Source organism: Cricetulus griseus, chromosome 5 (assembly GCF_003668045.3).
Source record: "Cricetulus griseus strain 17A/GY chromosome 5, alternate assembly CriGri-PICRH-1.0, whole genome shotgun sequence".
NCBI classification, from domain to species: domain Eukaryota; kingdom Metazoa; phylum Chordata; class Mammalia; order Rodentia; family Cricetidae; genus Cricetulus; species Cricetulus griseus.
In genome coordinates this window covers 176,338,637-176,410,725 of record NC_048598.1, presented here as the reverse complement: position 1 = coordinate 176,410,725, position 72,089 = coordinate 176,338,637, and the positions used below count along the sequence as shown (strand labels likewise).

Sequence of the window (72,089 nt, the reverse complement as noted above, 5' to 3'; positions counted from 1 at the left end):
CAGGTCATTCTGATCACATGACTTTCAATTTTCTTCTATGTTGGAGATTGATTCTGCTCTGTCACATTTAAAGATATTAACCATGAGTGTGAACACTTGAGTATTTACTTCATATGGTGTTTTTAATCCTATCACCATTTGATTTATTTTCTCACACAGAAGAGTCCATCTCTGGGAGGCAGTAAGCATGGACAGCAGAATTCTTATATACACTCAGCCTCACACATTTGACACCAGGAAATCCCCGGCTGTGCATTGCATGGTGGGTAATGCAGCCTAAGGGGTGTGGATCCCCTTATCACACTGTGTCACTTCCTAGGCATCTCAGCAACCACTATATTTTAGCAGGACAGGATGAGTTCTAACCTACAGATGTTATTTTGAGTAGAGTGTGTGAACAATCAAAAGTGGAATCAGATTTCTCTGTGAAAACTAATTCCATGTGAGATCAGCTGTGTTCCAAAAAGTTGTTTTCATCAACACATATTCCTAAACACAGAGAGATGGCTCAGCCTCTAAAGACTTCATCCATATTCAAAGTGACAAGAAATATCACTGTACACCCAGTCTTGAGACTCACAATTGAGACACAAACAAATGTGACTTTATATAAACACAGCATTTCAGCATCAGAGAGAAAAGACCCCCTGTCTTCTCTGTGCTTAGGGAGTGGGAAGCAAAGGCAGAGGAAAACAGGTGTTTTTCTTTCCTTGCTCTGAGTTCCTGGGCTTCCTTAGGGCTCATCTCCCCCTGCTGGCCCAGAGCTCCTCTGCAGGGACGTTTTTGTCTGGGCTCATGCTGAAGTCCCCTCACTGTGTGACTCCTGCACAGTAATATGTGGCTGTGTCCTCAGTGGTCACAGAGTTCAGCTGCAGGAATTACTGGTTCTTGGCTGTGTCTCTGGTGATGGAGATGCGGCTCTTGAGGGATGGGTTGTAGTTGGTGTGGCCAGTACTGCTTATGTAACCTATCCACTCCAGCTTCTTCCCTGGGAACTGCCTGATCCAGTGCCAGCCAAAACTACTGGTGGTGATGGAGTAACCAGTGACAGAACAATTGAGGGACAGCGACTGTGAGGGCTTCACCAGGCCAGGACCTGACTCCTGAAGCTGCACCTTGGACAGGAATCCTTCGGACAGGAAGAGTCAATTCTGTCAATCACATGTTGTCACATCCCCTCATGGACACATGTATGAAATGTCACACTCACCAGGAAGGGCTGTCACCAGGTACAGAAGACCCAACAGTCTCATCTTTTAGTCTACACCCCCTTTTCTCAGAGGTCACCCACCTGTGAGAGAGATGTGAGCTCCCACAGTTCAGGAGGGGATTTAACTTAGATCTATAAGATCCATTTGCATGTGGGGAGTCAGCCTAGTCTTTATAAATGAGAAGGGTGGATACCACTCCATTTCCTTTTAACAATATGGCCATCATTGCCTCTGACTTCTGACACTGTGCGTTTGGGATAGAGAGCATGGGGACTACAGGGATCACAGGAAACACATCTTTTCATGACCCCACCTCCAAGCCATAGCCCAAACCCTCACCAAATTCTTCTGCTCCTGTATTTTTTGCTTCTTCTCAACTGACTTATTTCTTAAAACTTTCTATATTTTTCTTTTTAATTTATTGATTTTTTTCAAGACAGAGTTTCTCTTTGGCTTTGGAAGCTGTCTTGGAACCAACTCTTGGTCTGAAACTCACAGAGATTGATCTGCGTTGCCTGCCAAATGCAGAGATTAAAAACCAGGCACCACTAAAACCCATCTTTATCAATTTATATTTTAACATTCAATACCAGTTGCCCACCCTCCTCTCCACCTGTTCCCCCCACTTCCTCCTCACCTTGTATGTTCTCCTTGAACATGGTAAAGCCTCTCCTTGGAATTCTAAAAGTCAATCCCATCATCTTCTTGAGTCAGGAAAACTGTACTCCCTCCCTACCACCATGCACCCCTTGTCTTGGATGAACAACCTATCTCTCCATAAATAGTTGGCACCACTAAGTCAGATTGTGCTATAGAGTTAGAATCTTGGACCCATTGTCAATGGCCTCATATATTACCTCCTTCCCACCATCATCACCTACATTAAGGGGGTCTAGTTCAGTCTTATGCAGGTTCCCCATTTCTCAGAACAGAGTGAGTTACCTCTCACTAGCTCGGATCATCTGATTCTGTGGGGTTTCCCCATCATGGTCTTGACTACTTTGTTCATGTAATCTCTCCCCCCTCACTTTGATTGTACTCCAGGGGCTTGGCCCATTTGTTAGTTATGGATCTCTACATCTGCCTCCATGTGTTTCAAGAATTAAGTTCTAGCTTTTCTGGGGTTGTAGATTGTAGGCTGGGTATCTTTTACTTTATGCCTGGTATCCACTTATGAGTGACTAATACTATATTTGTGTTTCTAGGTATGGGTTACCTCATTCAGGCAAGTTTTTGCCAGTTCTGTCTAATTTCCTGCAAATTTTAGGATGCCATCATTTCTTAGCACTGAATTATACTCCATTGTGTAAATGCAACACATTTTTAATCCATTCTTTGGTTGAGTGGCATCTAGGTTGTTTCCAATTTCTGGCTTTTAAGAATAATATTACTATGAAAATAGTTGCTGTTCCTGTGTTTTACTGTCTGAGGTCAGTACTAACCTTCTTTTCACAATTGGGTTCCTATGTTCCTGGTTTTTTATTAGGAAGCCCACAAAGTTCAACTTTTCTTTCCTTTTGCACCATGAGATGGGTTTCCATCTTTCCCAGAAAGGTAGAACACTGTCATATTGTTTTATCATAGGGTCCACAACGAATTCTTGTTCCACCCAGACTCTGGAATGTAGAGCAAACACACGATGATAGAAGTGGCTGCATCCCACACTCCCTCCTCCCTCCTCAACTCCCAAGTCCTCCCCATCCGTATTCAACACTGTGTTGTCTTTTGAAAACAAATAGCCTTGTAGTAAATAAAATAAAATAAAATAAAATAAAATAAAATAAAATAAAATAAAGCGAGATCAAAGAAAAACTAACATGTTATAACAGGACAAAATAAAACGAATAAATGAAGGAAAAGAGCCAAAGAAAAGGCACAAGAATCAGTTATAGACGCAGAGACCTCCTGATTTGTATACTCAGGAATCCCCTAAAAATTCAAAGCTGTATTATATAGGCAAAGGAATGTAAGGCATAAATAAATAAATGTATAAAGTGGCAATAAAGCCATTTGATATCATGAGACAGGGAACCTCCCAAAGGCATTTGAATGGATTCCTGATGACATCATCTCATGGACCTACAGCCTATGCTTAGGATATTTGTTTTCCTTGTTATGCTCCCTTAGAAAAATCTTATTGTTCATTTGAACGATGTGATCATTGGAGACAGCTTTTGGATTACATGTACACTTCTCCTTTCTGCTCTAGAACCCCATCTGCTGTTGACACACACAGGTCCTACTTTTCCAATACAGACTTTTTTCTGAGACAAATTGTCGTCATGGTGAGTGAGAGAATCTTTGAACTGGGTCATTTCTGTTATTGCAGCATTTGCAGGAGAGCGAAATTGATTCCAGGAACTAAGTGATCTAGTAACCTGCTAGAGAAGGTTTCGAACTGCCTTGCTTAAAATTCAGTTCTCACTGACCGTAATCCAGCTACCCTGGCTCGGTAAGTAAGCACTGGTGATTACTAGGTTTGTATCAAAGGGACTCATAATGTTGTTGAAGAATTATTAGCGCAAATGAAAGCAGAAACATGGCAAGTCACATTCATTAAATACTGTTCATGTATGTATGTTTTTTCTTCAGAGAAATGTTGAGAAGTTAATCCACAGAATCCTGGTGTCCAGAGTGTGTTTAAACTGCAGGTTCACTGTGGTCATCATATGTCACTGGCAGCCATGTAGGCTGACCTCATCCTGGTTTTAGGGAATAGACAATGGATCCCTTGGTTTTCGCCTTCACTCTGTAATGTTCAGTGAGTTATGTTTGTCTTGATGTCAGTAATCCCATATTCTATAGTCTGATTTTTCACCAATAATTCTTGACACAAAGCTGAGGTCAGTATAAAAGAATCCAGAGGACGCTCAGGCCTGGAGAAGTAGGTTTTCTTTTCCTTTTCCAGATTCCTGTGATTATTAACTCTGAACCAACATCTACCCTCACTTTTCCCATTGATCTTCTCTAACTCACAGGTAAACACTCCGGCTCTCCTACCTTCAGCTGCATCAGAGTCCACAGTGGTGAGCACGCAGGCAACACGAACAAGAAAACATCAGGAAAAAGCAGAAAACTGAGATAAGGAACTTTTTTGCCAATGGAAGGGAGATAAAAGAGATATATAAAGGACATCACTTGGCTTGTGCACAATGGTCACTCAGGCTTCTCCACAAGATGAAGTACAAACATCTTCAAATGAATCATTACATGGGACATAGGGTTTAAATTAATCTTGACAAGGATGCAAATTTCCAAGTTACATTGTGTGAAAATGTGAATTATCTGTGCCTTTTAAAGCATTAACACATTGGTAGCTGGGGACAGTAGACAGCTGGTTTCTCCATCTAGGTGAGCTAATAACATTTATTCATGGAAGATCAGGATTCTACTCCCCATGAGGGGAAATAAATAGAAAGGTTTTCAGATGATTTAAATTCCCTGTGATTTCCATCTAAACCTATCATCACCAAATCTTTAAATTACAGACCATTGTGAGAAAACATGGAAAGTTTTATTTTCTGTTTATTTCATCTAATAGCAAGAAGAAAATGGATGCCATTGCTGCTCCATGGTCTCATAATGATAAACCCATTAGAAAATAAGCAAATTGTAATTATCATAGAATAAGATGTACCAGAGATCCATAGGATATTTTTTTGAGCAGAAAGGGAAAACCACATATTCTGAAGTGTAGGTGACATATGCTTATTTGTGGGGACAATCATATAGCATGAGGGCATCCAGTTGTTCTGAGTAGCCTCAGCACTTCTTAAGAGTTAGGCTTTCCTTGAACTCTGATGCAGGGAGGTTTGTGTCTGAGTTCACACTGATGCTCTTCCCATGTCTCTGGCACAGTAAGGCACACCAGATGGTTCAGATGCCAGAAAACTTGGCTATCAGAAGCATTGTTTCTGACACTGATGCTGGGGTTGAAGTCCTGATTACAAACTCTGTCTCCAGTAGGCCATACATGGTTCCAGATTATTCTATGACACACGTATAAAATGTTAAATATCAGTGCACACAATGGAGAATTTAATACGATGTTGTAATCACAATGCAAGTTTTGCATTTTCAATGAAAATCCAAAATTTGCTTGGGAGTAACAATCATGACACCACTCTTTGTACCTCACCCATGAACACTTGACCTCAGGAAATCCCTGCCTCACCTTACATCCTATATTAACAGCTGCAGTTATGTGTGGATTCCATACTGTCTGTGGCACATTCATTAGGCATAGAGCAACTACTTTCTGTCAAGGATCTAGGAAGTGCTACTGCATGAGGTTATATCTGAGGATGGAGGGAATCGGGAATCGAGAGAAGATTTAACTTTTTAACGGGTCAACTACTGCAATGCCAAGGTCAACTGACTTTCAAAAAGAGACATATATATTCAAAATATATTCCTAAGACCAGAGGAATGGCTCAACTGCTGAATGCTACAACCACAACAAAAATGAAAACAAATATTAATATTCTGTCTTGAAAGACACAGATAGAAGCAAATAAATATGACTTAACAAAAACACAGTATTTCAGAATCAGAGAGAGAAAGACCCCCTGTCTTCTCTGTGTTTAGGAAGGTGAAAGCAAAGTCATAGGAAACCAGGTGTTTTTCTTTCCAGCTCTAAAGTTTTGGAGTTCCTGGACTTGGTTAGTGCGCAGTGACCCTGCTGGCCCAGAGCTCCTCTGCAGGGAGGTTTTTGTCTGGGCTCATGCTGAAGTCCCCTCACTGTGTCTCTTGCACAGTAATATGTGGCTGTGTCCTCAGTGGACACAGAGTTCAGCTGCAGGAAGAACTGATTCTTGGATGTTTCTCTGGTGATAGAGATTCCATTCTTGTGGGATGGGTTGTAGTTGGTGCTACCACCATAATAATTTATGTACCCCATCCACTCCAGCTTCTTCCCTGGGAGCTGCGTGATCCAGTGCCAGACATAACAACTGGTGGTGATGGAGAAACCAATGACAGAGCAAGTAATGGACAGCTTTTGTGAGGGCTTCACCAGGCCATGTCCTGATTCCTGAAGCTGGATCTGGGACAGGACACCTGCAGACAGGAAGAGTCAATTCTGTCAATCACATGTTGTCACATCCCCTCATAGACACATGTATGAAATGGTCACACTCACCAGGAAGCGCTGTCACCAGATACAGAAAACCCAACAGTCTCATCTTCTAGGCTACACACCCTTTTCTCAGAAGTCAGCCTCTTTGAGAGAGATGTGAGCTCCCACAGCCCAGGAGGGGATTTAACTTAGAGTTAGAAGATGCATTTGCATTTTGGGGGTTTATCTTTTCCTTATAAAAGAAGATGGTGGATACCACTCCATTTCCTCATTACAACACAGCCAGCACTGTGTCTGACTTCCTACAGTGTGAGTCTGGAATAAGGGAGCATGGGGACTACAGGGATCACAGGAAACACATATTGGCATGAGCCCATCTCCACTGCCTAGGCCAAGCCCCAAGCAAATTCTTCTGCTCCTGTATGCTTAGCTTTTTTTCCATTCATCTATTTCTTAACATATTATAATTATTTTTCTTTAATTAATTAATTATGAATTATTTTTTGTATTCCAATCCCAGTTCCCACTTCCTCCTCTCCTCTTGTTCTTCCCCCTCCCCCCACCTCCCATCTGCTCCTTGGAGACCATAAGGCCTCCCCTAGGAGTCTACTAATTATTCAAAATTGTTAATTCATTTTTTCTTTTTATACATGAACTCTTTAAAGATACATGATTATCTTTCCAGATATTATACCATAATTTCATCAAAATTTAAAATTAAAAATCACTGTTTGATAATTGAAGGGGAACTAATATAAAGATCAATGAATAATGAAGCATACATTAAATTATTGTAATGAAACTGGACTCAGGACAGCACAGGGGAAATTTTAACATGCACAAGGACTCAAGGTTCATCCTCATTATATAATACATATATATGTGCATATAATAAAAATTAATATTACATAAACATAATAATAAAAGGCTGTTCCTCGAGAAACACTAAACCCAACACAAACTGCTTTTACTTATATGCCACATGTTTGTGTTTGGGGTGTGTTAGTTAAAATCTTTGGCATTTGTACCATTATTTTTCTTCAAAGGGAATATAGGTTCCTTTTCTTTGGTTGCCACAGGAAGGAGAGGAATCTGCAACCTGGCTTTTAGTGCCATGGTTTTAATGTATTCCCATCTCTCCAATTCACCTGAGGACGCAGGAATTTCTTGGTGGTAACATTATCAGTCTCGAGGAGGACCCTTGGAATAGCCCCCCTGTATTAGGAAGGGGCATTGGGAAGTAGTTGTTTAAGATATTAATTAATTCAGCTATTACAGAAACAATGTTATGGCTAAGAGTTCTTATGGAGTATGACATTTTTGATTTTGTGCCATTTGCAGGAAAGTGACTAATATAACTGTGTAAGTTTGCTTTGCATGTCAGTATAAATGTGTGAATTATAACTACACATATTAAAACAAAACTGTATGCTACAGAATCAACTGACTCCTGTTTGCTTTGCTCTAATTTCAATATCAAGAAACAGATGCACCCTCTGTTACAGTAGAGAAGCAGCAAGAACCAGTCATTTGCATGACTTCTGTTCTACCTGCACCACAGACTCTGAATATAATGATATTGACAATGAAATCTGCACAGGCTGATGGAATTTCCTCAGGCACAACTTTCTTATCAGCTTCTGCTACCATTTACTTCTTAGGGACTTGTAGATCAACAATGCCACCTGCTGGTTTGGAGAATCTACTACTGTAAGTTTGACTATGGGCTCACACACAGTGACCAAACTATGGCTCTCTCTCCTGTGTTTATTGACTTGGTTATGTTGAGTAGATATGCAAAGGATGAATGGTTGCCATGAGGTTTGGCCTGAGCGGGGGAGCATGGACATGGAAACTCCTAGCAACCCAAAGGCGATAAAGACCAAACACGGGCATCTTGTCATCTTTAGAGAGCTCTCAGTTCCATGCTGCAAAAGTGGACTCTGTTCTTTAGTCAGCATCTTCCTGGCTGTTTCTAACCATGCTTCCTTAGCCAGGAGGCCATTATTCTCTCCTGCCATCCACCCCTGTGCTTGGTTGCTCCTAACTCTCTGTCCTCACTTGTTACTTCCACACCTAGCCCTCTGTCCAGGTGCAGGCCTATTCAAATGTTTAGTCCTGTAGAGATGCAAACTAGGGGACATTCTCCACTGAGGCCAGGTCATTCAATAGCAGATTAGCTCAAAACTGCAATACAAACTGTAGGCCAGATCTGAACCTGAGGTTTGTACCTTGGGATATTTCTTAATAATATTTCTTGGCCCCCGACAGTACAGAACTAAATAGACAATTCTCAATAGAGGAATCTAAAAGGGCTGAAAGACACTTAAGAAAGTGTTCAACATCCTTAGCCATCAGGGAAATGAAAATCAAAACAACTCGGAGATACCATCTTACTCCTGTCAGAATGGCTAAAATCAAATACACCAATGACAGTTTATGCTGGAGAGGATGTGGAGAAAGAGCAACATTCCTCCACTGCTGGTGGGAGTGCCAATAGTTACAGCCACTTTGAAAATCAGTATGGTATTTCCTCAGGAAAATGAGAATGAGTCTACCACAAGATCCAGCAATTTGACTCTTAGATGTATACCCCAAAGAAGCACATTCCTACAACAAGGACATCTGTTCAACCATGTTCATCACAGCATTATTTGTAATAGCCAGAACATGAAAATATTTTTGTTTTCCCAGAATATTTATTTGGAATTTCTGAGCCAATTCACAATTTAGTTTTTTAAGAGCTATACCAACAAAGTCCCAGTCTCATATAATCCAGAGATAGTTTTACCATAATGCATAATCACAATTTTCACTTTTATTGTTTTATTAATAAAGAAACATGTCAATAGAGGTGGTCACTGGAGAAGATTTTGTCAAGGTATGGTAAACTATTGGGCAACCTAAATCGGCATCACTTCATGAACAGTTGTGATTTTGAGAATTTGGTAAGACTGTGTCAACTGACAGACACTCAGATTCTTGTTTCTGAGCTAGTCTCCAGGCTGGTCGTCTGTGTCATCTCAGCTTCCTGCTCCTCCAGGTTTTCTGACACACTCAGGATGTGGTTGCAACACTGTGTGTCTTGCACAGTAATAGACTGCAGAGTCCTCAGATGTCAGGCTGCTGAGCTCCATGTAGGCTGTGCTGGAGGATGTGTCTGCAGTCAGCGTGGCCTTGCCCTGGAACTTCTGATTATACTTCGTATCACCATTTCCAGGATAAATCCATCCAATCCACTCCAGACCCTGTCCAGGCTTTTGCTTCACCCAGTGCATATAGTAGCTGGTGAAGGTGTAGCCTGAAGCCTTGCAGGACATCTTCACTGAGGATCCAGGCCTCCTCAACTCAGCCACAGACTGCTGCAGCTGGACCTGGGAGTGGACACCTGTGGGGAGAAAGGCAGAGTGGATGTCACTGTCACCTGACTGCATGGCCCCTCCTCAAGTCTGGAACTTTGAGCCCTTACCTGTAGCTGCTGTCACCAAGAAGAGGATGATCCAGCTCCATCCCATGGTGAGGACCTGTGTGCTCAGTGACTGTGGAGAGGACACTGGTCATATGCTGGTCATGGTGTGGACTTCCCTTATTTACCACCATGGACTCACATGATTTGCATATTCATAGGCAGTTTTTTTTTAAAGATAGGCAACTAGTTTAGTTGGAGAAGACAGGGGAGGGGACAACTAGCTCAAACAGCAAGATGCTGATTTCCAAATCCTCAACATGTCTCAGGAATTAGCCATTCCTGAGACCTGTGCAGACCCTGTGGAAACATGAAGGCCTAATCTCTCAATTTACAAATAGAATCCCAACCTGAGATACTCATCCTCTTGCAAAAAATGTTTCTCAGGTGGGGGTAATAATTGTGTCTGAAAATTTCAAAAATTCTGAAATCAGGAGAACTTGTAATCTTCTTTCATATACAAAAAAAATAATATTTGCTTTTCCAGGAGGTTGCAGCTGTGAATTTAGTGTGTGTGTGTGTGTGTGTGTGTGTGTGTGTGTGTGTGTGTGTGTGTGTTTCCTTTTCTTTTTGTCTGTATGTTTGCTTCTACAGAGATAAAAATCATTGTATACTTGAGAGATATGGAGGTGAGGATGATCAGAAAGGAATAGAGCAGTAAATCTATTATCTGAAACAATTATATGAAAAAATTAACTATCAAAAAATCAATAAATCTTACACCAAGTAAGAAAATATCAAATTATGCCATATTTAGCAAAACATATTTTACTGTGTCTGAAAATTCAAGACTTCACACATCAACTGCAATAGATGTTGTTCAGAAAACAGACTTTTAAAAAGATTCCTCAGAGACAATGGTGTCACCTCCTCTCTTCATCTCATTTTTGTCCTGATGATTTTTGGCTCCATTGTGACCTCTGTTGGTCCTGAGCGCCCCTGCATGTTGGTATGTCTTGGCTTAGACTCAAGTTTCACTGTGTAGCTTGAGCACCAACACATCCATGCAACCTCAGTACACACCGAGCTCAGCTGCAGAGAAAAATTGCTCTTGTTTTCCTGGAGATCCTGAAAACATGTCCCTGAGATTAATTTTCAGCTGGGCCTTTATTGACACTAATATTCCTCACAATGCCATGGTCTTTCCTGCAGGCAGATGAATCCAGATCCAGCACTACCCACTGGTTCAACAGAGTCACTCCAAAGAATTACAGCATGTTAAATCACTGTTCCTAGGAAAAGTAAACATCTTATTCATGCTAGACATGATGAGGAATGCCTTTCTGTTTTCTATGAATATATGTTTCTCTTATTGGTCAATGAATAAAGCTGTTTCAGCCAATGGACTGGCATGAATTAACCAGTGAGAAATCCAAAATGGGATAAAGAAACATGTAGAGAGACACTGTAACCATACCTCCTAAGTGCTAGCAACAGGTTTGCCTGCCTATGCCCGTCAGGGTGTGGTCAAGGTGATATCTGGGTAGCATGGTAAAGACATGCCCATTTAGGCATCTAGAGTGGACTAAAGAAAAACTGGGAACAGGAAAGAAACTCCCCATGATGTGTTTTAGTTAAATGATAAAAACACAGGAAAGGATTTTGAAAGTTATAAGAAAGGCTAATTTTTAAAAATGCTGGACAGTTGTGGAGCATTCTTTTAATCCCAGAACTTGGGAGGCAGAGGCAGGAGGATCTCTTTGAGTTTGAGACCAGCCTGGTTGACACAGCAAGTGCCAGAACAGGCTCCAAAGTTATACAGAGAAAACCTGTCTCAAAAAGGAAAACCAAAAAGTCAAATCTCTTGTAAAGGCAGGTCAGTCAGACCACACATGATGTGTTGTTCCCTGAGTCTATCAGATATGCACAAATAACTTCTAGGTCTTAGCCTAAAGAATTGCAGTCAAGTATGCACTATGCAGTCCAAAAATTAAATATATAAATTTAATCCAAAAAGGCTTTATATAAATGTAGATACTAAGCACCTTGGCAATGAGAGCCCAAAATTAGAAAAAAATTACTATAACTTGGAGCAGAATAATTCATCCCTTCACTGAACTGCTTTATAGTTTTCAAAATTAGAGGCCTCAGATTAGCTCAAGTTGAGAGTTTATTTAGTGCATTTGCAATCGGTGCTTTGGTAGTGACGGCTCTTCCTGTTGATCTCAGTGATAGGTGAGGTGAAAAGCACTAGAGAGTGGTGAATTTTTACATTAGATGCAACCATCACTTAATCCTTCAGACACGGCCAACACGGTCAAGCACCTGGATTGTTAACAGTGACGCTATTTTGTGATTTTTCTAAGTAGAACATGTTTCATGTTGATGATGTGAGTAATGGGATTCCACACAGAGTGCACAAAGTAGAGCAACATCCAGACATTCCTTTAGGTGACATATAAAGTCTGCTACCAGAGCCAGGATCTAGTCTCATGAGCTGCAATGGCATCCAGCCATTAATTGTTGAGTCTGGAAAGGAAGGAAAGAAATTCAATCCCTTAACAGGAATCAGCATTAACCTCAGGAATCTACATAGGAAGCTGAAATTCTACAAAACCAACATTGGAGTTTGTTCTTAACTGGCAATGAAACGTTCTGGGAGTAAATGTGAACATAGAAAAGTTGTGATACTTAAACCTGGGACATCACACCAGACTTGAGGACTCTCCTCCTTTAAACACCAGAAAGGTCAGTGATGAAGCTGATCCTAGCTGAGTTCCAGAGAGCTGGGATAAGATGGAGGCAGCCTGTGCATCATGATATCACATGAAACACTGTCAGGACTCACGTGTGAGGGACAGTGGAGAGGTGTAGGTATGAGGATGTCTCATCTTCTCCACTTTAGGGACACTGACTGTGAAGAGGGGACAGTCTTGATTTAATGGACTTTCTTCTAAACTCTTTTCCCAAGTCACAAAAATCAGATATATATATATATATATATATATATATATATCACTTGGTATCACTAATTGGACTAAAAACCTTTCCTTTCAGAAAAAGTATGGGGAGAAATATGAGAGATGAAATCCTAAATGCAGTGAGGGACAGATTGTGTGATTATCCCCAGTTTCTCCCTCTCTCATTACCTGAGCTGAGGGCTGCACAGGGCAGTGTATCACACCTTGGGACCAGGTCTCCCATAGCAGAGCTACAAGGACTCAGCACTGTGACTGGAGCATCAAGGCCTGAGATCCCAGGTCACAGTCAAATATTCCAGCTGAGAAAACCCCTCCCTCAGGGAACAGAAGTTACAGAGAGAATTACAGATGCTGCTGCTGATGGCTGTGATGACGATGACTGGGTGTCTGACATCTCATGTGTGAAAATGTGTGGCCTTATTACATGTATGTCCAATGGGTGTTGACCTTCCTATAAGGTTCCAATGTTAGGACTAAAATACATGTGCAATATTACTGAACAAAGAATTTCTACTCTACTAAATTTGTCTTGTCATAGTAGCTACATCAGGAGAATTACATGGTCTTGGCAGTTACTTGAGGTCAGGACAGGAACTCTTAGGGTCCCCGAGGACCCTCTCACTCTCTAGATGTTTCTCTCACCTACTATATTTTCTTTCCTGGTAAAAGTTGGGTCTATCGTGCCCCTGCTGGTCCTGAGCATCCTCAGATTGAGGTTGTTTCTGAGCAAAAAGGAACCTGCTCACTGTGTCTGCTGCAGTGTAAGGCAGGGCTGTGTTCAGTGGTATCAGAGCTCAGCTGCAGGGAGAACTGGTCCTTAAATACATCACAGACACACTGAGGGACTTCTCAGTGACAGCTGAAAGCTTTCTACAGACCTTTGTCCTCTTTTCTCTCAAGTCATGCAGGCTCTTCCTGAAGGGGAACAGCAAGGAGACCCAGGTGTTTTGTGTTGTGACTCATTGAATTTAACCAGGACCCTGGAAGTAAGTGCGAGAGTAAGACTATTTAATGGAGCCTCGTGGTTTCCTTTTCTTCCTACTTGAGGCAGGGTCTCAAATGGTTACGAATGCCATGGAACCAACTGTGTCCTGAGACTACCCTTGACCTGCTAATCTTCCTTGTCTACACATCCTGGGTGCTCAGATTGTGAGCTTCATCCCAATAAGACAGATGATCATTGGAAACAGCATTTTCTTTATTTTACCTTGTAATTTATTCTGACTTTGTGACAGATGATTATAGGAAATAACATTTTCTTTATTTTACCTTGCTATTCATTTTGAGTTTGTGAGTGTCTGTTTTCTTCCATGTATTTAACCATATGTTTCTAATTGCAAGAAACAACCACAATTTCCACATGATCACAATATTTTCTTCAAATTATTTATCCAATACTGGTAGAAGTATTGGCTCCCATTATTACCAACAGAGGTTCATTTTGGGTGTTTGTTTTCAACTTAAAACTGTTCACTCTCTGAGTCCTGGAGGCAGATTGACCAGGAAACTTCTCAATATAGTGAGAATGGATTCATAACAAAAGGCAACCAGATCAGGATCTGAGAATCCACTGTAGAATTTCACAGGAAGGGCACTGCCCAGTCCACACAGCAGCCATCCCTTAGCTCCAGAGGAGGAGCTGAGCTCTGAGTTAGTGCACAGAGGTCAGAACTAGAGTTATGTAATTTAAAACGGAAGCAGAAGGCATCGTGTTGAATGCAGTAATGAAAATAATTTAAATAAAAATTCAATGTTATCACTTCTTAGCCTTATAGATACAGCCCTGCAGAGGAGGAGAAGGGTTTGGATAACACAAGGTGCTTACTGTGACAGAGCCTGACTCCCCTTCCACTTGGTTCCCTCTGAATTACTAACACTGTTCCAGGTGAGGATCTGCCCTGACGTCAGTATGAGGGAAAGTCCACCTGAGGTTCCTGAGCTTCCACATAGGGTGATCCTGGTGACCACAGAGAATCACTCTTTCCTCATAGAGTCTTCCTGCATACTGTTTAGGGAGGAATAGGTGATATATTTCTTTTAAGAATGTTCATTAAAGCAGAAGTCATCATTTTTAGAGGCATGATCAATTCCTAGCATCTATAATTATAAAAGTTCCCATAGAAAAATCATCTGTTTTAGAGGGCAGCCAGATAAAAGAGGAAAAAATCAATCATTTCTGAACCTGGACATTGTGTAATCTGTGCGCCCCCTGCTGGTTGTGGAAAGGGAGGTTTTGTGGCCGGGTGGTCAGTTCTCAGGTTGTTCATTTGCAGGTAGACCATGCTTCGGGAATCATCTCTGGAGATGGTGAATCTTCCTTTCACTGAATCCGGGTAATAGGTTGCATAATTATTAGGTTTATTTCTTATGCGAGCAACCCACTCCAGCCCCTTCCCTGGAGCCTGGCGGACCCAGTGCATGGCAGCATTACTGAAGGTGAATCCAGAGGCCACACAGGGGAGTTCCAGTGACCCTGAAGGCTTCACCAATCCTCCACCAGACTCAACCAGCTGCACCTCACAGTGGACACCTGCAAACAGAGAGAATCCTGATGAAGAAACTGTCACAAAGTCTACTGTCTCTCTCACTCATGTCTCCTCACACACACAGTATCCCGTGTTATCTACCTTTTAAAAGAGCAACAAAGAAAACCCAGTGCAGCCCCAACCCCATGTTGATTGTCATGTTTTCAGTGCTGCTCACTGAATAGGAAGACAGGGCTTGAATCCTCTGCCTGACCTGTGGGGTGAGGGCTGGGCTGCTTTTCATGAGCAGAGGGAGGCCGTATTTGCATATCTTCCTGATATATATTATTCTCTGGTGTGTGAGAGCCTTAGAGGCAGCAGGTAATGATGCAAATATATGAGAGAAAATGAAGCAACAGTGTAAGTTTGATTTCACTAAAATGTTATCCATATGGTATTTGTAATAAACTTCATCAGCGTTAATTTATTTTTATTGTACTTTCTGTATAGTATCTGGTAGGAAAGGCAGTAAGTGTGCAGTGCCACAAGAAGGAGAGGAATCTTTTACCTGGTCTCTAGTGACATGATTGTCTGTCCTAACATCTCTCCAAATCCTCTGAGAATGTAGGACTTCCTTGGTGGCTGAGGGATCAGTCCAGGCTCAAGCGGACCCTTGGAATAGCCACCCCTTAATAGAAAGGATAGGTGGGTCCCAAATGCCCAATGGAGTAATTAACTCTACTGTTACAGAAACTGTGCATCTTAGGGCTAAGAGGGTTGGTGGATTATGGCATTGTCGTTTTTTGTGGCATTTCCAGGAACAGGAACCTAATTAAAGCAACTAAATGTACTGAACTGGTGATCTGAACTGGTGATCTGAAGTCATTTATGATTTGGCCCTTAAATGATCAAAACTTTTCTCTTTTGGATTTCATATATTTAACAGGGTTATATGTAGGTAAATGAAAGGAGGAAACTCTGGGTCGATGCAGTAACCTCCCTTGCTGTCCCTTGTTGGCACCTACTCCTTGAAGCCCTGAGTTTCTGAGAAGCCAGAATCACCTGCTGACCTGAATATCCTTTGCATCAGGTTGATCTTGTCTGGATTTGCTCCTGCACCAGAGTCTAACTGATGTGGAGGTCTCACCAGGGTGTACAGTGTGGATATAAACTTCTGCTGCTTGGCTCCCCTTGAGCTCTATGCGCCTGTGCACAGTAGGTGTTGTCATATAAGTGACTTTCTTCGCATAAGAACAGCTGGACAATTCTCTAGTAATAATTGTCAACAGTGGCTGCTCAGCAGAGCTCTCTTCTCCTTCTTTGCACTCTCATTTGTAAGCATGTGAAACACTGGACAGTTTATCTCTCTGACAGCATGACAGAGACTGGGGTTACTGTTTCAATACACGGATTCATTATTGCTTGTCAAAAATTTCCTGCATTTACATGTGAATGTGTTATAAAAAGTGAAGGGTTTGTTTTTTATTTTTGTTTTTTTTGTTTTAATGAGACAGAGTTTCTCTGTGTAGCTTTGGAGACTATCCTGGCACTCTCTCTGTAGAACAGGCTGGCCTCAATCTCGCAGAGATCTGCCTGTCTCTGCCTCCTGAGTGCTGTGATTAAAGGCATGAACACCAAGGCCTGGCCAACTGTATCCTTATGATATCCTTATGAAAAGTTTCAACCTCCTTAATCATAAAAGATTCCAAGCATGTTAGTGAATCTGTAAATTGCTCTAAATGCTCATCTACATGTTTTTCTAGGTCTTTAATATGATCATCCTTAGGCAGCATCTGGATGGCATGGAAACTGCCTTCTAGGTATTGGAGTCTAGATTCGAGGTCATGATTTGCTGATTTTGAGTCCTCAGCAATCGTCCATATGGACCTATGTAATCTGTCAGCCCTGTACTGTAAATTATCTTCCAAACATTCAAATCTAGACTCAAATTTGTGATCTGCTACCTTGGATGCTTCAATAATTGATTGAATGGCATTGTCCAATTCTTCAACCCTATCCTGGGTGTTTTGCACATTTGCATCTAGTTTCTGGACAACATTGCCTATCTTAGTTTCTAGCTGGCTACAGATATTCTTTAGCTCACCACGGTCTTCTGACAGCTGAGCCTCTAATGCCTCAGACATGGAGGATCTCTCTGTGTTTATCTTATCATAAATATGCTGCATCTCATCTTGTGTAACAGACATCTCTGTCTTTAGTATATTGGACACAGAGCCAACTTATCCTCCAATTTATCTTACACTTGCTGCACTACTGTAGTCTGACCTAATCTGTTCTCCAAAACATCATTGTGTAAAGCTGCTATTTCCTGTAAGCAGGTGGCTAGGTTATCCTTATCCTTGTTCCTGAGTCCTCTGGCTAGTAATATTATTTGTACCAGTAAGCTAACTGCCATTACGGTAAATAGGCCGGTAATTGGCATATTAGCATCCTCCTCAAACATTGAATTCACGTAATAAGCAAAAATATTACCAATTTTAGCAAATGATAAATATTCCTCCATAATTTTACCTGATTTTTACTCCAGACGCAGTAACTATCTTTGACCAGCAGGTAGCACAGGCGTTCAGCTACTCGGCGTGGTGTTTGGCAGCTGTGTGTCAGGCATGATGGTGTTAGCCATGGAGAGAGGTCACAAAAGTGGCTGCACTTATCTTAGAGAGTATACGGCCTTGTGGCCACAACCACTGAAAGAGATGCACTTTACTGCAGCAGTGGCCAGGGGAAGCCGATTCTGAAAGCCGAGGCCTACTCGAAACTAGGCAGCTAGAAACTGTCTCCAAGCTGGGTGGATGAGCTGCTCCAAGCTGAGCAGCTCAGCTGCAGTAGGGAGAGACGGCACTTTCCCGGCCTAGTCTGCCATCAGGGGGAGAGGGTGGGGGGTGCACCGGCAGGCTGTCCCAAATGGGGCCAAGGTCCCAGTCCTGACTCCAGATAAAGTGGGAAATTACCAATATGGAGCCAATAGAACTATAAGGGTATTTAGTAGGGAAAAGCCTTACGTAAAGAGCGACCTAGCCAGCCAGTGTGGCTGCAGTCTGTAGGCAAGCCGAAAAGGAAACTGAAAGTGCCCATTCACTGAACACCTCCTACTCTACTTCACCCTGACCACGCCCTCTCAGGCATGGTCAGGCAGACCTGTAGCCAGCCCCTAAGAAGGTGTGGCTACAGGTTCCCCTACAAACTTGATCCAAACTCATATACTCACTTGGCAGGTGCCTTCCCAGGACATCAGAGTCCCCTGCCCATTCAATTCAGAGGCCTGAAGCAGAAGATTCCCGGACCTTCTGGTCAACCTCTACTTTGTAGTTGAGGAAGACAGGGGGATACCTTATCAAATCACTGCTATTTCAAACATTATTTTAAACTCAATATAGGCTTGCTTAATCTTTAACATAGAATTGGCCTAAGGGATTCATGCCTGCCACAATTCATTCCTCACACTGTTGCATACACATTGACCTTATGACATTCATATTTGTGATAGGGAGGGAAGGTCTGCTAGAAAAACATGCAAAATAAATGTTCTGAGATTTAAAATATCACACCGAACCCTTGAGATTATCAAGTACCCAGCATTTATTCAAAGCCCAATGCTCTATAGAATAAACGAAACCAAGCACAAACTGTGAGAGGTGATGCTGTGACTGTAGTTCCTTGTTCTGTAAAGACTGGAGATGGTAGGGTAAGACCCTGTGACTGGGAGGGAAGCACATACAGAGTCCATAGAACACTGTATGTTCTCAGAACCTATCTCAATTGTCATGCACTTACACTGAATCACTATAAGAGTTCTGTGAAAAGTGATTTTAAACACCTTTAACCAACTTATACCTGTAGGGAATTATACCTGTAGGGAGAAAAGGAACAAGGAAAGACACCCTGTCTCTGACTTGACACTAAGTATGTGCACTTCCATGTTTCTGGCTATTGAATGTGTGTTTTTATATATCTTTCATTTACTGAAAACACAAAACATAAGTTTGAATAAATCTTATAAAATGAATATCTAGAACAGTTGAGGAAATCATACAGATATCTTTTGAAAAATAATGTTTAAAGTCTGTTTATTATTTGAGTCCGTTGGAGTCTCCAGAAAGGAGTCACCCTTGTTAAGTGTGTTAAAAATGACCTCATCTCCTCTGGTCATAGACCAAGCAAGCTACACCTTACTTCCATGCCCTCTCTGCAGTATTGAGTCTGAGGATTGGCTATTATTAGAAAATCTTTACCACTGAGGACAGTCTGTGGGACTGGGATGGCCTTTTTGGATGGTCATTCACTTCTTCATCCCTGGAAATCTCATAAATGTTTCTTTGATTTTTATGAATGACCTTTAGGCTATGGGTTTCCATGGTAAGGACAGTTCTCATCAATGGAGAGGCAGCTGCCCAGTGCAGCTTCTGAGGGACTTCAACCACTCTGCATGCTGTGCAACCTTGTGTGTGAGGCTAAGATGGTTTGGGGACATTTATTTCAGACGTTTTGTCTCATCCTTGGTTTGTTCAAATTGTCCTAATGTTTACACAGAATTTGGCAAAATATCACAGAAGACAATCTGAGGCTTGTTAACTGAAGGGTTGGTATGAGACCAATTACACTATTGATTTTATTTTAATTATGTCAAGGGGCACTGTCTTTCATGGTGTGTACTTGGGTTAGGTTTCTATTCCGATGACACAGTGGAAGGAGAGCACAAATCACAGGCCAGGTCAATCTGATCACATAATTGTCAATTCTCTTCTATGTCAGAGATGGATTCTCCTCTATCACATTTAAAGATATTAAAATCTGTGTGAACACTTGAGTATTTACTTCATATGATGTTTTTAATCCTAGCACCAACTGATAGATATGTCCATCAAGAAGAGTCCATCTCTGGGAGGCAGTAAACAATGACAGCAGAGTTCTTATATACACTCAGCCTCACTTGCTTGACACCAGGAAATCCCCACCTGTGCATTGCATGGTGGGAAATGCAGCTGCAGGTGTGTGGACCCTCTTGTCACACTGTGTCTCATTCCCTAGGCATCTCAGCAACTTCTTTGTGTGAGCAGGCTAGGATGAGCTCTAACACACAGATGTTACTGAGAATAGAGAGTGTGAGCAATCAAAAGTGGAATCAGATTTTTATGTGAAAACTACTGCCATGTGAGATCAGCTGAGTTCCAAAAAGTTGTTTCCATCAAAATATATTCCTAAAAACAGAGTCATGGCTCAGCTGGTAAAGACTTCTTGCACATTCAGAGTGACAAGAAATAATACTGTACACCCTGTCTTGAGACCCACAGTGAGACACAAACAAATGTGACTTTACATAAACACAGCATTTCAGCATCAGAGAGAGAAGAGACCACCTGTGTTCTCTGTGCTAAAGGAGTGAGAATCAAAGTCAGTGGACACCAGGTGTTTTTCTTTCCCTGTGCTAAAGACTTACAGTTCCTGGCCTTGGTTAACACTGAGCGCCCCCTGCTGGCCCAGAGCTCCTCTGCAGGGAGGTTTTTGTCTGGGCTTATACTAAAGTCCCCTCACTGTGTCTCTTGCACAGTAATATGTGGCTGTGTCCTCAGTGGTCACAGAGTTCAGCTGCAGGAAGAACTGGTTCTTGGCTGTGTCTCTGGTGATGGAGATGCGGCTCTTGAGGGATGGGTTGTAGCCAGTGCCACCATCATAATTTATGGCCCCCATCCACTCCAGCTTGTTCCCTGGGAACTGCCTGATCCAGTGCCAGCCATAACTACTGGTGGTGATCGAGAAACCAGTGACAGAGCAAGTGAGGGACAGCGACTGTGAGGGCTTCACCAGGCCAGGTCCTGACTCCTGAAGCTGGATCTGGGACAGGACACCTGCAGACAGGAAGAGTCAATTCTGTCAATCACATGTTGTCACATCCCCTCATGAACACATGTATGAAATGGTCACACTCACCAGGAAGGGCTGTCACCAGGTACAGAAGACCCAACAGTCTCATCTTCTAGGCTACACCCCCTTTTCTCAGAGGTCAGCCTCCTGTGAGAGAGTTCTCAGCTCCCACAGCTCAGGAGGGGATTTAACTTATAGATAGAAGATGCATTTGCATGTGGGGAGTCAGCCTTGTCCTTATGAAAGAGGAGGGTGGATACCACCCCATTTTCTCATTACAACACATCCATCACTTTGTCTGACTTCCTACAGACTGAGTCTGGAATAGAGAGAATGGGGACTTCAGGGATCACAGGACATACATACTGTAATGACCCCACCTGTGCTCCCTAGCACACCCTGTCACCAAATTCTTCTGCTCCAATATATTTTTTGCTTTTTTCCATTAACTTATTTGTTAATATTTTATATAATACTACTATTTAATTAATTTATTTATATTTATATTCCAATCCCAGTTCCCCCTCTGTTCTCTCCTCTTCCTCCTCCCACCCCCACCTCCCGTCTGCTCCTTGGAGTGGGAGTCTACTAAATCTGCCCATTATACATTTGAGGCAGGAACAAGGCGCCTCCCCACTACCCTGCACATCTGTGTTTTGGTTGAGCAAGCAACTGCACCATATAGAATGGACTCCTCTAAGAAAGTTTTGCATTACAATTAGATCTTGGCCACATTCCCAATGGCCTCATGTATAATGCTAGCTGCACCAGTGTCACCTATATTAAGGGAGTCTAGTTTGGTCTTGTGTAGATTCCCTTTTGTCAGACTTGAGTCAGTGATCTCTCACTAGCTGGCACAGCCAATGCTGTGGATTTCCCCACCATGCTTTTGACATCTTTGTTCATAACATCCCTCACTTTTATTGTACTCAAGAACTTGGCCCATTGTTTAGTTATGGATTTCTGCATCTGGTTCCATCTGTTTCTGGAAGAGGGTTTGAGTTTCTCTGTGGTTATGGATTGTAGGCTGTGTATCTTTTGCTTTATTTCTGGTATTCACTTATGAGTTAGTATATACTGTATTTGTATTTCTGGGTATGGGTTACCTCACTCAGGATGTTTTTCCTAGGTCTGTCCATTTGTCTGTAAGTTTTAGGATGTCTTTGTTTCTGACTGCTGAGTACTAGTCCATTGTGTAAATATATCACTGTTTCTTTATCCATTCTTGAGTCGAGTGGCATCTAGGTAGTTTCCAAGTTCTGGCTTTTATTAATAATGCTGCTATGAACATCGTTGCTGCTTCTCTATTTCTAGGTCTCATGTCAGTTACAATCTACTTTTCACACTTGGGTTCCTGAGTTCTTGGTTTCTGATTAAGAAGAGCACACTGCTTCAGTTTTTCTTCTGTTCTCTACCCATGTAGGGGGTTTCCCTCTTTCCCAGAAAGTCAGCTCGCTGTCAGATTACTGCAGCACAGGCTCCACACATACATCTCACTCCATCCAGGCGAGGAATGTAGAGGAAACACCTGCTGATGGAAGCACCTGCATCCCATAATTCCTACTCCTGACTCAACTCCCAATTCTCCCCCATCCGTATTAAACACATTGCTGTCTTTTGAAACTACAGATTCTTTTGAACCAACAGACTTCCAGTGACTAAAATACAATAAATAAAACTGAGATAAAAAATAACACATTTGAACAGGACAAAACTATCAAAGAAAAAATGAAGGAAAAGAGCCCAAGAAAAGGAACAACAGTTATGGATGCAGAGACCTCCTGATTTATATGATCAGGAATGCCATAAAAACACAATTAGAACCTATATTATACAGTCAAAGTAACCCTAGGATAAAATGAGAGATAAATAAATAAAAGCATAAAATAGAAATAAAGCCATGTGATATTAAGACACCGGGAACCTCCCAAATGCATTTGAATTGGATTCTGATGACATCTGCAGATGGATCTGCTGCCTATGCTTAGGGGTGTTTGGTTTCCTTGATGAGAGAAATCTGCCTTTTCATTTGAAATATATTATAATTGGAGATAGCTTTTGGATTACATGTACACTTCTCCTTTCAACTCTAGAGCCCCATCTAGGACCCCACACAGGTCCTAGTTTTACCCTGTGAGATAAAGGTTCTTCATGGTGATTGAGAGAACCTTTGAACTGGGTCTTTTCTGTTATCGTAGTTCTCCTAGGAGAGTGACACAGGAACTAACTGATCTTGTGTCCTTCGAGGGGAGGGTTCTAACTGCCATCGGAGCTGGTCTTCTGGCCTTGCCATTAACAGAGAGGAATAAACTCCCTTCCTGGACCCTCTGAAATTACTCCCTAATCTCTGTATAACTAATTTATTTTGTTTTCCCTTTGCATTCCCACACAAATATATTTAGGAATGCTGTGGATTGTATGAACATGATGTGATATTGGACTGTGCCCTCTGTATTAACTCTGACATAGCATGGTCTGCAGTTGATTAACCTCACTCCCATGTGGGGATTCCTGTGACATGTTTGTAGACAGTATTATTCTCTCTCCACAATCCTGCACAGGTCAGAAAGGTTGTCCTAAAAATCTTCTAGGGCTTGGATGCATCATGACCCACAAGATAAGGAAGGGTAAGGAGGAATTCTGAAAACAAATTCCAAGTGGAAAATACGTGTTCTGGCATGATATTCCAATCAACTGTCAACCAGAGTGTGCTCATGCATGTGAGAGCAGATGAAAGACCCCAACTCTAACCCAGCCTGATACCCTCCAGCATGTATTTGAAAATCACTCTGGCCACACACACAGCTCTGGGAAAAAAATAACACACATGAAATGGTCGGTCATGTTGACCAGTCTCTGCAAATTGTTATGATTACCAGTTTCCAAGGAATGTTATTATCCTCAACAACTGTCTCATTTCTAAAAATTGTTATGGGTTACCCTGCTCCAGAGAATCATCACCACCCAAGTTTTGAAAATAAGAATAAGTCATTCTGTTCCCAGAAAAAACACTAGCTGTCCCATGGCCTTGCAAATCTAAACACCAAAATAACATTCCAAACCCCTCAACAGCTTTTAAAATTGTAAGTTCAGTTCCTAACCAATCAGTAAATGACTCATGTATGTTATAGCCAATCAGTACTTTGTTATACTCCTGCCTACTGACAAAAAGATGGAAAAACTGCTTACTTTGGAAACTCAAGAATGTTCTCTCCCCATTGAGTGACTCCAATGCATTGGAATAAAATGCTTTTGCTTTTGCATTGATTTTGTGCCATGTGAGTGATTCTGTGGGGTGTGTCTCCCGAAGTTGGACTCCCCTTCTGGGCCCAGCAGAGCCAGGTCAGATGGCATAGAGCCAGGTCAGATGGGAAAGAAATTGGATTTGCTAGCAACAGGTTTGGTTTACACAGCTTGTTGACTTTATATGAATTAAAAATGGTTAAGGCAGAGGATCTAACCTCGAAGATGTTTGCAAAATTATTGTTGCGAAAATATAAAAACAGAATTATTTCTATTCCTGATATTCAGTGTTTGTACAGTCCATATGTGTATGCATTCTCCTAAGTAGAAAAACAAAAACGAAAAAAGCATTCACAGACAGAAATGATAGGCTTCAGATATGTCAAAGTTGTAACAGAGCAAATATCAATAGATGTCTTAAGTGGTCCTTGCTGCCTCCAAGAACAGAAATATTGTGTATGGGGCAGGGGCATTGTGAACCATATGAAAATGTCCAGTTCATGTCAATCAATCTCAGCCTAGAACTTGTGTCAAAGAGAATCCAATTTCAGGAAACAGGAGAATGCATAAGCAGGGCTGCTGATGACATGAACAGTCCTCTTACATTCCCAGCTTGGAATCCCACTGCTCTGGTCCCAATGGTTCCTGAGCAGGAGCCCAAAGTGGAAAATCCAATATGCAGGGGAATTCACAGCCTGACATTCAGCTACATCTCTAACACTAAGACAATAAGAAACTTGACTAAAACTAACAAAAGATCAATTAGAATAACTTAAAAATAAATCTCTAAAATTAGATTTATGAGGAAAAGTAAAGTGACTCCCCACAAATTTATGGGGACAACTTCAAACAAAGTATTTTTTGTGATATTAGGTACAGCAAACTGAATTTTGAAAGGTTTTTTTTTGCCCTAATATTGTCTATTTGTATTTTACTGTTCAAATTTATATAATAGTTTATTCACAGCTATAACAGAAAAAGATCTACTCTCTTAAATCTAAAGGATATTGATATCATAATGTACTGACACAGCTTGTGTTTATTTTTGTTTTATTAAAGAAGCATGTCAATGGAGGTGGTCACTGATAAAGAAGTGATCAAGCATGGTGCATTGTAGGGGCATGTTGAATTAGTATCACTTCATTGCCACACATCCTTTGCTTTGGAAAAGTTGACAACATCACCATAGTACTATGATGAGGAACAGTCAAAGGGACACACAGACTGAATATTTCTGAGAAATTGCCCAGGCTGATCTTCTCTGTCATATCAGTCTCAGGGCAGTTTCCTGTCCCTCCAGGGTTTCTGACACACTCAGGATGTGGTCACAACACTGTCTGTTGTACAGTAATAGACATCTGAGCCATCAGATGTCAGCCTGCTGAGCTCCATGTAGGCTGTGCTGGAGGATGTGTCTGCAGTCAGTTTGGCCTTGCCCTTGAACATCTGATTGAGGTCAGTATAACCAGTATTAGGAAAAAAAAAACTTCCAATCCACTCCAAGCCCTGGCCAGGCCTCTACTTCATCCAGTGTATATACTGATAAATGAAGGTGTAACCTGAAGTCTTGCAGGACAGCTTCACTGAGGACCCAGGCTTCACCAGCTCATCCCCAGACTGCTGCAGCTGGACCTGAGAGTGGACACCTGTGGAGAGAAAGACAGAGTGGATGTCACTGTCTCCTGAGTGCATGGCCCCTCCTCAAGCCTGGAACTTAGAGCCCCTACCTGTAGCTGCTGTCACCAGGAAGAGGATGATCCAGCTCCATCCCATGGTGAGAACCTGTGTGCTCAGTGACTGTAGAGAGGACACTGATCATGTGTAGTTGGTGGTGTGGACATCCCGGTATTTACCACCATAGATTCATATGATTTGCATATTCATGAGCAGGGTAATTCTTAGATAAGGACCTAGTCCAGTTGGAAAAGAAGAAAGTAGAGGACACCTGGGAGAGAGAGCAGGATGCTGAGGGCCAAGTCTGAATCCTCACTGAGGAAATGTATAATTTACTTCTTCCTGGATTCCAGGGCAGATGCTGATGATGTAACATCACGACATTTCTACTATAAAGTATTGACTCAAATATGGTAAACAAAAACTCAAGTTGATATCTACAAGAGAATGTGTGCAACAAGTTCACTAATTTAAAACTCCTGCTCTCTGAATCTTGCATATAGTGTGTTCATTCCCTCAGTACTTAACCGCAGGTTTCAGAAAGTCTTCAGGTTATTATTCCCTGTCCTCTCAACCCCAAGTTAGTTTCCTACCCCTTCAGGGTTTCTGACATACCTCAGATGTGTCCTGTGACACTGTTCTTTGAACAGTAATAGACAGCAGGGTCCTCCGATTTCAACCTGCTGAGCTCCATGTAGCCTGTGTTGGATATTGGGTCTGCAGTCAGTGTGACTCTGCCCTGAATGTTCTGTAAATAATTTGTTTGGCCAATTCTTGGGAGTATCAATCCTACCATTGCTATCTCATGTATAGGTTTTGCTGCAGCCAATTCATATACATAATTGGGAAGCTATCTTTGTCAAAGTCCTTGCAGGAAAATTTTACTGAATCTACAGGACTCCCCAGTACAACTCCAAACATCTGCAACTGAACCTAACAAGGGACATTCCCTACAGAAAGAATGGCATGATCACTTCCATCTCTGCCCCCCCCATCAGCCCTGCTTCTGGTATTGGATTTACCTATAGTAGCTGCCACCAGGTAGAGGACAATCTCACTTCAGTCCACTGTGAGAACTTGTGTGCTCAGGAACTGTGGTCAAATGAGGACTAATGCAGTCCTGCTGGTTGTGTGGATATCCCTGTAAATTATCTAATCATGGGGAATGGTATTTAGTTCATCAAAACATGATCATTTTGGGACAGAACAGGTAGAGTTTTTCCATGTTAGTCAGGGACAGGGAGAATGAGGTTCAAGTCCTAAGCCTGTCTGGAGAAATAAATTCCTTGCTTAATCCCAGCCCCTGTGTGGACAGCGCTCTTCCATCCCAGTGAGAATCCAGTCACCACATCCGGGTACATTGGAGTGAACCACACTTCAAGGGTTCAAGGCTCATCTGAACCTCCTAATGGTCAACCATTTTTATGATGCTGAGAAGACACGTTGACCACCCTGGCCTCATCAGACACTGGCACAGAGCTGTGGAGGCTGCTGTCCATTCCACACCAGTGATCAGCAGGAATGTGCTCACCTCTGATGTGAGCTGGGAACTCCTGGGACACTTTTCCCAAAATGTTGCCCAGTGTTCTGGAGCTCAAATAACCTTAACCTTTACTGATATTTATTTCATAAACTATTATCCTATCCAGCAGCTGTATGAATCCATTCTGGATCTTGGTGAGGTCACTATGGATTTTATTTAACACACAGTCTCTGCAGTGTTGCAGCATGGAGATCTCACATGTCAGCTACAGCACGGTCTCTGAATGTAATGGCAATGAAATCCAGAGTTTGTTGAAATCTACTCAATGTACAACATCATTTACTGCTTTTGCTGCCCTTTACTTCCCAGAGATTGATGGAACCACAGTGCCCCCTGCTGCTTCTCAGGACTGTATGAGTTCTAATATACAGACACCTCACTATGACTCTTCTTTATTTATCTTCTTGGTAATGTGCCTGATGATGCTGAGTAGAGATTTCATGCATGGATGATGAGCTGTGCCTTAAAATCTGTCTCCATGAACCACAGTCCTTTCTCTAGGGTTGTTATATGAAGCTTTATCAGTGACCACTGGTGATGAAGGGAGTGAACAGAGACAGCACACTTGATGGATGGGATCCAGAACTGCTTTATAGTGCAATTTCCCAGATCCTTCTGCTGCACTTGGGACAGTAAACTCACAACTCCTTGAATATGAACAAATGTGGTATGTGTAGATCTGTTCCCAACTACAGGATGTATTTCACCTTTGAGAAGTGAAGAGAATTTATGGAAATTTAGACTTGGTGCAATCTGTTTGCTAATTCATCATTTGTATTATGGGTAGTGTGTACACCTCTATGTAAAGATTTAAAAGGGATTCTTCATTCCTTTTTCATCAACCTTTTTGGCTTTAAATGGTGGCTGTGTTCTCTCTGAATCTAGCTTTTCCAAAATCAGCGTCCTCTTATTCATGTAAAGTCATGGCTATTGATTTTCAGAGACTTGGATGGACTTGCTATAAGGTTAGTGAATGACAGCTGTGGAGCTGAATAATCCACTACCTGCTCCAAGGAGTGAGAGGAATCAGTATATAGACATAGATTAGATATAAGATATAGATATAGATATAGATCATATGTTTGTCCACATGCATATACCTGTGTGACTTGTAGGCACACATAATCTCCCCTAAAATATGCTGCATCTTCAGTTGTAGATGGGTTTGTCTGGATGGAAGTACTGTGACTATGAGACAAATGCATTTCAGTCCCATACAAGTATCTCCTGCATTGAAAACTTTCAAGTGTCTCATGGTACTCGATATTCCATTTCTGTATGTAAGTGCTTTGACTGCCTCGTGTACTCAAAGAAGAGTTGTTGAAGTCAAGCTCACATGTACAATATCTGTAGTACATCGTAGATGCTTTTGTGTGCAGGATGTTTCTTCCCTGCATTGCTGAAATGGGTGACTGCTGTTGATTCTAACTAAAGAGGCCTAAGCATTCACAATACAACATGGGCAGGAAAAAAGAACACAACAATTTCACAGAAGAGTGAGAACATTAATAAAATAATTAAATATTGATGCATATTTAACCTGGGTGACTCTTAGTAGTTGAAACAATTTTGAATTTAGAATTGAAGTAGGTCTGTGTTTCCAAGAATTGATAATGAGAGACAGCTCTACTTAGAGAAAGTGAAAATGGACAACTGTGAGAAGAGTCCAAATCTAAGAGATCCGCCTGGAAAAGACACCAGATTACCAGAAGAGACATGGGCCATGAAGACTCTCTTGTTGATGTCATGTGGGGTAACTGGAAATGACACAAGGATTGCAGCAGAGACATGGGCCATGAAGACAGAAGATGACTATGTTGATAATGTCATATAGGATAACAACCAATATGCTAATGGCAACTGAAATATGATCTTTCCTGTAAGTAACAGAGACCTGTCTGACTGTGTCTATGCTTGACTAATTCTGGAAGGGATCACTTATCTCTGAAGACTCTGAACAGGTTCTGAGAAAACATCTGAGCAGTGAAACATGTAGAAATATCCATAGATTCCTACATGGGTATTGTCAGAGAAGGAAGACAGAAATGATCAATAGTATAGTAGGCAACTGACAGAAATTGTTGGTAACACACCAAACAGGTTGTTCATTCACACGCCAATAACATAAATAACTATGTTCTGCCTATCCACACTCTCCTAATTTATCAAATTACAATTGATACATGATTTGGTAGGTGGTTATATTTTAATGAAATATTAGTGTTTAAACAATAATTTCTGATCATAATTTATCAGTTTCCCAAGTAATCCTAGATCACATTCATTTCCTTACTAACCAAATACCAAAAGAAAAGTTCTCTCTTTCTTTCTCTCTATCACTCACTCTCTCAGACACACACACACACACACACACACACATGCACAACACACACACACAAGCACATAAAATACCATATCAGAAATGACTATATACAAACAAAAGAATAACAAGAAAAAATGCCTGAATGAAATTATGTATGACAAAATGTATAAAATATACAATGTGCTTATTTTGTATTGGTCTTAGGTATAAAACCTACTGTGAAGAAGGCTTAATACAGCCAGTAACATTTCACTGAAGTACATTATTTTTCCTTTGCATGTAAGTATCAATTGCAGATAGCTTCTTGTTTAGGATTGAGTGTCCATGCCCAATCCCCCTCTCAGTATTAGAATCCCCTGTGGCTTGAACCTGTGCAAGCCCCACATTTACTTACACAGTCTAGTGGGTTCATGTGTGCACCAGTCCTATTGTGTCTGAAAAAGACTTTATCCTTTTAGTCACTCAACACTTGTGTGTCTTAAAATCTTTCTGTCTCTTCTCCTGCATTTGTCCCCGAGTATAGAGGAAATGTTTTCCTGAGACAACACATTTATGACTGAATGTGCAAACATCTTTCATGCTACATAGACTTGAGAGTCTCCATATCACCTCCCATATTTTGCAAGAAGCTTCACTCATGATAGTTGTGTGAGGTACAGATTAATGTTCATATATGGGCATGCCATTCAGAATTATTGTGTTGTGATATTTATTTACACAGTTGTCCGAAAATTTCCAATCGCTGCAATCTGTCAATACTGTTCCTCATCTTGTGCTGACAGATGAGCATAAAATTATTTTTCTTCTATGAATCATAATGTAGATATCTGACATCCAGGAAATCTTATTTGTGACCCCTGTAAAAGAGTCCTAGGACATTTGCTTTTCCCATCATCCCAAGGCCTATCTTGTCTCAGATTCTAGTAGTTTCAGGCTTGGGCTACATTCATAGAGTGCGCTTTAAATCCAATCTCACCATCAGGTCACCAATGTAGGTCACAGTGTCCTGTTAGGTTGATTCTCCTATAGAGCAGGCCAAGTACCTTCTACTGCTACGAACAGTAGTCAGAAGTAGTCAGTAGGGGTGAAGTCTGAGTTTAGGCACCAATTCAAATTCTCTATGTTCTGTGAGATATGTAAATGTTGACTTCAGAAATAAGATGTTACAATTGACTTGGACATGGCCTAAGATCTCTTGTGGTTTCCATGGAGTCACTTTGGTCAATGACTCAATTTATAAAAGCTTATCCAGAAATGTCAATCTTCCCCATATTCAGGAGTTTCTTGAAGGTGAATGTTATAATAATTTTGAATCTGCTGTTCTGGGGATTTGAAGCCAAAGACTGAGTGGAACCTCAGCCCTGATCCACCTAGATTAGGGACCACACACATACGGTTAGGATGGGATATAGGTAGGTTAACATATTTCTTGTGAACTATTTTTAGCAACTATGAGCTATATCAATTGTACTTGCTAAATTATTTTGGGAAGCTTCAGCCATTGTACAACTATGTTTCTGCGAATGACAGATCATAGTTATCCATATTTCTTATACCTATGTGATTAGTCAGACAGATATATAATCTTCAAACACTTCATAGACCATAATTGTTTAAATACTAGTACTCCGTTGACATGAGACACAATTGTTCCTGACAGCACCAAGCTATTCCAGTGAGCATGGTGGGCACCATTGACAAATCCTTCTGGAGTTCATTCTCTCCTTGGCTACTGGCCTCTTGTGCAAAGACCTGACCCCATGTCAACAGCTGACTTTGGACATGATGTCCTACTGAACTTTCAAGAGATAAACTTAAAGAAGGTTGCTGAACACTGCCAATCAGGTCTTTTAACCTCCCTGCTTCTGTGTTGGTCGCTCAGTTACTCTAGGTCTTAGCCAAAGCTGGTTGCCCCTACGCTGCTATGAGACTCTGGGTGACTCTCCAGGTAGCCTGTTGATTCTGTCTTCTCTGCACCTTTGGAAGTTGCTCACCTGCATTTCCTGCCTACCCTAGTGTTGTTATCTTCCTTCTCAGGTCTCTGATGAGTTTGATGATTAGACTGTCACAAGTATTGTTCTGTCTTCCTATATAGAAATATTGGGTACAGGATTAAAATTTTCCAGTTTAGGACAACTTCATAGTAATTTCTGTTATGCCTTTGCCCTAGGACTGGATGTAGTATGTAGTTCATGACAATTGCTCTATGTTGCTTCACTGGTCATAGGTCATAAATTGTGTATGATTTTACCATGCCTTCTCAAAGAGCATACTTGATATTTGCTATCATTGTGTATAGTTTTGTATCAAGTCTAAATCTTATTTAGATTAAAAGGGGACTTGTAGTGACATATTCATCCACTGTACCTGTAGGATTGACCATCCCCCTTTTGGGCGTGGTCAGAGGTGTGGATGTGATTGGTTAAAAGGAATAGGATTGGGGCTCCAGAAGCCCCTTCTTCAGTTCTCAGAGAGCATCCAGATGTCAGGGTTTGCATCCTTGGAGTGGGAGTCCATGACAGTCACTTGTTTTCTGTGTAAGATTCTTTTCCCAAATGAACTCCACTGCATCTTATTGGTCAAGCATCCTGATTTTCCACGTCCAATGTGAAGACTTGATGCTGGAAGAGAAAACAGAAAGTAGGGAGTTCACAGGAAATCCTCACAGGATTCTGAGAAAACCATCTCAGTGCTCACTTTCCAGGGTGATTCTCAGAGAACCACCCTATCAATGCACAGGGGAAGAGGGACAGGCGGCTCCTTCCATAGTCTTTCCCTCCAACTTTCCTCATGACAGACCTGAGATCTGAGCTCTGAGCTCCACTGGAATTCATCTCCTTCATGAAACTGAGGGAAAGCAATGAAAGAGGAACTTTTTCCATTAAGTGAGCCACTGTGATGGGGAGCAAGAGGTTCAAAGCATTAAGAACCACAAGAATCATGAGGAGCAGAGGCAACGACCATGTGCTCTAGGAGAGGTACTCACCTGTCTGAGAGAAGAGGCCCAGATGAGGGCAATGTGTTCTTGGACTTACCTGGTTTTTGGAAAATTCTACCTCTTGTATTAATTCACTCAGATTTCTAAATGAATCTTACAGCCTGGGTTGTACAAAGAGCAGAATCATTTCCATTTCATATATGAAAGCTTCAAATCCCACACTAAAGGCTGCAAGGTTTCTAATGACGCCTCTTCCCACAACTAGTCAATGGTCATGTGAGAACGTTGGGGCTCTGCTTCAGATGAAATTTGAATGTTAGAAAGCAGAGGTGGAGATGGGAAGAGGGACATGGGAGAAAGACAGAAAGAGAAAAAGACAGAGACGGGGACAGAGACGGGGACAGGGACAGAGAGACTCCAGTATCTGCATATTTTCCTTCTCACACAATGACAGCGGTGTAGTTTGATGATTCAAAGTTGCCCTGGATGACTTTTAACTTTAATAGCATCCTAACAAGCCACAATCCAAAGGAGCCTACGTTGTCACTTAATGTTTCCCATGTTTGTTTTGTAGAGACGAAGTTCAGCTTTTCTTCAATCGAGAGGCAATGAGAATCATGGCATATACTGATGCTCAAGACGGAAAAGGAGGCCAAATGATGATTGGTGAGGACAAATATTCTACTCATTATCCCCATCGCATCTATGAAAATAATGACACTGTTTTCTTATGGCCTTTACTGCCACCCGAGGATCTGTGAAAGCAGAAACACAATGGCAAGGGATAATGTCCCTTTGGGACAGCGTGTGGTTGGTGAACATAACACTCCCCATCCCACAGGAAGGGGGTGGTCCTTCCTCACTCTGCTGCTTCCTGGCAGAGACCAGACTGCATGAGTACTCAGTGCGGGCTGTCACAGAGGCACTCCTGTCCCCTGCAGGAAGGCTTGTTTTTGTGCAGACTAACACTGAAGTTCCATCACTGTGCCCCTTGCACAGTAATACACAGTTGTGTCTTCAGTGGTCACAGAGCTCAGCCTCAGAAAAAACTGATTCTTCGATGTGTCTACTGTCATGGTTATTCGGCTCTTGAGAGATGGGTTGTAGTAGGTGTCTCCATTGTTATAAATCCGACCCATCCACTCCAGCCCTTTCCCTGGATGCTGACGAATCCAATGCCACAAGTAACCACTGCTAATGGAGTAACCAGTCACAGTACAGGTGAGGGACAGTGACTGCGAGGGCTTCAGCAGACCAGGCCCTGACTCCTGCAGCTGCACCTGGGACAGGACACCTGTGAACAAAGAACAACAGTGAGTCAGGAGCTCAGAACCAGCAGAACAAGATTCTCCACTGCTTCCCCGTGGAACTCACAGCTGGGAGCCATCAGCAGGAAAATGAAGACCCACAAGGATTTCATGTCCATTGTGGTGAATTCACTGCCTCCCAGAAAATATTCTCCAGGGTGTAGGAGGCTCTGAATTTAAGCAGGTGCTTGACTTCTGGTGGCATTGCTACAAATTTGCATGTGGGATGTTCCTCTAAGTAAATGTAAGAGAGCATGCTGCATGATCACTTTCACCACATGTGTGAGAAGGCTGCAAGCTTGTCTGTCTGAGAGCCCAGCTCTCTCTCACTCAGCAACTCTGACAAGCTACTGACATGAAAGGGGGGAATGTGCACAGTGAGCTTATCTAAGGCCAGAGTTGTTATTGACACACAATATTTACATAGATAGATAGATAGATAGATAGATAGATAGATAGATAGATAGGTGAATGAATGAATGAATAAAGTATCAAATTTCACCATACAAATGAGGTTCCCCAGACTGGCCACTGAGTGACCAAATTTGAATCACCAGTTGAACTATCAATATTATTGTCCCTTTTGGGAAATAGCAGTGACTTTAGCTCTCAGCTCTGAGTGGACAGCACAAGGATACATGTTCTCCTTCTTCTCATGCCATAACCCACATAAGGCAAGTGACATCGCATACCATCATCCCAGAGTCATCCCTAAAACACTCCCTGATCTGTACACAGTCCTCTCAAGTTTCATGTTCATATAAGTTCATACACTTTACAGTGCAGCCTGGCTGTAAATAGTTTGCAATGAGTGTACTGAGGGAGAGAGAGAGAGAGAGAGAGAGAGAGAGAGAGAGAGAGAGAGAGAGAACCTGAGAGTGGAGTCCTAATCAGATCAGCAGTCGTGCAGTGACGTTGATCAGGAGTGTAATTCAGGTAATAAAGTGCTCACATATGAAATCCACACAAAGTTAAATAAAACAAAAAGTTATGCTGTTTAAATCAGAATAAAAGGAGGAGAGAGAGTGGGGAGAGAGGGGAGGAGGGATGGGAGGAGGGAGATGGGGAGGAGAGGGATTGTTGTGATGAAGCAGGAGGAGGAGGAGGGGGATCAGAAGATGAAGGAAGGAGGAGGAAGAGCAGAAGAGAGAGAGGAGGAGGGGGTGGAGTCATCTTCACACAACTCACTGAAGTCTTGGGGATCAATGTGAAGGAGTGTGGGAAGAGTGTAAGAGTCAGAGAAACAGGGGGATTGCTGTGAGAGGATTTTTCCTAGAGATGTCAAAAGCTACACACAGGAGGTCTCTCCAGCATGAACAGCAGCTTCCTTTAAGGCTTCATAGCCACTTCCCTGTATCTCAGGAATGATGAAGTTTGGGCCCAGGAAATTGTTTGTCCTGGGCATTGTAGAGACAATCAGGAGCCACTATCCAGTAGAGGCCAACAGAACCCCACCACGATGGCAGACATTCTAAACTATTTTCATACAATGATGAATGCCCTTGGGTGAAAGTGTGTAGCCCAGCTGCAGTAAAGTGTGGCCCCCTTCTCACAATATACTACTTACCATATACATCTTTCAAAACACACTGCCTACTGCATCACCGTTATTACCCACAGGATAGGACATTCTCAGCAAGATGCAAGCATAGTGAGACACATGTCACGGTGCAGGGTGTGAGCAATTAATGTTGAATCATTTAATATCATTTGCTCACAGGTTTTAACAACCTAAATTTTACCATCCTACCTAGATTTTGTTTCTTACATTATTAAATTGACCTTTATGTCAAGTCCAGGTAAATAAGGACTTTTTAAAATGATTTTCTTTATCCCAGACATAATGTTCCTCAAATCAATATGATGTTATAACCTGAGCAAATAATTCCATCATAGTTCTGTACATTCTTATTAATAAACCTGTAAATCTGTAAATCCTGCCCTGGTCTCTGTCTCTTTGAACATGTATCTATCTATCTATCTATCTATCTATCTATCTATCTATCTATTTATCTATCTATCTATCTATCTATCTATTTTTATGTCACTATCTTTGTCTCTCTTCCTCTCTCTCTTGTTCTCTGTCTGTCTGTGTGTCTGTCTGTCTGTCTGTCTGTCTCTCATATGTATCCATGTGGACACAATTGTTTCAAGACCCTACAGTGGCCAAGAGAAAAATCTTATCCCCAGTTCAGTGGAATTGTCATCATGCTCCCTGTGAGACAGCTTCTTTCCATTTAAATCAAAGCTGTTGGCCTGCAGAGAGCAGACAGAGGAGAAATATCTGAGACCTATCCAGGTGTCTAAATTACAGAGTGTGTCTGTGCTGATCTCCCATAATCCAAAACACTGTCCTAATCAGAATAACTTCAGTTTTGTCCTGAAACTCATTGAGAGTGCAGCCTCACAAATACCTTTGACCTTCCTGAGCATTTGACTCTGGTGACCTCTGCAGAGTCATTTCTGATATCAGGGGTGGTTTTTAGCATTTACCTGCTTTAGACTGTGTGGTATATGTAGTTTTTTAAGTTAATAAAAACAGAAATCTGTTTCCACAGATATTACAGACATCTGTAAAACACAAGTGCAGAAAACATTGGGACATCATCAGATGGAGCTGAGACCCCAGAACCCGAACTCAACTTTGTCTGCACCTGTTGCTGCACTGTCCCTGTTCACCATGTGCTGTCGTCGCCCCCTGCTGGTCCTGAGCGCTCCTGCAGGGAGGTTTTTGTCAGGGTTCACACTGAAGTCTTCTCACTGTGCCAGCAGCACAGAAATAAATGGCGGTGTCTTCTGCTCTTAAGTTGTTCATTTGCAGATAGACGCTGCTTTTGGAGTTGTCTCCTGAGATGGTGAATCTGCCACTCACAGAATTCCCATAGTGGGTTGCATAATTGTAACCTTTGTTTTTAATTTGTGCAACCCACTCCAGCCCCTTCCCTGGAGCCTGGCGAACCCAGCTCATCCAGGCATTAGTGAAAGTGAATCCAGAGGCTGCACAGGAGAGTTTCAGGGAACTTCCAGGCTGTGCCAAGCCTCCCCCCGACTCCACCAGCTGCACCTCACACTGGACACCTGCAATCACAGAGACTCCAGTCAGTAAACTGACACAATGTCCACTGTCCTCCCAGTCATGTCCACTCACACACCCAGTATCTCCCATTATGTATAAGTTACCTTTTAAAAGAGCAACAAGGAAAACCCAGCACAATTTCATCTCCATGCTCAGTGTTGAGTGTTTAGTGATGAACACAGAATGGGAGGACCTATGAGTCCAGAGCTGGGTGTCTCTGTCAGAGCTGTAGGGTCAGGGCTGGTTTTTATGGCCAGAGGGGGACATATTTGCATGTCTTCCTGCTATGTCATGAGCTAAGGGATGTGAGTGCTGGGAGACAGAATTAATGCTGCAGACAACTGAGATAAAATGAGGTGGCTTTTACAGCATCAAATATGATTTATTGTCTGGGGACCTTAGCTCACATTGTAGAAAACATTTTTCAAGGCAGAATCCCTGTGTTAACCTCTAGTCCTGCATGGATAAAGAATATTTGCTTAGTAGGAGAATCATATTCTGAGTTATGCTTGGGACACATGAAAATATTCTTCAAAAAACGAAAGAAAATTTTGAAGAAAGAAAGAAAAGGAAAATGTTTTTAATATGAAACTTACTCCTTAATAGTAATATAGTATTGCAACCTTACTTTACTGTGGTTTTTCCATGTAAACTCCTCTGTTGCCTTGTCAGAAATTATCAATGCATTCATAGGAAATAAAGACTTGAAATACCTAAAATTTGGTAATTTCAGCAAACATTGCATATGGTTCACCAATGTATATGTTAAAATAAAGTAGCTGAGGACACAGCTCATTGGTATAGTACAACATGCACAAGCTTAATGTTTAATTTTTAAAAGAATACAGAATGTCATTGCATAGATATAAATACTCCTGAGATTATTCTTTGATCAATTATAAAAACAGATCAAGGACGTGTGCAACCACTTAACTCCACTGGGGTTGACCTCTTCTCCATGTGAAAAGACTGTCAAGTCCTAGGTTTCAATTGATTAATTCATTCTACTTTGAGCTATACTGTCTTCATGGTGACTGACATTGCCTTGGAATTGTGTCATCTCTGCTTTTGTAGCTTCCCAGGAGAGTGATACGTATTGTAGGGACTAACTGTATTTTTCTGTGTCAAATCTTATATCCTTCAAGGCAAGTTTTCTAACTGACACAGGAGACGGACTCCTGGGACTTGTATGAGGTCACCTGAGAGGAATAGACCCTGGGTCAAGTCAAGAAACAGACTTCCTGTTCCCGTCTCTGCAACTGCTCTCCAAATTCTGCACAATTCATTTATTTTGGCTTTTGCTTTTGCTGTCGCATGGCAACGAATATTTAGCAATGCTATTGTTCATAAGGAATTGATGTAATTTGACAATCACAATAAAAGTAATAGACTGTCTTCCTGTGTTTACTGTGATGCATCATGGACTACATTTGATGGTTCTCACTCCGTATCGGGGTTCTATGAAATGTTTATAGACAGCTGTTAAGTCTCTCAACAGTTCCATATAGGGCAGGAAGATTGTCCTAACAAACTTGTCTTATTGTGATACACTAGACCAGAAATATGATGGAGTTTTGTGCAGGTCAGAAGCTTTGGTTCTCCTTGAGAAAAACATACCTCTCCCATTGAAATGGGCCCTGTGAACTGTCATGTGCCCTACTAGTTCAAAACCAATAACAACCAATCATACATACCTGTCTTAAGTTTCAGTTGATGGTTTTCCCAAGTTTAGAGCTAAGGGAAACCCTCTTCCCTTTCTGTCCTGACTCTGTGGCTTCTTGAGAATGTAAGTTGTGAAAATACCTGTTATCAAAATAAACAGGAGCCTGGAATTCTCCCAAAAGTTCCTCCCTCATTTGTCTGGGTGGTTGAGAGGTCCTGAAGAAAAGGCAAATTTACACTCATTAAGTCAATGGAACCAGTAGGTGGCTCTAGGCCCTGAGAGCACCCCTTCTTATCTATTTTTCTCTTGCTGTATCTAATCAAGTTTGATTTCACCTCAACTCACATCACAAGGAAAGAACAGTGCTTTCTTGAATTACATCACAACTCCACCTTTTTGCTTTGATCACAAAACGTTCTCACTGTAGGGAATCCTCTGACTGCAGTTTATCATTTGCAGAGCAGAAAAAAATCATAGATTAGAGAGATACTCATTCATAATGCATTGCCACAGTTTTCCCTTTGTATTTTATAAAGAAAAAGCATGTCAGTGGTAGTGGTCCCTTGTAAAGTGCTGGTCAATGTATGGTCTACTCTCGGAGCATCCGTAATCAGCAATGCATCATCCCCAGCAGTCCTTCTGCAAAGCTGACCAAGGCACTGTAGGACTGTGAGGAGGAAACAGAGTAACAGACACTCGGGATGATTATTTCTGTGTAAGTCTCCAGACTGATCTCTGTCATCTCAGCTTCCTGCTCCTCCCTGGTTTCTGACACACTCAGGATGTAGTTGCAACACTGTGTGTTGCTGTGTGTTGCACAGTAATAGGCAGCAGAGTCCTACGATGTCAGGCTTCTGAGCTCCATGAATGCTGTGCTGGAGGATTTGTCTGCAGTCAGTTTGGCCTTGCCCTTGAACTTCTGATTGAGGTCAGTATAACCAGTATTAGGAAAAAAATTTCCAATCCACTCCAAGCCCTGTCCAGGCTTCTGCTTCACCCAGTGTATATACTGATAAATGAAGGTGTAGCCTGAAGTCTTGCAGGACAGCTTCACTGAGGCACCAGGCTTCACCATCTCAGCCTCAGACTGCTGCAGCTAGACCTGGGAGTGGACACCTGTGAAGAGAAAGGCAGAGTGGATGTCACTGCCCCCTGAGTGCATGGTCCCTCCCCAAGTCTGGAACTTGGAGCCCTTACCTGTAGCTGCTGTCACCAGGAAGAGGATGATCCAGCTCCAGCCCATGGTGAGGACCTGTGTGCTCAGTGACTCTTGAGAGGACACTGATCATATGTTGTTGGTGGTGTGGACATCACTGTATTTACCACCAAAGACTCACATGATTTGCATATTCATGAGCAAGATTCTTCATAGATAAGGACTTATTTCAGCTGGAGCAGGAGGAGGTAGAGGTAACCTAGAGCAGCCAGCAGGATGTTGAGGTCCAAATCCTAATCCTGTGTGAGTAAGTAGACATTCCTGAGTCCTGTGCAGACCCTGTGAACATAATAACAGTCACTATTCTCTCAATTTAAAGATAGAATGGCACCCTGAGATACTTGGTCCTATTGGTGACCAAACTGGTTTCAGGTGGGGCGTAATGAATGTGATTGGAATTTTCCAATGCTCCTAAATTGGGAGAATTTGAATTCTTTCATTTTCTTCTTTTCTTAAATAACAACAACAGTGAGTTCACATCTGCACCAATCCTGTTGTGTCTGGAAAGCTTTGTCTCCTTGGTGTCCTCCATTCCCTCTGGAATTTATTATCTATGAGCATCCTCTTTTGCAGGGTTCCATAAGCTCTGTGGAGACAGAATTGAAGTAGACATCACATTAAATGTTCCAAGGTCTCTCACTTTTCACAATTCTCTGGTTAGTCTTTGTATTCTTGAATATTGCAGGAGGCTCTATGATAATGAATGAGCAAGACACTGATCTATGTATATAGGGGAATTCACTGGAGTTATTTTATTGCTAGTTACTTTAGGATAACATGAATATTTGTATTCTCCAGGTCTCACTTGTCTAATCTTAGGTTCTTGGCCACAATAGTGTCAGGATTGGTTCCATTGCATGGAGTGAGCCTTAAGTGTAATCTATATATTGGTTGATTCATTCCACAAGTTTTTGCACACTCTGTATCAACGTGTCCTGTAGGCCTGCCATGACTGTAGATCTAAGGCTGTAGATCTAACTCTGCAGGATGAGGTGTTTGGGATTCACAGCAGATAAGGCCTAAAGTCTAGTTTTCACAGCCACTAAGAGATGCCTTCCTGAGTGCAGGTTGTCATTATGAAAGTATGTATTAGTTGATAAATAAAACACTGTTTGCCCATTATTCAAGCAGGAATAATAGGTTGGGTTGCTTGGTCAGTAGAATTCTGGGGAGAGGAAAGCAGAGAGGCCTGAGAGGAGACACCATGCAAACAAGGGAGGAGTAATAGAATTGGAACCTTCTCTGGTAAGAAAAGACCACATTTAAATATTTACCTTAATAGAGATAGGGTAATAATTAGCAGGGCATTGGTGGCACACGCCTTTAATCCCAACACTCAGGAGTCAGAGGCAGGCAGATTTCTTGGACAGCCTGGTCTCCAGAGCGAGTGCCAGAGTAGTCGCCAAGGCTACACAGAGAAACCCTTTCTCTAAAACCAAAAAAAGTGAAAGAAATGGGGCAATAATTAAGAGAGAGCTAGCCAGTAAGTAGCCCTAACCATCACCCATCAGATTTATAATTAATGTCTCTGTGTGCTCATTGGGGGCAGAATTGGTGGTGGGGTCTGGTGGGACAGCAACCTCGGAATTCACTTCCCTGTTCATCAGAGAATCATTCTGTCACCAACTTTGTGAGTTTACATGTGTTTCTGCCTTGATGTATCTGGAAAACAGCCATCATCCACTGTAAAGCTCTGAAGCTGTAAGCCCAATGAATTGCTTCTTTTTTTTTACAATGCCTTGGTCAGGGTATTTTATCACAACACTAGAAAAGTAACTAAGATAGGTGTCCTTAGCAGTTTGCACAGTGAGGTGAATTTTGCAGAGACTGAAGTTAGAATTTCTGTGGCTCTCAGCCAAATGATCTGGCTCTGCAACTGATGTAACAGATAGATACAATGTGATCTATGATGGCAAATTGTGTGTTTGTGTCTCTCTGTGTGCTTGATCGTGTGTGTGTGTGCGTGTGTGTGTGTGTGTGTGTGTGTGTGTTTGTCTCTCTGTATTTGTCAGTGTGCATGTTTGTGTGTGTGTGTGTCTGTGTGTCTGTGTGTGCGTACACGTGCATGTGTGCAAGTGACTTTCTAGGTAAATAGATTCTTGCTTAATCTCATTTCTCATGAACATTTCCTGATGGGCTCATTTTATACAATTTTCCATGTGAACAGAGATGACAGTCATGGAGTAATGAACATAGTTAGCTAAAAGCACAGCTAGGTCACATCTGAACTGAATTGCACAGTCCTCAGGGAGAGTAGAGACGGGAGGTTCCAGACCTGCCAGGGTGGATGGTCTAATGATCTTTGCACAACCTTCCTCCTGGTTTTCCCTTAAACACACATTCATGAGCATTAAAATCAAGAAATCTGACCAAGGCTCTGCATAGAGTAAGAAGAGACCCAAGAATGTCCATGGAATTCCTTATCATGTGATTTCCATGCGTATGTCAGGGTCCTTTGTGTCATCAGAGCTGTCCGTTTTTATCTTGTGCATGGGGGACTGTGCCTCGTTTATAAATAGTACAAGGAGAAGACGTGATGTATTGAGGACACTGCATCCTTTCAGAGCACACGTGTAGAGAGAATTTCCCTGAAACACCAAGGAAAAGTGGAGTCCAGACACCTGAGAGGATCACCTCTGTATCATCTCCTGGACTGAATCTGTGTTCTGTGTGTGCACTTCGCCCCCTGGTGGTCGTGAGCGGCCTCACGGTGAGGTTTATGTCTGGGTTCACACTTAAGTCTCATCATTGTTTAACTAGCACAGTAATAAGTGGCTGTGTCTTCAGTCTTTAGATTGTTCATTTGCAGGTACAGAGCGCTCTTGCCATTGTCTCTGGAGATGGCGAATCGTCCCTTCACTGATGGCACATACCTTTTGTCACTGCTATCTCTATTAATGTCTGTAACCCACTCCAGTCCCTTCCCTGGAGCTTGGCGAACCCATTTCATCAAGTCGCTAGTAAAGGTGAATCCAGAGGCTACACAGGAGAGTGTCAGGGACCCCCAGGCTGTACCAGGTCACCCCCAGAATACACCAGGTGCTCCTCGCACTGGACACCTGCAAACCCAGAGAATACTGTCAGTAAAATGTCACACAAGCTCCATCAAGCTCATATCCACTAACACACTCCGTATCTCATCTCCATTAATCACCTTTTAAAAGAGCAACAAGGAAAACCCAAATCAGCCCCAAATCCATGGTGTGAACTGTGCTCAGTGCTGATCCCTGAGTGTGAAGACCTGAGATTCCAAGGTTGGGCTCCTTTGTCTGAGCTTCAGGGTCAGCGCTGGGCTGGTTATCATGGGAGGGGAGATGCCTTATTTGCATGTCTTCCTGCTCTATAACAAGTTCTGTAGTTGGCACAGAAAAATAGCATGTCACAGTATATCTGTAAATGTGCCAGGGAAGTCTTCCAGTAAAGACAATGGAAGGAGACTTTTGTATCATCCTAAGTTTTTTTGGTAAACACTAATTATCATCTATTTCATTTAATACTCACAAACCAAAGATCCATTTTAGTGTTAATTTCAGCCCCGTTCTTCATGTCCTGAGTTATATAGGGCAGTGGGCATTGCTCTGTTCCATGCTCTGGAGGTATTTTCTTTCACTCTTTTTACTTCAGCCCTAGTGCACTTAGCACTGCCTGAGTCAGCTCCAGCCCTAAGTGTAGTTGCCTCCTGAGTCTGAAAACTCCATTCTTCCTTTTAGTATTGTTTTTCAATTAAATTCATTTAATTTTATGTACCAACCACAGTTATTCCAACCTCCTCTCTTGAGATACTCAGGATCACGGTAGAAAATGTGCCTGATGGAGTGACTCACCCTTGTGGAAGAAAGCCTGCTGGAAGAAACAGTCAAAGAGAATAGAAGAGCCAGGAAGTTTTAATCCACAGAGGAAACCATTGATCACCATTGGCCCAAGGTCACCTGTGAGGCAAATTCCAGATGGTTCTATATGTAATTCCATAACAAAAGGAGTGAGGAAGGAGAGGAAGAAAGAAAGCAGAGAGGGAACACAGGTTGTCAAAGTTGATTCATTTGAAACCCAATATGTAACTGAACAAACAGGTGTATATGAAAATCTCAGGCATAAATATCTGAAAAGGAATCCACTTGATATCAATCACCTATCTTCAAACACAGTGATCTAAGATGGACTCCAGCAGGTCACAAGTACCGACACATAAAAACACACTCTCAGAGGAGTACACGCACACACACACACACACACACACACACACACACACACACACACACACACTATTCAAACACTGACTCAGGAAAGACAAAGCCTGAATGATAACCACTTTTTATATTTTATGCCAAGAAAAGTAAATAGGTGAAATTACAGGGAAATATTGTTACTTCTGTAATGTAAACAGTATCTTTGGAGGTGTGGATAGAAATAAGGTAGAATTAGATAACTTAATATCACTCTTTAATCCTCAAGACAGACAGTGAAATTGATATCTAAGGCATCATTAAATATTTCTTCAAAGGACATGCAATGCAGCAATCTAAACTAAAACAAGTGTTGGTAGAAAAAGATGAAAAAGAAGAAAGTAACTGAAGTAAGCAGTTGGATGCTTTATGTTAAAGCAAGTCCACCACAGTTATCGTTTCTGGGCATGCCATTAAACAACAGGTAGAAAGAATTTGTCATCTTAATTGGATGAAAATTATAAAAGGTCTAGTATATATTTTCCAAAGCAAATTTCATTTAAGCATAAACATATTAGAAAGATAAATTATACAGTGACAATAAAAATCAAAACAGAATTTTTAGTTGCTAATACTGATTTCAGTTAAAGATGACATCACCAGGAAGAAACCATTGTCACCTATGTGGAATACTACAGGATACACAGAAATCTCACATGCCAATGTATAAAGCTTCTCACAGCAGCTCTCACATAGGAAATGATCCAACCACCCTAAGATCTAGAGGCATATGCAGTGTTCACAGGTAACAGTCAGGCAGGCAGAGTTCATTCAGGAGACCACCAATTAGAACATGACCATGAAACTGGATGACTTCCTATGTGTGGGACTCTCATCTATTGCAAAAGAACATTGGGCACTAAGCCCACTGTCGATACAGAGAGATGTGCTGGGTCTGGCTTGGAGACAGAATGTGGAAGGACCTGGTTACTTAAATAAAGGCTTTTCTCTATTAAAGATAGAAATAGTGAACAAAATATGATAGTGTAATGTTCCATGTATATTTACTAAGATGGGAGCACAAATATAAACTTGGGGATTTGTTGGAAAGATGTTTCTCTTACACTACTTCAAGAACAAATTGATTAAAATAAATATTTTGTAGAAAGCTAAAACAATAAAACCAGAAGATAACATGAAACTGATTTCTTAAAAAGATATTGAAAATAGCCGGGCGTTGGTGGCACACGCCTTTAATCCCAGCACTCGGGAGGCAGAGGCAGTTGGATCTTTGTGAGTTTGAGGCCAGCCTGGTCTACAGCGCAAGTGCCAGGATAGGCTCCAAAGCTACACAGAGAAACCCTGTCTCAAAAAACCAAAAAAAAAAAGATATTGAAAACAAAGTTAGGAATCCTGATAATAGGAGACCTTAAAGCTCTGACTTATCGCTCTCAGTAAGTAGAATTCCATGCCTCGTTCTGGAAACCTAGACAAAATCAGTGTGTATCAAGTCATATGTGTTGGAGGAGAGCGATAACTTCCACTTTATTAAATAACATAGCCTCTAATTACATTCTCAATATTCATCCTCTTCCTACAGATAAGTTATCTCCATCATCAAGCAAAGTTCTCTTTGCAACACCTGGTGACCATTACAGAGAACCTTAACATAGAAAGATGTGGACTTGTGCAGGCAAGCCCCAACTGAAGATCTACAGCATAACTCCTGGACCTAAGGCTCAGAGATCACCTCAACAGTGTGAGGAAAAAAATCATGATGAAGAAGAACAGTTTATTTAATGCAGGATTCTCTCTCCTAGACAGGTTAAAGAAGAAATAACCATTAAATCTAACCAACATGTCTGCTGAAGTGTGACCCAAACAATGAAGGCATCAGTAGGTATGCTAACACAAAAGGAGGGCAGCTCCCCTGTCCTCAAGCCTAGTCACAGGGACACAGACAGCTAAGGAACTGTGTGTCTGAGAAACACTCGTCAGAGAGAAGAGCACACCATTAGAAGAATCCAATAAATCATATTTGCAAGGAACATTATATGAACTGAGAAGCCTGTATTTATATATTTAGGAATGTATATATATAGGTATGTAAATATAGATACATATGTCTATATATACATAAGAAAAAGGAGGATTAAATATGAAAGAGAGAAGAAGCAAAATAGAATATAAAGTTTACTCATGCATGGAGAAATTTGTCATTGAAAAATATCTTAATATTACAAATTGAAGAAGTCTAAATTCCTATATCTCATTAAACAAGGCTCCTGGGTGTATGGATGAGTGGGTATCAGATTTTTTTATCTTCATCAAATATTTCCCAGCTGTGTACCTTCCTACTACAATTCTTCCCTGTCAAGACAGAGACATTTATTGGCAAAGTAGTGGCAAGAGTATTTTGAAAGCAAACTAGCATTTGTTTATTTCAATTAAACCATAAGATACAAGAGGGATACAAGCTTGGTAACATTCTTTTCATTGAAAATAATATTTACATACAACACATTGTGATCACAATTCTTCTCTCATCTCCCCCAAAGTGCTCACATCTCTCCACCATTCCAAGGTCAATCATTCTTCCCTGGCCCCTCTCTCTTTAGAAATTAAACAGGTAAATAAAATGGAATGTAAACAATCTTAAATAGAATAAAAAGAAAAATCAAGAAGCACACACAGGTACACAACACAAACACACACACACTACCACAAATGCCCTCTCCAAGAACTTGGTCTTGGGAAGTTTCAGTACCTCTATCCATACTTTGGTGTTCAATGTTCCTAGCCTCATCTTCCCACCAGGTTCTCCACTGCAATTGATGACCAGGTTCCAATACTGCTGTAGCCAAGTCTTTCCAGTCACTGTGGGATAATTCTGTCACTAGTTAACTATGAATTTAACATTTGCCTCACAAAAGGTAAATGCATACCATATGAGACTACCACTTCCTTAAATCTCCTCAAATGTATCATTCCTGCATTGTCGAGGGCCACAAGGGGCCTCATACTGAGTCAAGAGTTAATCATTGTTAGATGTCCTGACCAGAACCGCTGCGACTACAAGATGTTTTTCTGGATAAGCTGCACAATACATGTTGCAAAATGTTCTCCCTTTTCTCAGAAATAGCTGCAGTTCGCTAACCATGGGACCATGGGCTAAGATTTACCTTGCCTCTATTTCCTCTTGAAAATTTTCCATTCCTCCTGCTCCCTTACCCCGCCCTGAGTAAAAATCCCCTGCATATAAGCAAGCTTTACCTTTCAATAAACGAGACCTTGACATTGCACAGACGGACTCTTGTCCTTTCTTGCGCCGCATGGTCCCCATTTCTCTCTCGCCCCCATCGACCCCTTTAGGTGACAACCCCCTCGAGACCCTCAAATAACCTGGCCTGCTGGACGGGTCATTGCATTAATCCAGTTAGCTCTTGCACAGCCTGGGAGATATCTGCCATTTGGCAGCTGTTCCTGTAAGGTGACTGGATAAATTAAGGTTGGTTGTTTGAAAACCTTGATCTGTTCTTCTCCAATCTTATAATGTAATACTGAGTGTGTATCTCTCAATTCCTCTGTCTTTGTCTGAATATCTCTTAAACCTTGTAACTTAGTCAAAATGAAATTACTTTCTTTATTAACTCTCTAAGACCTGTATCTTGGCACTCATTTTGAACAAGTTGGCACTCACAACAGCCAACATTTTAAGGGAAAAGAATGATCAATTCAGTAATGTTAATAACTGGCATTACATGGACTCTATCTAAGTTAATTATCCCCTCATTTAATTGTTCCATTTCAAAACCACACATACAGTGACATAACTCCTTCCATCATAATGGTATTTCTAATTTTTTTTGCAGTGGAAAAATCTTTTAAACTAATTCCCTCTGTAACAATAAATCTTTACTCAAAGTCGCCCAATCCCTGCTGCCACAATGAACCCAAAGTAACACACAGAAATTATTAGGTACAATGCTGCTGGCCAATGACTAAGATTTATTACTTGCTAGCTCAGGCTTAATTATCAACCATACTACTATTCTATACATGTATAAGGACTTATCTAGGATGGTGGCAGAATTCTGTGGTTAAGTAGTGAAGGAAACAGCTTCCCTTTCGGCAGCCATAACAGCCGAACATGTGCTTCTATGACCTTGACCTAGTCACTAGAAAGTCAGATGCCTGCCTTGTGACAAGGAACCAAACAGAAGTTAGCTGGTGGCGCTATGCTTTATGACCCTGGGTGTGCTTTACGGACTAACCCACAGCAATGACGTAGAGAACATAGCAACCACCCTGGGAGGGCCTATGAGCCATAACAACCAGTTGACCAATCAACACAGGGCAAGCCCTCCAAGCCTGGAGGCACACCAATCGTGAGCCTGTGCATACCCCTAGACACTCCCCTTACGCTGCCCTATAAAGATCTGTACGCAGTGGCTTCAAACCGTCTTTGCTAGCCATCTGCTATGGCGGGTGGGTGAAAGACACGAGCTAACATGGGGTTAGCTCGTTAAATTACAATAAAGCCTCGTGCGGTTTGCAGCAAGCTCTTGAATCTGCCTGGTGATTGGGGTGACCGCAAACGTGGCCTGGGACCCCGAATACTTGAGTTTTTGGGGGTCTAACAGTAGTAGCTAGTTCCACCCTCAGATCTCAAGGCAACTAGAGACCACAAGTGCAGGAAATATTCAAGGAAATCCTTATGAAGTGACAGCTGAGACCTCAGCACCAGCCTCCAAATTTATCTGCACCTGTCATTGCACTGTCCATCCCCTCCATGTGTGATCTGCGCCCCCTGCTGGTTCTGAGCGCTCCTGCAGGGAGGTTTGTGTCTATGTTTGGAATGCCAAAGATGACCACTCACTGTGTTTCACACACAGTAGTAAATAACACATTTACTAAGCACACACTGCCTACATGGATATCCAGTGTGTTCTTAGAATTGTTTCTGGATATGGAAAATCTACCTTTATTAAAATCCATTAGCTTTTGCTTTTCCATCAGGTTGCAGTAAATGGAAAAGGTATGTCAGTTGAAATCCTTTCTATCCTCTAGGTATGGTATCTCCTCACACAAACTTTGAAGAGCAAATATCTGTTGCCTGCTTCAGAGGGTTCTCTTAAAAGTTACACAATTAGCTGTGAACTATGGAGTGAATCTCTCTCTCATACACACACACACACAGAGAGAGAGAGAGAGAGAGAGAGAGAGAGAGAGAGGGAGAGGGAGAGAGAGAGAGAGAACACAAAATTGGAAAGAAAATACACAATAAACAGTATAACAAGACAAAAAATCCTAAACAAAGGAAACAAAGGTATTTAAGAATAAGACAATCATTGAACAAATATGCCATTGTGTTAGTTTTGTTTATCTAACTCCTGGAAATAGGGCCTACCTTCAAGAGTCCTCATATAGACCAGGGAGATCAACTGAAAAAACTAATTATGCCATTGGGTACCAACTTCAGGTAGCTTCTGGGTTAGATGTGGTAGCCCATGTCCAGTTCTCCTCTCAGCACTGGGACCCAATCAGTTTGCACATAGGCACACTGTGTGCTTGCCTCTACAGTCTCTCTGAGTTGATATATCCATCAGTCCTTTGTGTCCAGAGGAGACTGTTTCTTTGGAGTCCTCCATCACCTCTGGCACCTACAATCTTTCCACCGCTGCCCCTACATTGTTTCCTTGGTCCTGAGGTGAAGGTTATTGAAGATCACCCTTTTAGGACTCGGGGCTCCCAAGTCTCTCATCTGCACACAGTGTTCGTTTGTTGTTCTCTGCCAACTCCCCATCAACAGTAAAGATAAACATATTTGTTGGCTGATAGCATACTAAATGCATCCAACACTGTGAATGCTCCTCAGGAGAGGTGAAGTTTTTACTTGGGCTCAAGCTCAACTTCTTTTTGTTCACTGAAATATAAAGTAGTGTCTTCAATGATAGGGTCTTATCATCAGTTTTTTTTTTGGGAGCAACTAGCAGTACCTTTTTGTGGGATTTCATGAGGGCTCTTTAGCCAATGACTCAACTTGAGAATGAGTATCCACTAATACTCATCTTCTACATATCCAGTTGTTTACTGAAGGTAAACATTACGATAAATTGAAATCTGCTTGAAGTTTGAGGTTTAAGACTCATTGGACCTAAGCTCTGAACCTCCTTGTTAGAGACCAGGCACCTTTCATCCTAATGAACCCAACGGGTTATTAGGAGTCTTGTCACAGTAGCTACGTCATGAGAATTACATGGTCTCTGCAGTCACTTGAGGTCAGGACAGGAAACCTTAGGGTCTCAGAGGACTCCTCCTCACTCTCCAGATGTTTCTCTCACCTACTATAGTTTCATTCGTGGAGAAAGTTGGGTCTACAGCGCCCCCTACTGGTCATGAGCATCCTCACATTGAGGTTGTGTCTGGGCACAGAAGACATATCATGCAAACAAACGCTGTATGTTAACTTTGCTTTAACATCCCCACTTTTAGGAAGCCTTGAATAGGTAGTCAAATAAATTTACACACAGAGATATAAAATCAAGATTACAAGACACTAGAAAATTTTAAATCTGGAAACCTTTTATGGGAGTGAAATTCATTTGAGCGATGATCCTGTTTACATCAAATGAAGAGCATCTGAACCCTGATAGCAGCATATTTTTACAGATTAATGTTTGCCTAATGTTTGCCTGTTTACACGTGTGTACACACAGTGATCCAATCATGCTCTTATCCCTGAGGGTCTGCTCTGCTATTCCACAGCTGCTTTCCACTTGGCTCTACATAGCAAACACATCACAGCCTCTGGCAGTCTTTAGCACCCATGACCTGCCTTGAAATAAAAGGATGCTGAGCTCTGGAAGTGAGATCCAGAAAAAGAGAGAAGTACCTGAGGACACAGCCAGCACCTTCCATGCAAAGTGATATTGTTTAGAGGGAACAACCCATGTTTGGAAAACAGATGTCATCACTGTCAGCACAGATGTTCCCTTTAGACAAACGAGTTTCCTCAGGTAATTCACCTGATGTCTCACATAGTAAGGAAAAGACATCTGTCACAAGGTTTCTACAAATTACAATGTAGGAACTTGGGGAGTTTGAATATTGACTGGATCTTTCTGTTTAAAAATTTCTATAGGAAAATTAAACACTACATAGGAGATTGAAATAACAAAGAATTTACAAGTCTTGGTTTTATAATTGATGACAGTATGAGCAGGCTTCTCTGGAGACAATTACTGTATTTATAACATGCACATTATGAACTATAAGATAAACACAATTTACAAAAATGCAGATAAGTCTATGTAGTATAATAAAGTCACATGAACCTGAAAGCTAGAAAGAAAGGAATACTAATTTAGGATTGTGACTGGAAATGTTCAGTGAAGATGAAAGAAGCCCTTGGCCGGGAACTGACAACTGGGATCATAACACCCATATCTAATCTACCAGAGCTGAAATCCAGATTCAAGACTCAAATTTAGTTATTTCTCCCTAAAGATATTCTTTTTATATTTTAATCATGTACTGGAAATTTCCTTTTTATTATTTTTTCAGTGATGATTTTTGAAAATATCATACTTTTGTGTTTGTGTGTTTTAACATTGTACCATACATTTGAGCAGGTATAAATATTCAGTTCTTGAGATAAGTGTGTGTTTTATCTTGGAATACACTCATTCTTTGAGAGGCTCCTAAGCAGACCTAATACAAGCACAGGGGTCTGTGGATGTTTGTCATCAACAGTGGCTGCTCTGAAGGCCAGCACTTCCCAGCAGAGCTGTCTTCTCCTTCTTTGCACTCTCATTTGTAAGCATGTAGCTCACCGGAGTGTTCTTATCTATGACAGCATGATAGAGGCTGAGGTTACTGTTTCAAAACATGGTTTCAGAAATGTTTGTTAAAAGTTTACTGCATTTATATAAGATATGTTATGACAACAGTAGTTTTTTGTTTTTGTTTTGTTTTGATTTTGGTTTTTCAAGATAGGATTTAACTGTGAGTTTTGGAACCTATCCTGGCACGCTCTGTAGATGAGGCTGGCTTCAACCTGACAGAGATCTGCCTGCCTCTGCCTAGGAGTGCTGGGATTAAAGGTGAGCACCACCAATGCCTGGGCTCTGATGTCTTACTTTGGGCAGCTGCCAGCAGAAAAAGGAGCCTCCACACCCACTCCATGCTGTAGGAGTTTGGGGATCTGTAGTTTTCTGAGACTAATCAGGCTCTCCCTTGCTGGGTGAGGGAGATGAGCCTCAGATTTCTACTCTAAATGTTTTTGCATAGAGCACATTTGAATATTACCAGGCCCTAAACAAAACTGAATGCAAATCTAATATACAAGGCTCCAAGACTCCAGGTGGCTAACCCATGTCTTCCAGCATCTGGTGTTTATGATTTCACACTGGCTCTGTTGACCCCCAAGGCTTCTGTTTATGCTGGGTCTGCACAGGGACATCTCCACCTGGGCATCTCACAGTCTCACTGCTTGATTCCATTCAACAGGGCAGCAGTGGCCTTTGTCTTCTATTCATCACGTCCCCGTCCTATTGAGATTCAGCAACCTTAACCTTTCCAATGGAGACGGTGTCTGCACACTGAGACCTCTGCATTTCCCCTTTCCTGACTCACATCACTTCTAAATGTGAGCTATTCTTGGACTCTGTGGTCCTCTGCACTCCAATGTCAGTGTCTGCCAGTATTGATGAAGAGATTGGAAATAAGGTTCATTTGTATTCAAAACTATGAATTCTGTGCTCTCACCATCAGTCACAGACACTATGAGAACAGTGAACGTCACCATCGGTCACAGACACTATGAGAACAGTGAACGTCACCATCGGTCACACACACTATGAGAACAGTGAACATCACCATCGGTCACACACACTATGAGAACAGTGAACGTCACCATCAGTCACACACACTATGAGAACAGTGAACGTCACCATCGGTCACACACACTATGAGAACAGTGAACATCACCATCGGTCACACACACTATGAGAACAGTGAACATCACCATCAGTCACACACACAATGAGCCACATGCCCAGTTGCCTTTCCTTAAACCCTGTGACTGTCACTTCTGAGAACAGCCTTGAGCAGAGAAGCAGTCCTGGACACACCTACTTTAATGGAGCTCCTGTGAGGAGATTGGGGCTCAAAGGTCCGAGATGGGCTATGAGCCTGAGGCTATGAGATGAGGCTGCTCTCAGTGGTTGAGTCTGCAGAGGAGACAAGAGGGGAGAACACTGCATGTCAACCTTGCCTCATGGACAGGATGATTCACCCTGAGTTTCCTAGAGGAAATAGAGGCACAGTCCTCAGGGGTATGTTCTTTTTATATACTTTATTTGTTCTTTTCAATTTCATTTAACATTCCAACCACATTTTTTCACTCCCACACCTCCTCCTACCCCATCCTCATCCCCCCAGATCATCCTCAGTCCACTCTCCTCACGGGTAAGGGCTCTCATGGGGATCAACAAATTCTGACACATTGGTTTGGGGCAGAGCCATGCCCTTCTACAATGCATTAAGGCTGAGCTTGGAATCCCACCATGGTGACTGGGCTCCAACAAGCCAGCTCATGTACCAGGATTCTATCATGATTCTAATGTGCTCCTGTTGCCACTGAGCATGGCACCCACCATAGGGAATGGCCTCTAAGGAGCTGGTTCATATACCAGGTTGGTATCATTGTCCTACTGCCAGGAGACCGTCTGATAGTTCAGGCTTCCCAACTGTCTCCCATTTACAGAGGGCCTAGCTTTGTCACCTGGCGTCTCTACAGTTGTAGGTTTAGAGTTCATTGGTTTTCACAAGCTTGGCTCAGCTGTCTCTGTGGATATCTCCATCATGATCTTGACCTCTTTGCTCATATTTTCCCTCCTACCTCTCTTCAGCTGGATTCCCAGAGCTTGGCCTGGTTCTTGGTTATGGATCTCTGTGCCTGGTTCCATCAATTACTGGATGAAGGCTCTATGGTGACAGTTGGGTTATTCAGCAATCTGGTTACAGGGGTAGGCAATTTCTGGCATCCTCTCCACTATTGCTAGGAGTCTTAGCTGAGGAAACCCTGGTGAAATCTTGGGAAGAACTCTGGCACCAGTTTCTCCCTAACCCCATAGTGGCTCTCTCTACTAAGATATCTCTTCCCTTGCTCTTTACTGCATACCTTCCCGCTTCCTTGTCCACGCTGCTCCCTCATGTCCTCATCCTCCCTCCCTTCTCCCTAACCACCCTCCCCCATCCCCAGTTCACCCATAGATCTCACCTAATTTCCCTTCTGGGATACTTTCTTGATCCCAACCTATTTGCCTGCTCCCACACAAATGGGACACGAGGAGGATCATACTGTCCTGACCCTGCTCTGTGAAAATGAAGATGACCAACTCTCCTCTGTACATAGTCAAAGCTGCACCGTCCTTCCATGCCCACTCTGCACTATCGACCCCCTTATCACACTGTGTCTCATTCCCTAGGCATCCCTTCAACTGATTTGTGTGAGGAGGATGGGATGAGCTGTAACACAGAGATGTTACTGAGAGCAGAGTGTGCGAGCAATCAAAGTGGAATCAGATTTTTATGTGAAAACTAATGCCATGTGAGATCAGCAGAGTTCCAATAAGTTGTTTTCATCAAAACATATTCCTAAACACAAAGAGATGGTTCAGCTGGTAAAGACTTTGTCCACATTCAAAATGATAAGAAATATTACTGTACAACCTGTCCTGAGAATCACAGTGAGACACAAACAAATGTTACTTTACATAAACATGGCATTTCAACATCAGAGAGAGAAAAGACCCCTGTCCTTCTCTCTGCATGGAGGAAAAGTGGAAAGCAAAGGCAGAGGAAACCAGGTGTTTTTCTTTCCCTGCTCTAAAGACTTCCAGTACCTGTGCTTCCTTAGGCCTGAGCGCCCCCTGCTGGCCAAGAGGTCCAATGCAGGGAGGTTTTTGTGTGGGCTCATGCTGAAGTCCCCTCACTGTGTCTCTTGCACAGTAATATGTGGCTGTGTCCTCAGTGGTCACAGAGTTCAGCTGCAGGAAGAACTGGTTCTTGGCTGTGTCTCTGGTGATGGAGATGCGGCTCTTGAGGGATGGGTTGTAACCAGTGCCACCATCATAATTTATGTACCCCATCCACTCCAGCTTGTTCCCTGGGAACTGCCTGATCCAGGTTCACAAGTAATCACTGGTGATGGAGTAACCAGTGACAGAGCAAGTGAGGGACAGCGACTGTGAGGGCTTCACCAGGCCAGGTCCTGACTCCTGAAGCTGGATCTGGGACAGGACACCTGCAGACAGGAAGAGTCAATTCTGTCAATCACATGTTGTCACATCCCCTCGTGGACACATGTATGAAATGGTCACACTCACCAGGAAGGGCTGTCACCAGGTACAGAAGACCCAACAGTCTCATCTTCTAGGCTACACCCCCTTTTCTCAGAGGTCAGCCTCCTGTGAGAGAGCTGTGAGCTCCCACAGCTCAGGAGGGGATTTAACTTAGAGCTAGAAGATGAATTTGCATGTGGGGAGTCAGCCTTGTCTTTATATGAGGAAGGTGGATTCCACTCCATTCCCTTATTACAATATGGCCATCATTGCCTCTGACTTCCTACAGTGTGAGTCTGAAAGAGAGAGCATGGTGACTGCAGGGATCACAGGAAACACATCTTGGCAGGACGCCACCTCCACTCCCTAGGCCAACCTCTCACCAAATTCTTCTTCTCCTGATTTTTTGAGTTTCTTAATGCATTTATTTCTTAATATTTTATATATTTATTTTTAATTAATTAATTTATTTTTTACATTCCAACCCCAGGTCCCCCTCTCTCTTAACATCATGGTCCTCCACTGCCCCCCATCTCCCATCTTCCCCTAGAGCGGGTAAAGACTCCCATTGGAATTCTAATAATTTTGTCCCATCATCTTGTTGAGGCAGGACCTCAGCACCTCCCCACCACCCCATATGTCTGTGTCTAGACCACGCAAGGTATCTCTCCATATCTAATGGGTTCCATGACGTCATTGCATTAGAGTTAGATCTTGAACCCACGCCTGTGGCCTCATATATTGTCCCAGATGGACCATTATCACCTATATTAAGGGAGTCTAGATGGATCTCACACAGGTTTTCCATTTGTCAGACCAAAGTCAGTAATCTCTCACTAGCTTGGGTCTGTTGATTCTGTAGATTTCCCCACCATGGTCTTGACTCCTCTGTTTGTAATTTGGGTCCACCCTCACTTTGACTGTACTCCAGGAGCTCAGCCCAGTGTTTGGTGGGGGTTTCTGCATCTGCTTTCATCTGTTTCTGCAGACGGTTCTAACTTCTCTGGGGTTGTGGATTGTAGGCTGTGTATCTTTTGCTTTATGTCTGGTATCCACTTATGACTAAGTACATACAGCATTTTTCTAAGTACATACACACTCAGGATGTGTTTTTCTAGTTCTGTTCATTTGACTTCATTGTTTCTGACAGCTGAGTAGAATTCCATTATGTAAATTTACCACATTTAGTTTGTCCAGTTTTTGGTTGAGAGGCATCCAGTTTGTTTCCAAGTTCTGGATTTTATAAAAAATTCTGCTAGGAATGTAGTTAATGCTCCTGTATTTTTAAGGTGTCATGTCACTGCTAACCATTTTTTCACACTGAGGTTACTGAGTTTTTCATTTCTGATTAGGAAGTCCACACTGCTCATGTTTTTCTTCCCTTTTCCACCCATGTGATGTGATTCCGTATATCCCAGAAAGTCAGCTCACTGTCATCTTGTTGTAGCACAGGGTCCACACCCACTGTTTGCTCCATCAGGCTGTGGAATGTAGAGGAAACACCAGCTGATGGAAGCAGCTGCATCCCACACTCCCTCCTCCTGACTCAACTCACAAGGCTTCCCCATCCTTATACACAAACTTACTGTTTTCTTTTTTTTACTAACAAGCTTTTAGTGAATAAAATACAATAAAGTGCAATGAAGTCAAAGAAAAACTAACACGTTGGAACCAGAAAAAACAAACAAATATAATCTGAAGGAAAAGAGCCCAAGAAAAGTCACAAGAAACAGGTGTGGATGCAGAGACGACCTGAATCCCATAAAAACACAAAATTAGAAGCTGTAGTATATAGTCAAAGAAAATGCGGGATAAAATAATAAATAAATAAATAAATAAATGTCAGTAAAACTATGTGATATTATGAGACAGGGAAACCCCAAATGCATTTGAATGAGTTCCCGATGACATCAGGAGATGGACCCCAGCCTGTGCTGAGTGTGTTTCCTTTCCTCAGTTAGACTCCCTTAGAGGAATCTCATTTTTCATTTCAATATATTATAATTGGAGACAGGTTCTGGTTACATGTAAACTTCTCCTTCCTGCTCTAGAACCCTATATGCTGTTGACCATGCAGGTCCAGTTTTCCAGCAGAGAAATTTATTCCACTATGAGATACAATGTCTTCATGATGATGGTGAGAGTCTTTGAACTGGGTCATTTCTGTTATTGTAGCATTCCCAGCAGAGTGCCACAGATACTAGGAACTAACTGATCTTGTACCCTTCTAAGGAAGGGTTCTAACTGCCATAGGAGCTGGTCTCCTGGGCCTTTTATGTGGTTAACTGAGGAATAAACTCTGTGTAGAATCAGGAAACACCTTTGCTGGCCTCTCTGCACCAGTTCCTCAGGCTCTGCATGAATAATTTATTTAGGTTTTCCTTTTGGATGACTCATGCATGGATATCTAACAATGTTAGTGATCATACAAACGTGATGTCATTTGAAAATCATAACACTAAACATCACACTCTGTCTCGCTGTGTTCATTTGACAGAACATAGTCTCCAATAGGTTAAACTCATTCCCATGTTGGATTGCTCTGAAATGTTCATGGACAGATTTATAATGTCTCCACATGGCGCGAAGGTCAGGAAGGTTGTCCTAGGAATCTTCTGTGACTGTGAGGCATCAGGGAAGCCACCATGTGGAGTTCTGTAGAGGATGAAACCTGTGCAGCTCCTTGAGAAATCCATTCTGTCCCCATAGAAGTCAGCCCTAGGAACCTTGCATGAGTCCAGCTAGTTCACATCTAACAAAAACACAACATTCACGTTACTTTTAATATTTCTGTTGACTGTTCCCTAGAATTCACAGATAAAGGAATCCCTCTTTCCTTTCTGTCCTAACTCTGTGGTTTATATTAGAGCAATACTGTTAATGATGGTGTTGACATTTTACTTTGCAAAGACTGGAGACGGAGGGCACTATGCCTTGGAGGACAAGGAGATTCTGTCCACCTTTACCTGGTGCAGGAGACACCTCCTGAGTATCATGTGATCTGATGGAATAGGCCCAGAGGATAAAGACTAATAATGATGAACTTTAAGAAGAAATTCTAGGAGGAAAATAAATACACAGGCAGGAAAACAGACAACCAAATCAACTCTCAAACTGAGAGTGCTCATGTTTGTTCGAGGAGCCAGGCCACATGGAAAAAGAAAGTGAATTTGCTAGCAACAGGGTTTGGTTTGACAGCTTGTTGACTTTATAGGAGTTAAAAAATTTTTTTAAAAGCCAGAGAATCCCACTTTGAAGTTGTTTTTGTTATTGTTGTCTTAATATAGTCAGATTGTTGCCATGATATCAAGACAGAATTATTTGTGTTCCTTATATTCAGTGTTTGTAAAGTCAAGGTTTATGTGCATTCTCCTAGGTAAAAAACAAAACAAAAACAAAAAGCATTTGTAGAGAGAAATGATTGGATTCAGACATGTCAGAATTACAGTAAAGCAAAGATCAAGAGATGTCTTAAGTGGTCCTTGTTGCCTCTTAGAATAGAAATACTATGTGTGGGAGGGGTATTGTGGGCCATACAAGCATGTCCAATAGATGTCAATCAGTGTCAATCTATACCCTGTGTCAAAGACTATCCATTTTCATGAAACAGGGGAGAGAGTATGCTGGACTCCTGATGACATGAACTCATCTCTTACATTGTCAGCTTGGAATCCCACAAATCTGGTCCCAGTGTCATCTGAGCAGGAGCTCAAAGTAGCAAACGCCACACCCTGAGGACTCCACAGGGTGACAATCATCTCCTTCTGTAATATTAAAACAATAAGAAATTTGATTATTACTACCACAAACATTTCAATTAGACTTACTTATAAATAAATGTCTAAAATTAGATTCATGAGGAAAGGTAACATGACTCCCAAAAACCTATGGGAACAACTTCAAACAATGTACTTAGCGTGACAATAGGTACAGCAAACTGAGTTTTGAATAGGGGTTTTATTTGCCCAGATATTGTTGATCTGCATTTTACTGTACAAATTCACATAGTAGTTTATTCCCAGCTACAAAAACAAAAGTTCTATCATTACAAGGATGAAATTTCCAACATCCATTGTGTAAAAATGTGAATTATCTGCACCACATTAGAGCACTAACACATGGGGAGCTGGGAAAAAAAGTACAGGTCCTGTTTCTCATCTTTGTGGGGTAATAAAATTCATTCATTGAAGTACTCCATTCCACCCCTCATGATGGGAAACAAATACAAAATTGTTTAGATTATTTAAATTTCTCTGAGATTTCTGGAACCTATCATCACCAAGTCTGAAAATTAGAGACTTGAAAGAAAAACATTGAGAGTTTTATTTTATGTGTATTTTACATTACAGCAAGTGGCAGATGAGTATCTTAGTTGCTGCAAGTAGTCATAATTATATGCTTATTACAAAATAAGCAAATATTAATTGTCACAAATAAGATGTAGCAAATGGTCCATAGGATGTTAATTAAACAGCATGGGAAACCACGTATTCTAAAATGAAGTTGAAATAGGCTTGTTTGTCTGGAAACTCATGGACACACACATATGTAATGAGAACATCCAGGTTTTGTGAGTAGTAATAAGTGGCTGTGTTCTCGATTCTCAGGTTGTTCATTTGCAGGTAGACCATGCTTCGAGAATCATCTCTGGAGATGGTGAATCTGCCTTTCACCGAATCCACGTATAGGTTGCATAATTATTAGGTTTAGTGCCTATGCTAGCAACGCACTCCAGCCCCTTCCCTGGAGACTGGCGGATCCAGTTCAAGGCAGTATTACTGAAGGTGAATCCAGAGGCCGCACAGGAGAGTTTCAGTGACCCTGCAGGCTTCACCAATCCTCCACCAGACTCAACCAGCTGCACCTCACAGTGGACACCTGCAAACAGAGAGGAACCTGATGAAGAAACTGTCACAAAGTCTACTGTCTCTCTCACTCATGTCTCCTCACACACTCAGTATCCTGTGTTATCTACCTTTTAAAAGAGCAACAAAGAAAACCCAGTGCAGCCCCAACCCCATGTTGATTGTCGTGTTTTCAGTGCTGATCTCTGAATGGAAAGACAGGGCTAGAGTCCTTTGCCTGACCTGCGGGGTGAGGCCAGGGATGGTTTTTATGAGCAGAGGGGGCTGTATTTGCATATCTTCTTGCTATATCTTATTCATTGGTGTGTGTGAGCCTTACAGGCAGCAGGTAATGGTGCAAATTTCTGAAAGAAAATGAACCAATGAGGATGATGTTTTCAGTAAAATATTATTCATTATTTTTTTATAAAAGATTCAACATCCTTAACTTATTTTTTCTTTTTATACGAGAACTCTTCACTGCTTATCTTATCAGATATTATACATTAAGTTCATAGAAGTTTAAAAATTAAAACTTACAATTTGAAAATTCAAGGGTGTCCAATGTAAAATGAATCCATAGTGAAGTATACATTAAATTAATGTAATGACACTGGGCTTGGACAGCATGGTGAGAAAGTTTAGCCTGCACAAGACACAAGTTTTATCCTCATTATAGAATACATATACATATATAAGTACATACATATGAATAATATATATTAAATAAACATTATTAGTATAGAGGCTCATCCATGTAAAATACTAAGCATATCACAAACCACTTTTATATATATGCCACATATTTGTGTTTGTGGTTTGTTAGTTAACATCCTTGGCAATTGTGCCATTAATTTCCTTAAAACTAAATATAGGATCCCTGTCTCTGGTTACAACAGGACAGAGAGGAGTTTGTTATCTTGTCTGTAGTGCTATGGTTTATGTCTTCCTATCTCTCCAATCCCCTGAGGATGTAGGACTTTCTTGGTGGTTGTGGGTTCAGTCTCAAGTGGCCCCCTAAAATAGTTACCCTGTATTAGAAAGGAGAGTGGGAAGTAATTGTTTTTTGGATTATTTAATTCAACAAATATATAAACATCATTATGGCTAAGAAGAGTTCTTATGGACTATGACATGATTGTTTCTGGGGCACTTGCAGGAAAGTAACTTCATTTAAAGCAACCATATGCAGTGAGCTGTTGATCTGAAGTCACTTCTGCTTTGTCTCCTTTGGTGACCAAATCATTTCTCTTACAAGGTTTCATTCATTTAGCATGGTTTTATGTGGGTAAGCAAAGGAAGACACTCCAGACAGATGTGGTGTCTCTCTCCCTCCGCTGCTGCTTGCTGTTCTGACTTTGAACCTGTTCTGTGGTGCTCTGAATGGCTGAGGTGTGGTCACCCCCCACTACTCTGTGCTCCAAAATCATCTGGTTGATCTGTTATGGGAGTTGCTTCTTATCTGGAGTATGGCAGATCTATAGGATCCATCCAAGCCTGGAATGTTGACATTAGATTCTGCTGCATGGTCTTTGTTCATTTCTATGCCCTTTTCACAGTTAGATGGTGTCATCTCAGTGGGTTTCTTATCACAAGAACTGCTGGATGATATTCACACACAGTTTCTCATAGTCATGATCTAGTAATATTACTTGCAGCAGTCTAGAACAAACATAAATTCACATAAAACTAAGCATGGATGTTTGAATTGGCATCATCACAATTCTTAGAAATTGTAGGTGTGTAAAATATTATATTGGTTCCAAAACTACAGGTAGAAGTGTAAAATGAAATGATCACACTTTGATATCAGCTGTGATGAGGGCAAAGCATTAGGGGGAATTTCAGTTGATGTTTCCCCAGCATGATTTCAGGGTCCTAGTGCTCAGCTGTTCTATAGAAAGAACCTTGTTGGAACACAGACCCTTGATGATCCAGGACTGTGCATTGTATGAAGAGATGACAAAAACAAATTTTCTTTTCTGAACATTTATCTCTCACTCCAAAATAAAATAGAAATTTTCAGCTTCATAAACTTGCAGTTTTAAATCGCTTTTTTCCCTGTTTATTTGCTATGGGAATTGTGTCACAGGTTCCCTGGCAATCTTAGAGGAACATTTTAGTCTGAGAGATATGTTTTTCACTGGGGATGGACATAACTAAGAGAGAAAAGGCTGAGCAGAGGAGTGTGTGGTCCTTCTGAGTGAGGACAGGAGTGACAGAGTGTGTTAGTGGTGGCTGTTTTTTGACTCAGGTTCATTTTTGTTCCTTAATATTTCAGTATGGAATTTTTCATTTCTATAGAACAAAAAGAAATTTATAAGGTTTACTGTTTTTCAGACAATGTATTTTATCATATCCCCCATCAGACTCTTGTCAGATATTTGTCACCTTTACCCAATCATCTTTAATCTCTCTCTCTCTCTCTCTCTCTCTCTCTCTCTCTCTCTCTCTCTCTCTCTCTCTCTCTCTCTCTCTCTCTGTCTCCCTGATTTGTGTAAGCCTCCCTCAATTACCAGACCATGAGGCAAAAACTTTCAAATGCACAGACAGATACAAATCCCCTAAACGTCTTATTTTCCACTGTTTCCCTAGTCTATTTTTTGTGTTGGATTTAAAGTCAACTGCAGACTGCTCCAGGAACTAGCTGCAGGTTTTCTCTCAAAAATCTGTATTATGGGAGAAGTTTAAATTGGCTCATGCCAGGTGGTCCTCCCTTATAAATTGCTCCAACTAATATCCACATGTCTCTAGCCCTAGAAGTTTCCTCAGAGCCTGGTAAGCCTGGACAGGGCCAGCATTCAACTCCTTTTGTGCCACCCAGTGGTTGGAACTCATCCACCCAACAGTCTTTGAGGTTCCAGCCCCTTCCTGTTGGAGTCTCAGGTGCTGCATGCAGACAGGGAGGGGAGCTCTAGTCTTGGGTGGGGTTTGAAGATCACTTCTCAGCTTCCATGCCTCTGAGAAGAAGACCTCAATGGTTTTCAACCTTATTATTTTATTTTATTCATGAATGATTCCCAAATAAATACCCAATGACCTTTATCTGGGCTTTTGTGGATTCTATTACAACTGACCATTACAACACCCAACAAAGATACCTCAGTGTCAGCAGGAAGTAATCACAGAGAAGATTACACATTGCTCCTAATCATTTGTTTGTTGATATAAAATCTGGGACATTAGGTTTCAAACCTGGGGCAAATGGCTGAGGTTTCTATTTGAAATATTACTTCAGAAAAAGGCCACCAGATTCCCCTGATTCCCTCTGTCCCTACCTGTTACAGGATCCTCCTGACTGGCTTCCAGTGAACGGTCTTCCCTCCCCCAGATGCTGGTCTCTATAAAATCCAACTGTTTTAGTTACCTGGCCCTTGTCATGTATCATTTGCGCCTCTTTGTTGCTTCACCACGGTCTACTCGCTCCTCTCCCCTTCTCTTTACCCCCCTGCTCACAAGGGTCCATTCTGGTGTGGCCTCTCCTCCACTGTGACTTCCCTAATCCAGGCACTGTCCTAACCAGATACCACTGAGTCTTTGTCTGAATCTCATGAGGGAAAATCCTCACCAATACTGCAGATCTCACTCAGCATTTGATCTTGAGTCATCACCAGAGTCATTTCTGCTAAAGTTATGTGTGACTACACAAAAACACAATTGTGCTTGTTTTGTATTTTCTTTGGCATAAGACCTACTGGGAAATGTATTTAATACAGCCAGTGACAATCCACTGAAGTACATTATTTTTCCTTTGCATGTAAGTACCAATTGCAGATAGTTTCTTGTTTAGAATTGAGTGTCCATGTCAATTTCCCCCTATTAGCATTAGAATCCCATGTGGCTTGAACCTCTACACGACCTAAAATTACTTCTAGCCTAGTGAGTCCTGTTGTGTCTGAAACAGACTCTATCCTTGGACTCATTCATCACATGTGGGTCTTAAAATATATTTCTACTCCTGAATCACTCCCTGAGTCTCTAGTCAAAAGTTTGCTTAAAGTCACATATTTATGACTGAGTGCACACATATCCTCCATGCTCTATACATTGTCAATTTGAGAGTCTCTATGATACCTGCCATGTGTTGCAAGAAGAAACTTCACTAATGTTAGTTGTGTGAGGCACAGATTAATGTGCAGAAATGGTCATGCCATTCAGAATAACTTTATTGTTGTATTTCTTTAGCATGGTTGTCCTCAAACTTCCAATTGCTACAGCCCTTTAATACAGTGCTCATGTTGGTGATCACCCGGAAATCAAATTATTTTATTGCTATTTCATAATTATAATTTTCCACTATGAGCCATGATGTAAATATCTGACATCCAAGACATCTGATATGTGACTCCTGTAAAAGAGTCCTACAACCCTGTGAAGGAGTTGTTCAATCCCCAACTTGGTTGACACACAGGTTGAAAATCACTGCTTCAGCAGAACATGTGATTTTGTCATAATCCCATGGCCTACCTTGTCAAAGATTCTAGAATATTCTAGTATTTTCAGGCATGGGCTACATTCACAGACTGGGCGTTAGTTTCAATCTCAGAAGCAGGTCACCATTGTAGGTCACAGGTATCTGTTAGGCTGATTCTCCTCTACCGCATGCAAAGTACCTTCTACTGCTATGAACTGTAGTCAGTAGGGCTGCAGTTTGTGAAGAGCAACCAGTTACCTGAGGTCTTAGCTTGATATATTTTGTGGTTCATGGAGTCACTTTGGCCAATGACTCATTTTGTAAAAGTTTATCTAGAATTATCGGTCTTCCCCACATCCAGGAGTTTACTGAACATGAATGTTACAATAATTCAGCATCTGCTGCCCTGTGGATTTCAGGCCTAAGACTGAGTGGAACAACAACCCTGATCTGCTTGGATCAGGGACCAGAAAACCTTATTCTTTAAAAACACAACAGACAGATTCTCATTTCTGAATATTTTTTAAAGCTGGCCTCATTTGTATAACAGGAAGCCAGGGATCTGAAACTCAGAGTAAAGAGGAAACCCCAGAGGCTAGCAGGAAAGTCTGCCAACTCCCAACCCCATCAATTGCAGGAGGAAGACAAAGAGCTGAGAACCAGCCTGAAATATTGTACAGCTGTGAGCCAAGGCTGTGTCATTGTGTTCTCCGAGCACAGTAGTATGTGGCAGTATCTGCAGTGTCCACACTGGTGATCTTGAGGGTTACCCGGTTGTTGGAGGTGTCCTTGGAGATTGTGAGCCGGCTCTTCAGGGATGGGTTGTACCTCTTGTCATCATCCCACCAAATGTGAGCCAGCCACTCCAGACCCTTCCCTGAGGGCTGGCGGATCCAGCCCACACCCATACCATATGTGCTCAGTGAAAACCCAGAGAAAGAGCAGGTCAGACTGAGAATCTGGGAAGGCTGAAACAGCCCAGGGCCAGACTCCTTCAGGGTAACCTGGGATAGGACATCTGTGGAGGAAAAAGTAGAAGGTAAGGTTGGCACAGAGTGAATTATGGGAGTCCATGCAATAGGAATCCATGGCACTCACATGCAGGCACAATCAGCAGCAGGAATGAAGAGGCAAACAGGGCCATGGCTGCACACCAGTGAGTGCCCAGGCCCAGCTTTGCCTTTTCAACCTATGCTTGGGTGGAGCCAGGAGAGATTTGCATTCCCTCACCAGGAGCTGACTCTGATGGAGGACTTAAATTATGGGTCTCAGGAGGAGCCAGTCTGTGATGAGGTACACAGAATGTCTCAGGGAAGTTTGATTCTGCTCACCATAGACAGGAGCCAACATGAGAAGACCCAGGTCCTCAGTAGGCAACACATCTAATGAGAACTGTGTGAATTCAGCAATGAACAGTATGTGTCATTTACAGGCTGGCAGTTATGCAGTCTATAATTGCATGGAAGAGAGTTGTATTTCATTGACTTACTAATCTGTCAATCTCCTGCCTCACATATTTGATATTCTATTCATTCAACATTGGCAGCTTCATGTTTCTACTGCCATTTATTTCTGAAAACTTTAAAAACAGCATCAACAGAAAACATAACCTGTAGCAGAGACATGGTCAGTTATCTCAATTCTCTCAGATGCTGAGCATCCTGGAGAAAGGGAAGAAGGACAGAGAATGATGAAAGTCACAGCTCACAGGGCCCAGGGATTTCTTCACAGGTTCAGTGATGTTAAAGAGCAATGCAGTCTGCTTTTTTCTTGTGAATATTGATGTTTAAAGCCAATAACTGCTAGCTCCAAGTTCTTGCAGTTTCTTCTGCACACTGGGCCGTGAGAGGAAGCCAGGGCTCACAGGAAGTGCTCTCTGGCCTTCTGTGCACCTTTTCAAGAATACCATTGGTTTCATTCCCCCTGATGGAACACTGACTCCCTGCAGCATGCTGGCTCCAGGCTGATGGTCAGAGCATCATGATGGCTCCCTTTATCCAGAACAAAGTCCTGTCTCAGAGCCAATCCATGACGTGGAAACGGGGAAGAAAAGACTTCAGAACTACATAATTTTCTGATAATTTCAGACTATGCTTTAAATTATTGTTGTTTGCTTCTGCTATTAGCATGATAATTACATAAGCAATGGTGATTTCCTGTGCCATGTGAAACAGTTCCTCTACTGAGCATTTAGCTGTTGCATTTTCCAGATATTGATCTCTCCTGTGTTAGATGTTTCAATATTTCTCATAATGTTAATCATGATGCTAAATGATTTCTGGTCTGAGGGGGCACAGATCGGTCACAGTCAGTGACATAGCTTAGAGACTTGGAATTAGATGTTTCTCTCCACATCTCACACAGGACAAGAGAATGGACATTTTTGTCTCTTGTGTCCTCTGTGATTCTATCTCTCTCTGGCATGAACTCACAGCCTAATTCAGAATTCAAATGTGTGTTTTCTCTTTAGGAGTGTACAGATATATTCACTGTACCATTCATAGGTTTATTAATTTAAATTCAAAACTGTTTGTTATTTAATTCTCTATCTTCATCAAGTTCTAGGTTTGTGTGAAATTCACTTCCGCAACAATTTCTGTGATCAGATACCTGACAATTACAGCATTCACAATGCTGGGGAGTCCCCGGCTCTCTACTTCCTAACGTAACTTCAGACACAAAGAAATCCATGCATCCCCTGTGCACACCCATGTTCCCCGGTCCCCGTCCTCATTCAACAGTGCTTCTCTAGGATTTATCTGTCCTTAACTCTCAGTGAGATGGAAATGTGATGTATGAGATAATTGTCTGTGTTTCTTTTCACTTTCAATCTCCTCCAGATGTATCCACACTGTGACATAGAAACTGCATGCTACATGTTGAGAGACAACATGGTATTTCATTGAAATGCCACACATGTACAGACATTCAACCATTGATGGTTTCTAGAGTAGAGTATCATAGACTATAGGGCAAGGACTACCTGTGCAAAAACTCTTGTAGAAATTCCAAAAATTTTTATTTTATGGAACACCAAAATGAGGCAAATTGATGAAACAAATACTGACTCTTTTCTTTTGGATCTTCAGACTGTTTCATCAAGTCCACTTACTATTTCCTTTCATTCTCTCTCTCTCTCTCTCTCTCTCTCTCTCTCTCTCTCTCTCTCTCTCTCTCCTCTACCTCCCTTTGTGTGCTATTTTAATGTCTTGTTGTTTTGTACAGTTGTGTACACATATTAGTGTGCTTGTGTGTATACACACATACAGAGGCAAGAGTTGTTATTGGCTGTCTTTCCCCTCTCACTTTATAACCCTTCTTTAATATAGTGTTTCTATCTGAACACGAAGTTCATCAATTCAGCACAAATGACCTGTCCCTAAGCTTTAATGACCAATCTCTTTGTCCCCCAGTGTTGAAACCATAGATACCATACTCATTCACATCTTTCAACAACTGAAGGGATCAGTTTAAACAAATTTCCACGATGTCAGAGATGAAAGTCATGCAGTAATAAACTGAGTTAGCTAAAAGCACAGCTGGGTCACATCTGGATTACAGCGCACAGTCCTCAGTTAGAGGAGAGGAGGGAAGGTTCAGGGAAGATTCCCGACCTGCTAGGGTTGATGGTAATGATCTCGGCCCCACCTTCCCCTTGGTTTTCACTTAAACACAAATTTATGAGTATTATAATCAAGAAATCCGAACAAGACTCTGCCTAGAGTAAGAAAGGACTCAGGAAAGTCCAGGAATTCCTCATCATGTGATTTCAGTGACTGTGTTAATGTCCTTTATGTCCTCATAGCTGTCGGTTTGCATCTTGTTATGGGGACTGTGCTTCATATTTTTAAAATAGTACAAAGAGAACATGTAATGTTTTGAGGACACTGTATCCCTTCACATCACACGTGGAGAGAGAATTTCCAGAAAACAGCAAGAAAAAGTGCAGCACAGACATCTGATGCAAGATTCATCTAACCCTGTCTGCATAATCTCCTGGGATGGATGTGTGTTCTGTGTGTGCTTTGCGCCCCCTGGTGGCGGTGAGCGGCCTCACAGTGAGGTTTATGTCTGGGTTCACACTGCGATCACTCACTGTGTGTCTCTAGCACAGTAATAAGTGGCAGTGTCCTCAGACTTCACACTGTTCATTTGCAGATACAGAGTGTTCTTGGCATTGTCTCTGGAGATGGTGAACCGGCCCTTCACGGAGGGTGCATACCTTGTGGTACTGCCACCTTCATTAATTTCTCCAACCCACGCCAGCCCCTTGCCGGGAGACTGGGGGAACCAGCTCATCCAGTAATCATTGAAGGTGAATCCAGAGGCTACACAGGAGAGTTTCAGGGACCCCCCTTGCTTCACAAGGCCACCCCCAGACTCCACCAGCTTCACTTCACAGTGGACACCTGCAAACACACAAAAAATCCTGGTCAAGAAATCATAACACATGTCCATTGTCCCTCAGATTAATGTCCACTCACACAGTCAGCATCTACTGCTCTCCATAAATTACCTTTTAAATGAGCAACAAGGAAAATGCAGCTCAGCCCCAACTCCATGCTGATCCCTGAGAGAAGTCTTGGGATCCACAGCTGAGCTCCTCTGTCTGAGCTGTGAGGTCAGGACTGGGCTGCTTTTCATGAGCACAGAGAGGGCCCATTTGCATGTCTTCCTGCTTTATAGCAAGCTCTGTCGTGGAGCCTGGAGATGGCAGGTCCTGTGTTATTTGTGAATGTGCTGGAGGAATCATATCACAATGTTAATCTTGGGGAAAACGTTATTAAATTAGATGAATTTCCAATAATCTCCTGATATCCCTTTGCATTGATGGATAAAGAGTATTAAGTTACATCATTTTCAATCATCTCCTATGATCCCTTTTACAAACAAAAGACTCATTTTAATATCAATTTCAACTCAATTCTGCGTTTCTGGGATTACAAACCTTAGTGACATTGCTTTCCCATGCTCATTTCTGTAGGAGTTGGCACTGCTGTGTGGACCTCATCCTTGATGAACATAAAATTCCCTGCAGAGCTATAGCTTTGTGTGCAGCTGCTTCCTGAGGTTGGAAACTCCCTTTCTGTATGGAGGTCATGTGACATGCCTGAATCCCAGCACTCAGCTAATCACATGCATGAACCTTTTCCAGGCAGTCTGCGTATTTCTTTTTTTATCATCTAATTTAGATTTCCTTTGCTGCACATTTGCCTATTTGTCCCCAGAAATGTGGAGTGACTGAGAAGCTGAAATTCAAGGCAGAGCCCAGCATTTTACTTCTCTGTGTCTGCAGGTGTCCCCATCAGAGCAGCAGCAGGGGGCAAGTGCCATTCAGGTGTCACCTCACCAGGAAGTAAATCCCTGATGGGTGAATCTCTGATTGGCAAAACTGGGACATCATACTCCAGAATGTCTTTTTCTTTTGCTGTTCTGTTTCATTTTTGCTGCTGCCATCTTTCTTTGATACTTGGCATAGTGTGAATGGGTCTGGGGAGATGCCCACTGCCTGAAATATATACAGTGTTCTCATGTGGAAACATCCCATTCTACTGGACAGTTTTACCTGTGCATTATTGTGAAGATGATTTCTTCTTAAGCAGCACTGTCTAACTGATAATAATAAAGTTAGTTTAAATAGACTAATGATGATTGAAATTAATACAAGGGAGCTTCGCACAGCGAGGGCCTGTGAGTTTCACCTCCACAGATGCATAGACTGTAGTTCAGGTTAATGATTAGGGAAAACACTTGAGTCCTTGGAAGCCAAGCTGTCTCAAATTTTTCCCATCTTAATGTTGAAAGATGCATTCACAGCTCTCTGTAAAAGATATTGGAATCCAAGATAGGAATATTTATGCTAGGAGATGGTATGAATTGACCATTTCCTTTAAAGCCTTCTCAATAGAAGGAAATCCTGCCTGGTGCAGGAAACCTAGTCAGATGCCCAGGGTTTCTCACATCATAGATGGTGGAGGAAAACATTCAACTGCCACTAACTAGCATGATTTCTAACTACACTCCAACTCCTTGTCTTCATACTTAAAAATATGTGTTGTTATCTCCATTCATCAAGAAAACTTGTCTTGGCAAAAGTTGGAGACAATTACAGAAAACCACAGCAGATCAAAATGCAGAGTTGTTAAGCCCAAGCCTCAACTGATACATCTACAACCCATCTTCTACATCATAGGCTTAGGGATTGTGGTAGAAGAGGACATAGAAAGAGTGTGTGCACCTTAGGAAGGGTAAGCCTGCTCTGAGATTGTGTCTCATAGACATATTAGAGAAGAAACATCTATCATGTCTACCTGACAAGGCTCTTGAAACATGAGCCAAACAAGAATGAAAACAGCAGACACACTAACATGGAAGGAGGAGTGTTTAACAGACCTCAGCTCTACTCAAAATTTTATAGACACTAAGCAGCCCAGAGCAGGAGAAACAGTCTTCAAGAGAATAGAGTATAACTCTAGGTTTGCCAATACCATAAAACCCTGAAAACATATTACAGAAACTGAAGTTGAATTTCATTATTTAGAAATACATAAATCACACACACAGAGAAATAAATATTAATAACTTAAAAAAGAATGAATTTGAAAGAAAACAGGAGTCTCCAAAGGAAGGTTGGTAGGGAGAAAAGGGAATAGGAAAATGAAGTATAGTATAATCTAAAAAGCTATTCATATTAATTGACAATGAAAACCCAACTCCTTGTTTCTTGAGTTTCCTTAATTGTCAGATAGACACAAAAATAGTACAAAATGCATGAATGATTGCCTAGGAAGAACAAAACCACACCCGGAAAATTCCCCTCAGGGCACATGCATTACACCCTAGAATTCTGGGGTGGTTCAGTAGGATCAAGAATTATAAATACTCCTTGTATTTGTAACATTAGTGAGGCAAGCCTGGGACTCATGATGCTGGTTTCCCACAAAATCTAAATCAAAAATTCCTCTAGAGACAATTCGACAAGACATATTACAGGAAGAGATAATTTTGGGCACTGAAAACAAATCTTCCACATCTTCTTTAAGGGTCCTCCTTGTTTACTAGCTTCTCTAGTGGTGTGGATTGTAGGCTGGTAATCCTCTACTCTATGTCTAAAATCCACATGAGTGAGGACATATCATGTTTGTCTTTTTGATTGGGTTACCTCGAACAGAATGGTTTCTTCTAGTTCCATACATTTTTCTGCAAATTTCAAGATTCCATTGTTTTTTCTGCTGAAAATGTACCACATTTTCTCTATCCATTCTTCGGTAGAGGGGCATCCAGGCTGTTTCCAGTTTCTGGCTATTACAAATA

The 72,089-nt window shown here is 41.8% G+C and overlaps 3 pseudogenes and 7 gene segments (V, D, J or C); all 10 read right to left on the bottom strand.

The window, feature by feature from the left end:
* Positions 1-878: 878 nt before the first annotated feature.
* On the bottom strand, positions 879-1,253 carry LOC113838249. The segment is given in 2 exon segments: positions 879-1,129; positions 1,211-1,253. Coding segments are annotated over 2 exon segments (294 nt in total).
* Positions 1,254-8,978: 7,725 nt separating this feature from the next.
* LOC103164538 lies at positions 8,979-9,872 on the bottom strand. The segment is given in 2 exon segments: positions 8,979-9,676; positions 9,758-9,872. Coding segments are annotated over 2 exon segments (411 nt in total).
* A 4,938-nt stretch (positions 9,873-14,810) lies between these two features.
* Positions 14,811-15,348, bottom strand: LOC113838248. The segment is given in 2 exon segments: positions 14,811-15,205; positions 15,303-15,348. Coding segments are annotated over 2 exon segments (441 nt in total).
* Positions 15,349-20,678: 5,330 nt separating this feature from the next.
* Positions 20,679-21,132, bottom strand: LOC118237691. The segment is given in 2 exon segments: positions 20,679-21,007; positions 21,090-21,132. Coding segments are annotated over 2 exon segments (372 nt in total).
* An 11,134-nt stretch (positions 21,133-32,266) lies between these two features.
* LOC113838246 lies at positions 32,267-34,164 on the bottom strand. The segment is given in 3 exon segments: positions 32,267-32,427; positions 33,712-34,038; positions 34,119-34,164. Coding segments are annotated over 3 exon segments (534 nt in total).
* An 8,594-nt stretch (positions 34,165-42,758) lies between these two features.
* Positions 42,759-43,206, bottom strand: LOC113838244 (annotated as a pseudogene).
* An 11,445-nt stretch (positions 43,207-54,651) lies between these two features.
* LOC118237679 lies at positions 54,652-55,605 on the bottom strand (annotated as a pseudogene).
* A 4,378-nt stretch (positions 55,606-59,983) lies between these two features.
* On the bottom strand, positions 59,984-60,538 carry LOC113838243 (annotated as a pseudogene).
* Positions 60,539-65,473: 4,935 nt separating this feature from the next.
* Positions 65,474-65,919, bottom strand: LOC113838242. The segment is given in 2 exon segments: positions 65,474-65,793; positions 65,874-65,919. Coding segments are annotated over 2 exon segments (366 nt in total).
* A 2,948-nt stretch (positions 65,920-68,867) lies between these two features.
* On the bottom strand, positions 68,868-69,337 carry LOC113838238. The segment is given in 2 exon segments: positions 68,868-69,184; positions 69,292-69,337. Coding segments are annotated over 2 exon segments (363 nt in total).
* Between the last annotated feature and the right edge of the window lie 2,752 nt (positions 69,338-72,089).